The sequence below is a fragment of the Diadema antillarum genome, unplaced genomic scaffold (assembly GCF_040938485.1).
Source record: "Diadema antillarum isolate AM-2024a unplaced genomic scaffold, OU_Dant_1.0 scf00000030, whole genome shotgun sequence".
NCBI lineage: Eukaryota > Metazoa > Echinodermata > Echinoidea > Diadematoida > Diadematidae > Diadema > Diadema antillarum.
In genome coordinates, this window is record NW_027270919.1 from 2,933,723 (window position 1) to 2,991,939 (window position 58,217).

General features: G+C 40.0%; 1 protein-coding gene across 1 annotated transcript; it reads right to left on the minus strand.

The window, feature by feature from the left end:
- Positions 1-14,336: 14,336 nt before the first annotated feature.
- Positions 14,337-20,377, minus strand: LOC139740979 (uncharacterized). Its single transcript, XM_071651567.1, has 4 exons — positions 19,791-20,377; positions 17,793-18,527; positions 15,792-16,526; positions 14,337-14,845 (listed from the first exon to the last, which is right to left on the minus strand). Exons 1-4 carry the CDS (start codon positions 20,281-20,283, stop codon positions 14,373-14,375), a joined length of 2,436 nt encoding a protein of 811 aa, XP_071507668.1. The 5' UTR covers positions 20,284-20,377; the 3' UTR covers positions 14,337-14,372.
- Between the last annotated feature and the right edge of the window lie 37,840 nt (positions 20,378-58,217).

A 58,217-nucleotide genomic window follows, 5' to 3' on the forward strand; every position in this document is an offset into this window, starting at 1 on the left:
ACCTGCCAAGTTTGGTGAAAATGGGTCATGGAGTTCTCAAGAAGAAGATGAAAATGTACAATTTAGGCCCCATTAGAACCCTTCCCCACCCCCCCTCCCCTGGGTCCCAAGGGGGGCACCCCTGATTCTGCCATGAACAAACTTGAAACTACAGTCATCAATGTACTAACTCATATTATTAACTTAGCTCTATCACTTCTGGTTCTAGAGAAGAAGATTTTTACAGATTCCTTAATTTTGGGGGGTTTGGGCCCCCCTGGGGGCCCCCTGGGTGGGGCATGGTGCCCATTTTAACAAATTGAGTTCCTAACCCCCTAGGGATGCTACCTGCCAAGTTTGATGAAAATCGGTCTTGGGGTTTTCAAGAAGAAGATGAAAATGTAAAAAGTTTACGCACGACGCACGACGGACGACGGACGACGGACGACGGACGACGGACGACGGACGACGGACGACGGACGACGGACGCCGGACGAAGGGCGATCGCAATAGCTCACTTGAGCCTTTGGCTCAGGTGAGCTAAAAATACTGTCCCATGAGAACATTAAGAAAAATGACAAAAGAACTATAATAGTGGTACATGTATAATTGCACAGCATGGTATTTGTATTCTTTGCGCCGAACGACAGAGATTACACAAAACAAATAGCCAGGCTTTTCGCAGAATACCTTTTATTGGCGGGAATAATGCATTACCATGGACATAACATTGATAAAAAAGACACCTAATACAGGTATAATGTACATAATTATATACATAGTGGTACATTAATGACAGCTTTCAAGTGAAATCGATTTGAATCATACAACTTACCACGGAACAGGTTGAGACAAAGAAAATGCCCTAAGAAGACTACCACTGTCTTTGCTATTCCAGTGTTGTCTACCAACAGAAGTACACTGTACACTTAAATTTATCATTATATTATTCTAAATGTATACTAGTATATTCTACTGATATAATGGCGATAGACCATACACTTTTCAAGATCGATATCCATTGGTATTAGGCAAAACTCTTTAATTTGCCTAAAGGCTAAGAGTTCGTCTGCATCAGAGTTTTGCCTGAGGCGGACAAAAATATTTCCTCTGTCCCTATACATGTACATAAATAAATATATTTCAGATGAGCTCATGTATATTTCATATGATCATAATCTTGATATGACCTTTTATTCTGCATGATCATGTTAATTAATGAAACGTAGTATAGCAATTTACCATCAGACGATATAATCACAACCATGTCATTCAGTAAATAAATTTAAAAACATGTAGTGACCAGACAGTCAAACAGCAAACAGCTGCGAGCAACGTTTTTCTTTTTCCATCACTTTGTGTTCATTGTCCCGATTGCAACGAGTGGTAATGTAAAATAGTGGACGGGAATGGTTAGTATACTAGGCAAAACAAAAAACTAAAACCGCCCCCCCCCAAAAAAAAAAAACAAAACAAAAAACAAACAAACAAACAACAACAATAAAACACACAAACATAAACATAAACACACACACACACAAATACAAACAAATAGAAACAAAGCCAAAACAAAAGCAAAAGAGGATTTGGGTTGTCAGTTAGTAGTCTCACAGTCTGTGAATATACGCGGCAAAACCAGCAAAAGATACAAGTCCAATATCGAGAAAAGGTCGTTGCCGGTATAAGATGGGAAAGGGACTACTCACCACTTGTACACACATAACCTCAAAGTGTGTAATGAAATTCCTGGTGCCTCATTCTACATGAGTATTGAAGTCGAAGAGAGATGCATGTAACACAGTGTAATAGCTCACATGTTATCATGCTAATGAATTATCAGTTAAAGGGACTGTAAAGTACTGTTTGAGGTAAGGATTCATGTTTTGAACATTCCTAAGTGAGATAATGAAAAGCCTCTTATGAAATATGAAAGAGCATCTAATTTTAAGAAGGATTCAACGTTTATTTAATTAAAATTGGTTTTCAAATGGCTGAGATATCCCAAAAAGTGCTAATAATAAAAGGCGACATGCCCCAACTTTATTAGTATCTCTTTGTTTCACCTTGTTTTTGAACATCTCAGCCATTTCAAAACCGATTTTCATCGAATAAACTTTTGATACCCCTTAGAACTGCATGCTCTTTCACATCTCATAGAGTGGTTTCTGAATATCTCACAAAACGTTAAAAGCTAAATCTTCACCTCGACCAAAACTGTACACACCTTCTAAAGAAAATAAAAAAGAAATTCCAAGTAATAAAACTTTTAAAAGATATACAATTGCCACTGAAGTAGGCGAGGCTAGACAGAAGACCACAAGAAGTGAATAAAGTGCTGTTTTATTAAAGGAAGGGGTTTCATGATCAGGGGTTGACTATAGTAACTGGTCAATGGGAATCAATGGGAATACTGGGGGATGGTTTAGCCAATTCCTGTGGGATTCATTTAACAGTACATTATAATTATATCTATTTTTGTGAACGGCTCGTTAAAGATCGCCGACACTATTCAGGCATGCAAACCTGGAAACATTGAACTGCACATTACTTGAATACGAGACCATTCTGAAGCAAATAGTTTTTACACAAAAATAGATATATAATGTTATAATTATGACATGTTGCAAATGTAGCAGGTGTAGGTGTGCATCCATGGGACCATACACACACAGGTGTCAGTTGAGGTTCACCTTCCTTCGAAGCACTTTTAACACACTTTACAGCAAAATGGTTTCTCCTCAGTGTGCACCCTCATGTATATACTGAGTATTTTGAGAGATGAGATCGCAGACCTCTCCCGAGCAATCAACAATAAGCTCTACGTGTTGGAGGTGGTGGTGAACGAGGTCAAAGAAGGACAGACCGGAATCTTGAATTCAATCTCTTTTTGAATGAGAAGCTTGAGAAAATGAAGGCAACAACGCAGAAACTGGAAAAAGAAAACATCAACCTAAACCAAAAGAATCTAGCCCTGCAGAAGCAGGTTGAAGAGCTAAGCCAGAACGTTCTCGATCTCGACCAATACCACCGACGCGTCAATCTAGAAATCAGTGGAGTGCCGGAGAGGAAGGAGGAAGAACCAATGAAAATCGCCCTGCAAATCGCCCAAGTCGTCAGCTCAGCAGTTAAGGCTGACGACATAGACATCGCCCACCGAATCGGGAAATCGAAGGAAGGAGATCGACGACCTCGGCCAATCATCATCAGATTTTACAACCGCCGCGCTAGTGCCGTGTATGATGAAAGGAGGAAACTCAAGGACTTCATCATCTCGGATTCTAGGGCAGAGATCGGATCTACATCAATGAGAATCTGATCTACTCGCGAGTTGCTGGGAGAAGTCAACAAGGCCAGGAGGAGTGCAGGCTACAAATTCCTATGGAACGGGAGAATCTATGTGAAGAAGAATGAGACGGCCTTCCCGATCATCATTCATGGAAAGGAAGACACGCGTAAGATTAAGTAAAACCTTTCTCTCTAATATCTTAAATCACTAAATACAACTGTATTGTATTTGATATGGACGATGTTGAACTTGAAATGATTCTTTTCTGCAAAACACAAATGATAATTTTGATGCACTGTATAAATGTCAGCTCATCTCGATTATTTCCCAACAATTGTAATTCTACCATTGAAGAACTTATGGAGAATTCATTATCTACATTTCGCATGTATAAATATCACTATACAAGAACTTTGATTCTTTACAGGAATTGTACGAAGAAAGTTTAGAAATAAGTTTGAATTAATTGGATTATCTGAGATTTGGAACGTAATAGATATTGACCATTTCAAAATACCTGGCTTTAACTTAGAGATACAGTGCAGAGCAAAACAGAGAGGTGGTTGTGTGGATGCATATACCAGTATCCATTCCTCCTTGAATTATTCACGAATTAATAATATATCTCTTGTCAATGCAGAATCTATTTGGCTTACCTTAAGTTGAATTTAATGAATAAAACTATCGTCATTGGAGTGGTGTACAGAAAACCTGGAACGAATTTTGAAGAATTTAAACATGAACTCGAGTTTGTTTGACAAAACCTGAATCTTGACAAGAAGCTAGCGATTATAATGGGAGATTTTAATGTTGATCTTATGAATAATGAAGACAAGAGCAGTGAGTTAATACGTGTTACAGAGTCATACGGCTTACCCAGTTGATAAAAACAGCAACAAGAATTACTAATACAACCTCAACGCTAATTGACCATAATATACGAATATTTCGTTGTGTTGTATTCAGTCAGGATGTATTGAGGCTGGTATAACAGACCATCTTCCAGTTTATGCTTTATTTGACAATTTTGAGTTTAAACCCACTAAAAAGGTGATGACACGTCTACGAAATTTCCGGAATTATTCGAAGGATTCTTTTTGTGATGATCTAGGCCTATCAACTGTGCATTGGAAAGCAATTCATGAATGTACTGATCCTGATGAAGCTTATGAATTATTTCATACTATATTCCTGGAGGTCTGCAATAAACATGCACCAGTTCAACAGATATCTTTTAATTCAAAGGAAAGGTCAAATCCATGGATAACAAAATCTATTTAAAAATCCATACGAAAAAAAAAACCATGTTTATTATTCAAAAACCATCAAGTCTGGGTTTGACGCAGCACATGTTGGCAAATTTAAAAAATATAGAAACACATTGACTTCAGTAATTAGAACAGCTAAAAAGCTCTATTATGGAAAATTATTTCAAAAAGAAAAAACAGCAAAAAAACCTGGAACCTTATAAATGAACTTCTGAAAAAGACACCTTCGCAAAATAACACAAGAATTGATGAATTAGTCAGGAAAGAAAATGATGGGTCAGATGTAAAAGTTACTTCATCGACAGATATAGCAAGCACTTTCAACGATTTTTTTTTTTTTTGTAAACGTATAGGTGAAAATATCGCAAGTAAAATTCAGATTAATAATGACAACTTTGCAAATTATCTCGGTCCGCATCAACAAGAAACATTCTTTTTCTTGCCAGCTGTAAGTTCAGATGTAAATAAAATGATTTGTACTCTTGATCAGTCTAAAGCAAGCGGGTATGATGGCTTACCTGCTAGAATGTTAGTGGATGCAAAGGAATTCGTCAGTGAACCTTTAGCATTTATTCTAAATTTATCATTTTCGAGAGGTATTTTTCCGAATAAGCTCAAAATAGCTAGGGTAGTGCCAATTTTTAAGAAAGGAAATAAAAGTAATCCAGGTAATTGTAGACCAATTTCGATTTTACCGGCAATAAGTAAATTATTTGAAAGTTAATTAATAAACGTGTTGTAGATTTTTCGGAAAAATTTTATATAAACATCAATTTGGATTCAGGCATGGATACAGTACCAAACTTTCACTTATAAATCTGATTAATCAAATTACAAATAGTACTGATGAAGGGCGGTCAACGATCGGAGTTTTCATTGATTTTGCAAAAGCTTTTGATACGATAAATCATAAGATTCTTCTTAAAAAGCTTGAACATTACGGAATTCGAGGTTTAGCTTTACAATGGTTTAGGAATTATTTGAAAGACAGGCAACAATTTGTATGATATGACTGCATATCTTCAAATAAATTGATCTCGTGTGGTATTCCTCAAGGATCTGTTTTAGGTCCAACACTTGTTCTCATCTATATTAATGATTTGCCCAATTCAACTTCATATTCTAATTTTAGATTATTAGCCGATGATTCTAATCTTTTTCATACTTTCAACACAGATGAGCACAATATAAACTTAGCAGATGTTAGTAAGAATATAAAAGATGTGATTGTATGGTGTAATTTAAACAAGCTAACAGTAAATATTGATAAATCTAAGTATACGGTTTTTAAAAGCAGGCGTTGAAAAAGTGAAATATTTGATCAATTGTCAATTAACGATTCCATTTTAGAGTCAGTTGATTCAATATCTTTTCTCGGAATCTGTATTGATGAAAATTTAAATTGGAAGAAACACATCAATAATGTATGCACTGTTTTAAGCACAAAAATAGGACTTTTGTACAGAATACGACACTTTGTCTCTAAACAAATACTGCTACTGTTATACAATGCTTTTATTGTACCTCACATAACCTACGGATTGGAGGTCTGGGGCGGAACAAACAAAACTTTCTTAAATCCTATTCTAATGCTACAAAAGAGAATGTCGAGAGTGACAACATTCCAAAGTTTCAGGCATCACTCAGCATCTTCATTGTTTGAACTAAAATTATTGGATGTATTTAAGGAATATAGCTACCTAATTGGAATATTTATCTATGATCTATTGAATGATAACCTACCTCATAAAGCATCGTTTTATTTTTCTCACATTGACCATACATGCGAAACAAGACACAAAGAAATGTGCAATTTTAATCTAAAAACTGTCAGAACAGAATTAGGGAAGCGATCAATAGCATATTTAGGTCTTAAAATATGGAACAATCTTTCAACTGATTTACGTTATACATCCTCTCGTAAAAATTATTGTAAAGTCTTCAAAAAGAATTTATTGGAAGAATACACATAATTGGAATAAACTTGTTTATTTTGTAATCCACAAAGCAAAAACTTCAATTCTAGTAATATAAGTAATGTAAGTACACTAGCATCAATTTCAAAATGTTAATCTTGTACATAGTGTAAATACACTTGTTTATAATGTAAATAATTTTCTTGTTGAATTTAAATATTCTTCTTCTGCATTCAAGGGCCAACGTCCACTAGTGTTGCTATTTGTTGGACCCTTTTACCAAATTTGTAAATAAGTTTGTACTTTCATATTCATATTGTTGATAAGTCGCCTTTAACATGTCATACCAATGTGTACACATGTTTGAAAACATTTTAGAGGTTTGGTTTTCATAAAAGATATATCTATACCCTGCAAAGAAATTGACATTGAAATAATTTTATTGTTCCATTTTCTTCTTGAATGTGCTATTTGAATTGATTTAATAAGACGTTAGCAATGGCATACTCAATCGAACACTTTTCAATATTTGCCTTTAATTTCGTGCAGTACCCCAACCCCCACCCCCCCCCAAAAAAAAACAACAAAACAAACAAAAAAAAAAAACCCGGAAGCGCCATATCCAAGAGTCAACAAAGAGAATAGCCCTCCAGAAGATTCAACTACATGAGCAAAAACGAACAAAGCTCCGCAATTTTCGCCATCGCTGCAACCTATTGACAGCTGTCATCAGTCCGGATCTTGTGAATCAACTCAGACAATGCTGACAATACACCAGATGAAAGTCATGGTGCTGAAGCGATTTTTTTTTTTCACCTCAGGGATGTACTCATACTGTAATAGCTCTGAAGGCTCTTCAAGTTCTAAGCATCCACCAACACCTGCCAAAAAAAAGAAAGGCCTCATCCATGAAGGTCACACCTACTGTATTAGTGAGAGTCTACGCATAAAGCAAAATCTTGAAAAATTGTTTGAACACACTTCCAAACTACAAAAGCGTTTGAAGATTCAGCAGAAAAAAAAAATGAAGACACTTACAGATGTAGCTGCAATGCTGAAAGGGAAAAAAAAATTTCTATCAAAAAGTGGGCTTGAGACAATGGATAAGACATGCGATATTCCCAGTGAACTGAAGGAGATTGTAAGAGGAGAAAGAGGAGTGACAAGCCATCATGAGAGAAGTAGGCCTATCCATCAGCCCTCCGTGCATTTGCCATCACGCTCAACTTGTACTCAGCAAAGGCGTATCGGTATTTTCTGAAGACACTGACCTTCAACCTCCACATTCTCAGACATCCATAATTGGTATAGATGGCCAGCCTTGATTTAATGATGAGGCTTTTTGCACACTTACGAAGAAAGTGCAAGAGGCCAAAGATGCTGGTCGGGAACTGGTTTGCATCCTGACGCTCAAAATGACCATCAAGAAGCATGTCCAATGGGACGAAAAGATATTTCACGGCTATGTTGATATTGGTACAGAAACAGGGATGACACCACTCCGTTGACATCTGAAGCCTTAATCTTCATGGTTGCAGCATTGAATGCCCCGTGAAAATTACCTGTTGGCTACTTCTTGATTCAGAGCTTCTCTGGAAAGGAGAGAGCGAACTTAGTACAGCAGCACCTCAAGAAACTACATGTACATATAGTTGATGTTGGCGTTTGGATCTTATCCTTATGTGATGGCCCCACCTGCCGCATTATCATGTTTGAGATCCTAGTTACGAGGAATGAAACTTCCCGATATCCAATCCTCATTCACACATCTACAGGATGAATCACGGTATATCAGTGTCTTTCTAGACGTGTAAACTGGGAAACACACTCAGCGCCAATGAGCTGTGAAGGCGACGGGTGAGGATGAGACATCAGATGGCATGTATACATTATTAAAGAATCACACAAAATTTACGAAGAAGGCTGGAGACTGGGAAACAAGCTCTGCAACGCACACATCCAGTGGGAACATCAGAAGATGAAAGTGAACCTTGCTGCTCAGACCCTCAGTCAAAGTGTCGTCGATACCATTGAACTCCTGAGGGCGCAAGACCTTCCACAATTTAGAGGATGTGAGGCCACGGTCCACTTCATCAGGACTCTGGACCGACTCTTCGACCAACTGAATTCAAGAACTCTGTTTGCTCGAGGTTCCAAAACACCACTCTATCCATCAAATATGCATGTCTGGCAACCATTTGATTTTCTGCAGAAATATACTCCCATCTACAAGAGGTCACAAATGCTGAGGGAAGATGTCATCAACCGCAAGACTCTCTTCCTTGGCATTCTCGCTGGAATAAGGAGTGCTGAATGCATGTACAGCCACCTTATCGTTCCTTGCAATTCCACCATTGAAATACCTCTACTTACACACATGATGAGCAAGGATCACATTGAGCTCTTCTGTGCGATCAGGTCGAGTGTTGGTTGCAATAATAATCCTACCGCCAGACAATTCACTTCAGCATACAAGAAGCTTCTGATCAGACATGAAATTCAGAAAATTGGTGACAAGTGGCAACTGCACAGTGCAAGACCTATCCTTCATATGTCTAGCAGCAATTCCCAACCTTCTGCAGACAGTAACAGTCATGAGAATGACATCCTTCCTCCGTAAATAATTATAATCTTCAAGGACCCCATTTGCCAGCAACCACGACTATTGCGATACCTCTAATCTCTACCACGCTTTTACCATGAATAAAAAAGCTGCTTTTCCATACATTTTAGAACTGAGTTCATTATGAATTTGAAATTTTTGGTTAAAAAAAAGCTACTTGATTTCAAGAAAAGGCAATTTCATGAATTAGAGAAGTTCAATCATAAAAATTGTTTTATATATTTGATTAACTGTGGATGCAGAAATTAGTATGTCAAGATAATGTTACAATAATAGAGTTTCTGGGATATATCTGAAGTGTACTTTCATCACAGGAATCGAATTTCATGTGGTGATATGATTTTGACAGCTAATTGTTCATACATTCTACACTTCTTTTCTATGTTCGTACATCTTGCTCTCTGTACAGCGATGTAACTAGACACCAGGAGCTGAAATTTCAAATTTACTCAATTGAAAAAAAGGTACATAAATATTTGGTTAGGTAAATGTTCAGAGTGTGAATCTGATTTTTCATTCCTTTTCACCTTCGAACAACCGAGTTACACCTCCTGTAACAGAGCTTTTTTTTGTCTACAGAAATTATGCCTCTTTAATACTTTTTTCATTTAACACTATCAAAAGCATGTTCCATTATCTATAGATGTATCGTTTTTGTATTAGATCTTATTTTACACCCATTAAACCATATCAAGTTAGATAATGCATTTCTATGTGACGTGCTTGACTGTATTTTCGATTGAAAACACCCTCAAAACGTGTCACGCAAGTCACAAAAATATGTCCATATTTTAGATATATACCGGTATATATAATATATATATATTAATGGAATGTCAACAGTTGCTGGGCCATACTGTTCAGCAGCTATGCAGACTGGGGGAGGGGGTTCTAGATTTACTCAACATTCTGATTCCTCCAACTACTAACAGCTCCATCCCCTTCTTTTAAATGGATATGACAGATTTATGTCTTTTAGCCTTGCAAAGTCACTTTACTTCAGCCACATGAGCATCCATGTTGAAAAGTGGTAGAAGTATTGCGTGTTCTTCATCTTGTCTGCCTAAAGAAAGGAGAGTTGCAATTTTGATCAACACATTTTCTAGAGATTCCCTGCTGCAATTTTGCACACAGGTGTATAAGAGCAAGTTTTGATTTTCTTTTCTTTTAATTGAGTGCTTTCATTTCCAACTTATAATACAGACTGTACAATGTTCGTTTCAATAAGCTAGACAGAGTGGTCTATAACAGACATAGACACTGTACTACAATCTTACAATCTTTTGCATTTGTTATCATACCAACTGGCCATATGTACAATGGATCTTATGATATGAGTTGACCTCTTTTTTGTTTTATTGTTATTGTTTGCATCTTGTAACATTTAGTGTGATACATAGCTCAGTAATGAGGAAAGCTTAATACATTGTATTCACTAAGTCAACAGGCCTATACATTCACTTTCGTGTTATTGTTTTATATAATTGGCAATGACAAGCATATTTTTTAAACCAAGATTTAGTTATTTTTTTAGAATCCTAAAATGCCTCAAACAGCCAAGGAAAGGCAACGCAAACGTCGTGAACGATTCAAGGCAAGTGGGGAATATGAGACCTACCAGATGAAGAATTCAGGCTAAAGCAGAAAGTATCGCACAAAAAGAGAAAGAGGAAATATCAAAAAAGAGCAAGGCAGAAAGAGGAAATATCAAAAAAGAGCAAGGCAGACTAAGCCATTCTGCAAAAGGAAAAAAGAGAGAGGGACAAAAAGAGACAACAAAGACATCGCTTTCTGAAAAGGAAATTCATTTGAAACACTGAAAACACTGAAAAACACTGAAACATTGAAAATGATGCCTGAAACAGACAGCCCCTTTGACACCATTCTTCCACTTGCACCCTCAACAAGGCTAGCAACAAGGCGAAATCCTCATTCCCTACTAGTACAGGGAAAAGCATGCTGTCATTAAGCGACATGCATCAGAATTCCTAGTGTCCATGACATGGCCCAAGAAAAACTCTCGGATCACACGATTGGCCATGGACACCATTGATGCAGTGAAAGATTACTACAGGCGTGATTACATCAGTCGAATTTCCCAAGGAAATAGAGATGTCGTTACCATTAGTGATGACAACGGGAAAACCAAGCTCTAGAAACGACACATGACTATGAGCATCAAGGAAACTTACGCTTCATTCAAGGAGGGATATCCAAATGTGAAGATGCAAGTTTGCTGAACTGCGACCGCATGATATCAAATTAAGCTCTGAAACACCAGTCAATGTATGTAAGTGCACTTATCATCAAAATTTCATCATGGCTGTGGATGCTCTGCACAAGTACGTGCCAGATATCCCATTATACTCTGCTGCACTTCCTTCCTCATGCTTGGAGTCACCGGATGATGAAAAGTGCTGGTTTGGTGAATGTACTCACACCTCTTGTGGATTTTCATCTAAATATCCACTGCCAGAAGATCCAGATGTGAGGAATAATATGTGCACTCAATGGAAGAACTGGCAAGAAGTCTATGGCCGTCTTATCAACAAGTATCAGGAACTCTTCATGAACTGTACAACTATGCCAGCTCCAGTTCTGTCAAGTTCTTGGAGCACTGCTACATTAAGCGGCGACAGTTGGCGAGCTTCAAAGAGGATAAGAAAATGGCCTCAAGTCCTGTCTCGGATTTTGCTGTCCTCTAGATGGACTTCGCGGAGAATTATACATGCTCTAGTCAAGACGAGGTCCAGTCTGCCCATTGGAATCACGGGCAAATAACTCTGTACACATCGGTGATGTGTTTTTGGGAGAAAATAAAATCACAGGTCATCATCAGTGATTAATTGATGGCCCATGACAAAACAGCAGTTGTAGTCTTTGTGGAGGAGCTTCTGTCAACAGTCAGCAGTGATGTGAAAGAAGTCAAAATATGGTCAGATTGTCCTGCAAGCCAATTCAAGCACCGATTTTGTAATGAATGCCCTACTAATGCTCGCAGAGAAACACAACATTGATTTGGAATGGAATTTAAACGCTACAAGTATGGGAAAGGCCCAGTTGACGGCATTGAAGCAACCCTGAAGCGCAGAGCTTCAGATTTGGTAAAGAATCGAAAGTGCTCTATCTACACTGCTGAAGAATTCTGTAATGCTGTGAAAGATTCAACCATTACGACGACACTCATCACAGCAAGGGAAGTTGAAGATCGGTCTGAGGCCTTGAACCTGCCTGGCATATTTGGAGTAGCTACACCACTTAAAGGCATATGATCTCTTCACTATGTCACCTACAAGAGTGGTCAGCTTCCCGCAAAAAAGTTCACTTCACAGAGAAGCAGTGGTGATCCATCTGTCGTGGGTTTGTGGCTCGACCACTGCATTTAGTAGTTTCGGGAGTCCGGTTGTTCAAGCAGAGAGATTATACAGGCTATATGTTTGAGAGCTCCATCTGAGACACGAAGAAGACTTCTTCATGGGTATGGACGAAGTATAGTTCCATGTCAAGAAGAAAAGAGCGATTCTGAACAATATTGCTGGTGTTTAATAACTTGTAACGAAGTTCAGAGAAATGTTAATGGAGGGTTTAGGGTCGACACGCAAAACATGGTCCATCAAAACGAATGACATGATAAACACACAAAAAGGTGAATGTGTGTTTTACACACAACGTTACTGTTAAAACATACATTACAACAATGCGGAATTAAACACTCAATAATTGGCGGATAACAACTGATTATCTCCCTGGTACACTATTCTAATCCAGCTTGGGAGGAAACTCTGCAATTCCATCTCCTTAAAAAGTACGCAATAAATAAAATAAAAAAAAAAAAAACGAACCCCTTGTTTCCATTCATTTATGATCACTATACAGTACTTTGGGGGAGTTTTGTTAAACTAGAGAAACCGCTCCTAAGTTTCAAAAAATTGTAATTACTCATTATTTCCGATTCTACTTTTTGTGGAAGCATAATAGGCCTACGGAACACTGCAGATTGTCTTCCTTCACTATACGGGGTGGCCCAAAAAGAACGGAACACCTAAGATCTTTAATTTCAGCAATATTGTTGCAAATATATTATTTTGCATACTATTTGAAAGACCATTCTTTATCCAATAGACTGACACCAAGTTCTTTAATTTTGGTTAATGCGTTATGATTTTAGGACCATTTTTGTCAACCCTTGCAATTTTCAAAATGTGATCATTTTGCACTCTGAGCGATACCGAAACCAGACACAATTCGGCTTGTCATAGAACCAGTAGCGTTCAGAGTGTGTAGAATGTGAGGCCAGACGAGTGATTGTCATTGTCCGCCCCACGTTCCACACAATGTGAACGCTACTGGTTCTACGACAAGCCGAATTATCGTTGATTTCTGTACCTCTGAGAGTGCAAAATGTTCACACTTTGAAAATTGCAAGGGTTGACAAAAATGGTCCTAAAATCATAACGCATTAACCAAAATTAAAGAACTTGGTGTCATTCTATTTGAAAATGAACGGCCTTTCTAATAATATGCAAAATAATGACATATTTGCGACAATATTTCTACAATTAAAGATCTTAGGCGTTCCGTTCTTTTTGGGCCACCCTGTATAGTATACGAAACCGTATACAAGGTTAGAGAAAAAAGACTGACAAAGAGCAATAGCTTTGTATACATAAGATACATTGTTAGTACATTGAACAAATCATGGGATCCGAGGACAAGGTGTACACTTATACATCCGTCGCTTATTGCCCGGGTTGTAAAGTATCATCATGAGTAATTACATGGACAAATCTGACTTTACACAACTCTGTACAGAACTTGAACTCTGATAGAAATGCACACGTACTACCAGCACATGAGACCTTTCACCAGGACAAGATGTCACCTGCCACAACCCAAGAGAATGAGGCCTCATGATGGAGGTACACCCAACATTGCTTAATTTGACCTCGTCTTAATCCTACAATAGCCAAAGTCGAAGGTTCTTTCAAGAGGATATTCATCCCTCCTATTTATATTTAAATTTTCTCTCAGTTGAAGCTATTTTTTTCCTTGGGGAAATTCGTTCCATTGTAGATACTGCGTTTTTCCTTGGGGAAATCAGTCAATTGCATGGGGTTTCCCCAAAGTATCTACATTTTCATTAATATCTTAAAAACAAAACAAAAACACAAAATGATATTTTCCTGGAAAATTGGTAGCTATTGTAGATCGACTAAAATTCCACAATGAAGAAATTTTTCACAAGAGTATATTTTCCAGGGGCTTTGGCAAAAATATGAAATGGTGAATATCTCGGTTGTTTAGAAATGGAGCTGGATGTAGATACTGCGTTTTTCCTTGGGGGGGCAGATGTGGACAATCATCTTGTGCCTGTGTATGAATTTCCTACACACTTTGCACTGCTCCCTTTTAAAGAAGTACTTGGGTGTCTTCGACGGGGGCTTGCTTTCATGGTCTTTGTGTGCCATCACCCCATGTGATATTTCTCCTCCGACACCAAGCGCTGGGAAATCTAGCTCTTTTTTATCCTCTCCTGGTACGGCTTGTCCTTCTGAGGGCCTGCAAGGACCTGTGTTGGTTTTCTTCTCACCTCCAAGACACACTGTATTATTTGTAGCATGTGTGGAATTATGATGGGAAACGTCTGTGCACATTACATTCTGTACCTGGTCAGATTCTGCAGCACTAAATTTTCTCAGCAATTCACTTTGCTCAGGAGTGTTCACTCTGGACTCAGAATCCTCATCTTGTAGAACAGGGTCTTTGATTTCACCTGTTAAAACAACAACATGACACAAAACTCATTGTAGTGCAACTTCAAGAAACAAATGAATGTTTCTCTCTCTTCAAACGAAAATGATAATTAGTGTTCACACAATGTACATGTGCATCACAGTGTATCTTTTGTTTTTATTCTTAACTCTACTCATGTACATCCAAAGCAGTTCCCATAATGACTTCTTGCTTTGCTCAAAAGGTGTGTGAAAACAAACTTATACTGCTTTTACGCTTTTGATGAATACACTTCTGTATTCAATCCTCCTGCATACACGCAGCTTTATGTACATTAATGGAAATTTTGAATCATTTCTGTACATATTCCTAAGTCAATCAGGCACAATAACAAGTTCTACGAAAGATGCACAAAACACAGTGAAACCAATGGGAAACAGCTAGGCAGTTTTTGAAACAAATTAAATTCTCACATATTTCTTAAGAAAGAGCTTATTATTCAAAAGAAAAACAATTACAGTAAATATGACATCAAAATATGTGTAAAGTGATAAATCTACTGACTGACCGGAGGGGGAGGTCAAGGTCTGTGAACATGGACCCTGCTTGATTTCTTTGCTTCTATTTTTTCAATTTTTTCTTTTGTGTATACGTGTGCGTATGATGTACATAAGGAAACCATACTTTTCCATAAAAAATTACTTCATCACAAAGCAAAATGATGACAAAATTCTCAGTCTCCCTACCATAAAACTGCAGTCAATCACATCCTTCAGCAGAAAGCAGGGCCTACCTAAAAGCCTGTGATGCTATTAATTAAAAGTCATACCATATGCAGCTTGTGTTAAAAGCTATGTATATTACAGATTACCATTATGAGATACATTGTGAAGTCATGAAATTTGTCACCCTTTTGGGGTATACTACTCATATGCACATTGAGTATAAAATTCAATGTAGGTCAAAAGGAGCTTTAAATTTCTTACCCTTGAGAACTTCAGAGTTGTAAAATTTGGCTGGCCCTTTTTCAGCATGGATGAGCATGTGTTTCTTGAGTCTGTAAGGCGTTCCGCATGATTTCCAACAGATGTGGCAGACACAAAGGTTTTGAAACTGCATTAGCAAGCCACTCTGTCCATGTACATTCCCCTTTTTAGGAGCAGGTACACAACCTTGTTTGAAGATGTTGATCTTTCTTTGTGCCTCCAGATTCCTGTCACTTGCATAGCTTCTGGAACAGCAGTCACACTTCACATTTCCCAAGGCGGACATTTCTTTCAAATGCAGTTTTCGGTGACGCTTAAGATCCCACTTCTTGATAAAGGTCTTTGGGCACATTTCACACTTGTAGATCAATTGTCCACATGACACTTCTCCTGGATGTACTGCCCTCACATGCTTATTCAGGTCCCACTTTGTTGGGAAGTTCTCAGAACACCGCTCACACTCATATATCTTTCTTCCCTCGTGCAGTCGCATGTGTCTTGCGAGATTGACAAAACGGCCTCTGCAAATATGGCAAAAGTCACTGCTTGTGGAAGACACGTTCCTGTGAGAACTAAAGTTGCATTCGTCTGAAGTGTCTGTTCTGTCACACACACTTTGGACCTTGTCCATTGGTCCAAGTGTACCAGCTGCAGACTGCATCTGATTGGGAGCCTCTGTTATCACACTTTCCTCAATCCTGACCGTGTCTTGGTTTCCACCGTCCAGAGCATCTTCTACATTTCAAATGAGACAAATCAAGAGCTCGCTATCATCATAAAATTAAGCATCTGAGTGTCAGATCAAAATATACTTTTTTGTGCATTTGAGGTACCGGATTTAAATCATTGACCCTGCATCTCGAAGCCACAAAAAGTTACAAGGTTTATTTCCAAGTATCAAGGTAAACCTGAAAATTGCCTTCTGGGTCAACTTGTAGCCTGTTGGTTTCCTTTTTAATATCAAATTCTTCCCAACAAAATTTAGTAGTTTTACTTGTAGGCCCACATTTGAATAAAAGTGCTGAACCTAATAAAAGATGTAACATTTAATTTTTTTATCGGGGGAAAAGGGTAGGACTTGTCATTCCTGCAAAACATTTTAAAATTACAATTAAAATGCAGATATGACTTTATCAGAGTACATGTACATGTATCAGTATACCGTTCTGTCACATTTGGGAACAAACAGCTCGTCACATAGTTTTGTTCACTTCTTGTTTTGCCACCTTTGCATGGCCAGAATTTACCCCGTAAAACAGTGTCTGCAACACAAAGGGAAGTCTTTGCTCTCTCTATTGCCAACTCAGTTGTTATGACTGTTGTTATCGTTGATTGCTTGTGTCTGGAGGTTTTCTGGAGATGAGGCTCAACCTTGACAGTTACCTCAGAGGGATACTCTACTGTTTCAACAAAGACTACCGAGCCATCAGCTTGGTAACTGGGAAGGTGCCATCTTTGGATGACAGTTACCACTTCGTCATTTATTTATTTTGTTTACATTTTGTGGTAGGAGAATAATATCACGTTTTCTTTAAACAGTTAAAATGCCTTCAGGCATTTCAGAGAGACGGGGGGGGGGGGGGGGGGGGGGGTTTGGCAGTGAAATTTGGGGACATTTGACCTTGACAACTGACCTTACACATCTGCATCCAAAGGTTGACTGGCACAACTTCACCCATATTTATATGCATGCCAAGTTTCATAACGATACCTCAAATGATTTTGAGTTACGCTGTCCACAAAATTGCTTTCAGACTGACGAAGGACAGACAACCCAAAAAACATAATGCCTCTAGCAAAACTTCGGTGGTGGAGGTATAAAAAGTCACACCATCTGCAGCTTGCATTAGAAGCCATATTACAGCTTTACCACAAAGAGATACACTGTGTAGACATGCATCTTGTTTGTCGACCTTTACAGTATTGCTCATGTGTGAGTGTAGAATTGATACCAATAGGCCAAAATGGGTTCTAAATACTTCACAGCGAGACCTTTCTTACCTTTGAGAACTTCATAGATGCAAGATTTGGCTGGTCCTTTCTCAGCATGGATAAGCATGTGTTTCCTGAGTCTGTAAGGCGTTCCACATGATTTCCAACAAATGTAGCACACACAATGTTTTTGAAACTGCATTGGCAAGCCATTCTGTAGATGTACATTCCCCTTTTTGGGAGTACGTACACAACCTTGTTTGAAAATGTTGATCTTTCTGGGTGCTTCAAGAGTCCTGTCACTTGCATAGCTTCTGGAACAGCAGTCACACTTCACATTTCCGAAGGTTGACATAACCTTCGAGTGCAGTTTCCAGTGACGCTTAAGATCCCACTTCTTGGCAAAGGTCTTTGGGCACATTTCACATTTGTAAATCAATTGTCCACATGAGACTTCTCCTGGGTGTACTACCCTCACATGCTTATTCAGGTCCCACTTTGTTGGGAAGTTCTCAGAACACCGCTCACACTCGTATATCTTTCTTCCCTCGTGCAGTCGCATGTGTCTTGCGAGATTGACAAAACAGCCTCCACAAATATGGCACAAGCCACTGCTTGTGGAAGACACGTTCCTGTGAGAACTACAGTTGTATTTGTCTGAAGTGTCTGTTCTGTCACACATACTTTGGACCTTGTCCATTGGTCCAAGTGTACCAGCTGCAGACTGCATCTGACTTGAAACCTCTGTTATCACACTTTCCTCAATCTTGACCATGTCTTGGTTTCCACTGTCCAGATCACCTTCTACATTTCAAATGAGACACATCAAGAGGTCACTATCATCATACAACTAATCATTTGAGAGTAAGATCAATATATACGTTTTGTGCTTTCAAGATACTGGATTTGAATCATTGGCCCTGCATCTCAAAGGCATAAAAAGTTACATAAGGTTTATTTCCAAGTATCAAGGTAAACCTGCCAATTGCATTCTTTGTTGATTTCCTTTTTAATGTCAAATTCTTCCCAGCAAAATTCGATAGCTTTACTTGTAGGCCTAGACCCGAACAACATAAGTGCTGAAACTGATAAAATATGTATGACAGTTATTTTTCTATCTAAGAAAAAGAAAGGATTTGTCATTCCCGAATAAATTTCAAATAACAACTAAAATGCAGAGATTTGCTTCATCAGAATACATGTACATACAGTATATCAGTAGCTATCTTTCTGTCACATTGGGAATAATAGCTCATCTCACGACATATAGTTTTGTTCACTTGTTATTGTTTTGCCACCTTTGCACGGCCAGAAATTACCCCATAAAACAGTATCTGCAACACAAAGGGAAATCTTTGCTCTCTCCCTTACCAACACAGTAGTAATAGTTGTTGTCATGGCTGATTGCTCATGTCTGGAAGTTTCCTGGAGATGGAGGTTCAACCTCGACACTTACCTCAGTGGGATACTCTAACTATTCAACTAAGACTGCCAAACCATCAGCTTGGTAACTTGGAATTTGCCATTTTTGGATGACAGTAACCATTTTGTATAAACTGTATTTTTGTAGTAGAATAATCTTATATTTGCTTGACAAAATTTCAAGAAAACAAGCTTCCAGAATTTCACATAAATATATGCGGCAGAAAAAGTGAAATTTAGGGCATTTAACCTTGACCATTGACCTTCGTCCTTATGCATCTATACCCAGAGTTGGACAGGCACAACTTCACCCACTCATACATATGGGTGCTACGTTTCATTAGGATACCTCAAAAAGTTTTTTAGTTTATACACTGTCCACAATATTGATTACAGATGGGTGGAAGTAATGACAGACAACCTGAAAACATAATGCCTCCAGGGACGTTTCTTGGTGGAGGCAAAAAAAAAGGTCTACCATCAACAGCTTGTATTAAAAGCCATATTAAAGCTTACCAAAGAGATACACTGTGTAGACATATATTTTTTGTAAGCCTTTTGGAATATACTGCTCATGTGTGAGTGTAGAATTCATACCAATAGGTCAAAAGGAGTCCTCATACTTCACAGCGAGACCTTACTTACCTTTGAGAACTTCAGAGTTGTAAGATTTGGCTGGCCCATTTTCAGCATGGATAAGCATGTGTTTCTTGAGTCTATAAGGTGTTCCACATGATTTCCAACAAATGTAGCAGACACAATGTTTATCAAACTGCTTTGGCAAGCCATTCTGTCCATGTACATTCCCCTTTATAGGAGCAGGTACACAACCTTGTTTCAAAATGTTGATCTTTCTGTGTGCTTCAAGATTCCTGTCACTTGCATTGCTTCTGGAACAGCAGTCACACTTCACATTTCCCATGGCTGACATAACCTTCGAGTGCAGTTTTCGGTGACGCTTAAGATTCCACTTCTTGGCAAAGGTCTTTGGGCACATTTCACATTTGTAAATCAATTGTCCACATGACATTTCTCCTGGATGTACTGCCCTCACATGCTTATTCAGGTCCCACTTTGTTGGGAAGTTCTCAGAACACCGCTCACACTCGTATATCTTTCTTCCCTCGTGCAGTCGCATGTGTCTTGCGAGATTGACAAAACAGCCTCCGCAAATATGGCACAAGCCACTGCTTGTGGAAGACACGTTCCTGTGAGAACTACAGTTGTATTCGTCTGAAGTATCTGTTCTGTCACACATACTTTGGACCTTGTCCATTGGCCCAAGTGTACCAGCTGCAGACTGCATCTGACTTGAAACCTCTGTTATCACACTTTCCTCAATCTTGACTGTGTCTTGGTTTCCACTGTCCAGATCACCTTCTACATTTCAAATGAGACACATCAAGAGGTCACTATCATCATACAATTAATCATTTGAGAGTAAGATCAATATATACGTTTTGTGCTTTCAAGATACTGGATTTGAATCATTGGCCCTGCATCTCAAAGGCATAGAAAGTTACATAAGATTTATTTCCAAGTATCAAGGTAAACCTGCAAATTGCATTCTTTGTTGATTTCCTTTTTAATGTCAAATTCTTCTCAGCAAAATTCGAGATAATAAACGGAAAGATGTTAACTCCGCAAATGCCATGGGTCGTCAGCAGCACACCAGGGATCACCAGTGTTTCGGCCATTTAAGTGCTGTACACCTCCCCCTGGCTGGCCGGTGCTGCGTTGGGATCCCCTTGACAGCACCCCCATGGCATTTCAAAGAAAAAACAAAACAAAACAAAACAAAACAAAACAAAGCAAAACATCACAAAGCAATTAGACAAAAAAAAGGAAAACGCTTGGCATCAATCACCTCTCCTCACTCCAAAAACACTCTCTCTACACCCCCTATTCCCACCACCCCCCCCCCAAGCCTTCCCTACTATCCATGCAGATCCCATCTCTGCTGCCCCACAAATTCTCCTGATCCACCTATTCCCATCCCTCTGACCCACCTCCTTACCGATCGTCCAGCATATCCCCTGCACCCCACCTCCACAGTATGCACCTCCGCTCTCCACCCCCTTTTCTCACACTCCTCCCTCAACTCAGCACACCTATCCAACTTTCTTTCCCTTGCCTCATCCATCCTTGTCTCCCATGGCACAGTCAGCTCCACCATTGCTAACCTGTGCACAGACCTAGCCACCAGCACAATGTCCGGCCGAAGGGCAGTTACTACCACCTCCTCTGGCACTGTACGGTATTCCTCATCCACCCGCACCTCCCAATCATCCCCCGCTGCTAAGATCCCTCCACCATCATCCCTCTGACCCTTCCTTCTCACACTGCATCTCACCCCCTCCTTCACAAACCGGATTCCCCTCACCCTAGGAGGCCCATTCTTCTTCCTTGCCTCCACTGCCACCCTCGCCACCTCCGCCATCTCCTTCAACACCTGGTTGTGCCTCCATGTATAGGCCTGTAATAGACCTCCACATGCTGACAAATTTGTGCTCTAGTGAGCCCTTCGCCTTGTTGCAAACCCTGCATCCACCATCCTCCACAATGCCCCATCTCTGAAGATTTACTGGAGACAGCAAAACATCAAAAGTGGAACTGATCATGAAGCGCACAGCTCCAGAGGACATTGACCAAAGGTCATTCCATGACACCTTCCTCTGCTCCACCCCTTCCCATCGAGTCCATGCTCCCTGCACTCCCTGCTGTACAGCCTTGGCAAAGCGATACTCCTCCTCCTTCTCCTTAACCGCCTCCACCACCAACTCCCTCCTACCCTTCCTGCCTTGCTTGCTGTACCATCCAACACCCTGATGAAACCCGACCCCTTTCCGACCCACCTGAACCGCATCCTGCATCTCCTTCCACTTTGCCATTGCCACTGCCTCCTCCGCAGCCTCCTCCGCCCTCCACTTCCTCCCTGTGCGGATCGGTGGCCTAACTCCTGCTATTGCCTGGTCCTTTGACTCCCTCATCATCATCACTAGCCTAACCTTGCCAGCTTTAAACTCCTCCATCACTGACGTCATAGGCAATTGCAACCTGCCTGATCTGCAAAAGAATGCCAGATCTGTAAGCATTCTTGGAACGCCTAACCACTTCCGGTAGTACAAGTTTATCTTCTGCTGCATCCTCTCAACCCTGGACACTGCCACCTCGTACACCTGCAGTTGCCACATGATCCGTGGTAGCAAGCCAAACTGGCAGCACCACACCTTCGCATTCCCAGGGATGAGTGTCCTGTCCACCCTCTTCAACCACTCCACCACTTTCTCATAGATCTGAACTCCTCAGTGCCTGTCATTCAACTTGCCCTCATACCACCGCCCAAGGCTCTTTACCCCCTGCTCAGTGACCCGAGGGATATCTTCTCCCCCAATCTGAAATCTCCTTGCGACCACCTTCCCCTTCCGCACTGACACTGAGCGGCTCTTCTTGGCCTTGAACTTCATCAGTGTCCACGCCACCAACTCCTCTAACCTTTGGAGGCCATCTTTGACCTGGGTCTCGTTGCCAGACACGATTGTGAGATCATCCATGAAAGCCCTAATCGAAGGCACAACCACATCTGCAGCCAGCATCAACCCTTCAATTCTCGGGGCCACACACCGGGTTAACACTTCCATCCCAAGGACAAACAACAGTGGCGAGACTGGACACCCCATGGGGATGCCAATTTCTAGCGCTTGCCATTCTGTTGTGTAAGTCTGGGTCGTGAATCTCATCCTGAACTGACTGTAGTAGCTCTGCACCATCTCCCGGATCACCCTAGGGACCCAGAAAAACTCAAAAGCAAAGCTGAGATACCTGTGAGGAACTGATCCATATGCATTTGCAAGATCCAACCAGATGACATCCACATCCTCCTTCTCACGTTTGCACCTCTGAATTGACTCCCAAATCATCTGGACATGCTCCATGCACCCAGGAAAACCCGGGATCCCTGCCTTCTGTATAGAGGTGTCCACAAACTTGTTCTTCATGACAAATTCTGACAACCGCCTCGCCAAGACACTAAAGAGGATCTTACCATCCACATTGAGAAGCGAAATCGATCTAAACTGGCCAATGCCTTTGGCATCCCTCTCCTTTGGGATATATACCCCTTCTGCCACACACCAGCTGACTGGAACAATCCGCTCCCGCCATATCACCCTTAGGATCCGCCACAGCACCCTTCAGACACGAGGACAGTACTTGAACAGCTTGTAGGACAAGCCATTCTGCCCAGCTGCACTACCAGCTCGGGCCTTTTTAACCACGGCTTCAACCTCCCACAACTTCAACTCACTCAAGTCAAAGCTGACCTCTGGCTCCTGTGGCCTCAATAGCCCTGCCACCCCAGTAAAAGGCTCCTCTCTCTCCTTCCATCACAGTATGTGGCCTTCAGATGCCTCTCGAGCTCTTCCTTCGACACCTCCAAACTTCCTGAAACCCCTTCCTCAAACAACCTCTTTGTGAACCTGTGCAGATTCTTATAGAACTCCCTCCTCTCCCTCCTCCTCCTCCTCCGCTTCCTACACTGATATTCAGCCCTCCTAACATCCGCATACCTCTTCTTCAGGTCCTCATACAAGCCCTTCAGACTAGCCCTTTCTCCGTCTGCCTGCCTACACCTACGCCGCAAGCTCTTCTTCTCCGCCCTCAATTGGGCCATCAACCACTGTCTCCTCGACCCTGACTTTCCAAAATCCCCCTCCACATTCCCCCCACCTCCACTACCCACAGGCTTTATCCCAAACTCTTCTGCACAAGCCCCATAACACAACCACTCAAACATACGCATCTTCTTTTCAACACTCCCAGCCAATTCCACTTTCAAAACTCCCGCAAGCTTGATGTCAAAAAGCTCCCACTTATCACTTCTCACCGGTGGCCATGCAATCAGCTCCTTCCGCTCAAACACAGCATGTAGAGCATGCTGAGGGTCTCCGGCTCTGTGGTCTGAAACCTGACTGGGACCTCCCACTGTCTCACCCAGCTCAGTGCTGGTGCAGTCATGCCCTACTGCCACTCTTCCACAGCTCGTTCTTGCTCTGTGAACTGCCACACATCTCTTCCCCTTGAACCTCCTCCCGCATCCCACACACACACCCTCTTGATCTTTGTTGATTGTTGTGAGTCAAAGTACCCACCCTTTCAGAATCCAGTATGGATTCTTATTCAGCACGACTCAATGCGAAAAAGCGGATGAGGCGGGTGAGTAGCCTTTCAGTCAAGTGGGCACACACTCACCAATAGGGGTGAAAACCCCTCCCACTGCCACCCCTCAGCCCTGGCGCACAGCCCTACGCCGCAAATGGGCCACACTTAAAACAGGTTTAATGTCAAATTCTTCCCAGCAAAATTTGATAGCTTTACTTGTAGGCCTAGACCACAACAAAAGTACTGAAATTGATAAAATATGTATGACATTTATTTTTCTATCTGGGAAAGAGAAAGGATTTGTCATTCCCGAATAAATTTCAAATAACAATTAAAATGCAGAGATTTGCTTCATCAGAATACATGTACATACAGCATATCAGTATCTATCTTTCTGTCACATTGGGAATAATAGCTCATCTCACGACATATAGTTTTGTTCACTTGTTATTGTTTTGCCACCTTTGCACGGCCAGAAATTACCCCATAAAACAGTATCTGCAACACAAAGGGAAATCTTTGCTCTCTCCCTTAGGGTGGGATTTCACGGAGCACGCGAACGATTTGCGAAGGACGCGAATGACAAAATCCAACATTCGGAAAAGTTTTTCTCCGAATGTGTTCCGACAATGAAGCCGAAAACTATTCTTGCGCAATTTGTGCGAAGTTCCCACGACGTATGTGCGATTGTCGTGTGTATCATTGCTAAAGTACAGCATGTTACGTACACGAAGAACACGCGACGGAAATGCGAACAACGAAAAATTTTTATGGGAGAAAATGTAGCAAGGAGAGGTGGAAGCAATAAAAAAAAGATCAACTCAAATCAGCTTTCTTGAGTTGATTTTTTTTCTTTCCTCTATTTCTCTTTTCGTTTTCTCTCATTTCTCTATCGTGTGTTTGCCTACATTTTTTCCCCCTAGGACGTATCTCCACTAGTAAAGCATTTGATCTTTTTTTTTTTTGCAGTTCCTCCAACACATAATCTCTATAGTTCAAATGAAATTTACATACTTAAGATTGATTTTAAGTATATTCTGCGAATTTTTTTTTTGTATATCAAATATTCTTTCTCTTTGCTAGTCTATAATTTCTTTTGTTACTATAGTTGTTAATAATTGTTTGATGTTTAGATGTATGCTACGATTTCTATTTGCAGAAAACGTACAGGGCATACATCCCCCAAACGTGCGCTAAACGTTCGCGAGAATGTCTCAAAAGGTACGCGAACAGTTTGCGATTACGTCGTAAAATGATCGGAAAAACTTCGCAGATTTCGCGTAACATACGCGAGACATTCTCAGAAGCTTCGGAGTCTGTTTGGGGTTTCACGAACATTTTGCGAACATCGCGCGTGTCTTGCGAAGGTCTTGCGCATATGACGAAGCTTTAAAGACACTTTCGAGAACAATTCACGAGCAAATCCCGACTAATTGTGCGGAAAAGGTTCGTGAAAAATTTCAAACTTTTTTGAAATTCTCGCCGAAGTAAAAACGACATTCGCGAACAATTGACGACGCTTCCGAACCCTCACGTTTGTTTGGCGATCTTTTGCAGACTAAAATGCGAATGCTGGATTTTGCCATTCGCGTCATTCGCAAATCGTTCGCGTGCTCCGTGAAATCCCACCCTTACCAACACAGTAGTAATACAATTGTAGTTGTTGTCATGGCTGATTGCTCATGTCTGGAGGTTTCCTGGAGATGAGGCTCAACCTTGACACTTACCTCAATGGGATACTCTACTGTTTCAAATAAGACTGCCAAACCATCAGCTTGGTAACTCGGAAGTTGCCATTTTTGGATGACAGTAACTATTTTGTATAAACTGTATTTTTGTAGCAGAATAATCTTATGTTTGCTTGAAACAGTTTCAAGAAAACAAACTTCCAGAATTTCACATAAATATATGCGGCAGAAAAAGTGAAATTTTGGGCATTTAACCTTTACCATTGACCTTTGTCCTTATGCATCTACACCCATAGTTGGACAGGCACAAATTCACCCACTCATACATATGGGTGCCACATTTCATTAGGATACCTCAAAAAGTTTTTTAGTTTAAACACTGTCCACAATACAGATGGGTGGAAGTAATGACAGACAACCTGAAAACATAATGCCTCCAGGGATGTTTCTTGGTGGAGGCAAAAAAAAAAGGTCTACCATCAACAGCTTGTATGAAAAGCCATATTACAGCTTACCAAAGAGATACACTGTGTAGACATATATTTTTTGTAAGCCTTTTGGAATATACTGCTCATGTGTGAGTGTAGAATTCATACCAATAGGTCAAAAGGAGTCCCCATACTTCACAGCGAGACCTTACTTACCTTTGAGAACTTCAGAGTTGTAAGATTTGGCTGGCCCATTTTCAGCATGGATAAGCATGTGTTTCTTGAGTCTATAAGGTGTTCCACATGATTTCCAACAAATGTAGCAGACACAATGTTTTTCAAACTGCTTTGGCAAGCCATTCTGTCCATGTACATTCCCCTTTTTAGGAGCAGGTACACAACCTTCTTTCAAAACGTTGATCTTTCTGTGTGCTTCAAGATTCCTGTCACTTGCATTGCTTCTGGAACAGCAGTCACACTTCACATTTCCCATGGTTGACATAACCTTCGAGTGCAGTTTTCGGTGACGCTTAAGATTCCACTTCTTGGCAAAGGTCTTTGGGCACATTTCACATTTGTAAATCAATTGTCCACATGACACTTCTCCTGGATGTACTGCCCTCACATGCTTATTCAGGTCCCACTTTGTTGGGAAGTTCTCAGAACACCGCTCACACTTGTATATCTTTCTTCCCTCGTGCAGTCGCATGTGTCTTGCGAGATTGACAAAACGGCCTCCACAAAATGTATGGCACAAGTCACTGCTTGTGGAAGATACGTTCCTGTGAGAACTACAGTTGTATTCGTCTGAAGTATCTGTTCTGTCACACATACTTTGGACCTTGTCCATTGGCCCAAGTGTACCAGCTGCAGACTGCATCTGACTTGAAACCTCTGTTATCACACTTTCCTCAATCTTGACTGTGTCTTGGTTTCCACTGTCCAGATCACCTTCTACATTTCAAATGAGACACATCAAGAGGTCACTATCATCATACAATTAATCATTTGAGAGTAAGATCAATATATACGATTTGTGCTTTCAAGATACTGGATTTCAATCATTGGCCCTGCATCTCAAAGGCATAAAAAGTTACATAAGGTTTATTTCCAAGTATCAAGGTAAACCTGCAAATTGCATTCTTTGTTGATTTCCTTTTTAATATCAAATTCTTCCCCGCAAAATTCGATAGCTTTACTTGTAGGCCTAGACCTCGACAAAAGTGCTGAAACTGATAAAATACGTATGACATTTATTTTTCTATCTGGGAAAAAGAAAGGATTTGTCATTCCCGAATAAATTTGAAATAACAATTAAAATGCAGAGATTTGCTTCATCAGAAAACATGTACATACAGTATATCAGTATCTATCTTTCTGTCACATTGGGAATAATAGCTCATCTCACGACATATAGTTTTGTTCACTTGTTATTGTTTTGCCACCTTTGCACGGCCAGAAATTACCCCATAAAACACTATCTGCAACACAAATGGAAATCTTTGCTCTCTCCCTTACTAACACAGTAGTAATAGTTGTTGTCATGGCTGATTGCTCATGCCTGGAGGTTTCCTGGAGATGGAGGTTCAACCTCGACACTTACCTCAATGGGATACTGTACTCTACTGTTTCAACTAAGACTGCCAAACCATCAGCTTGGTAACTTGGAATTTGCCATTTTTGGATGACAGTAACCATTTTGAATAAACTGTATTTTTGTAGTAGAATAATCTTATATTTGCTTGACAAAATTTCAAGAAAACAAGCTTCCAGAATTTCACATAAATATATGCGGCAGAAAAAGTGAAATTTAGGGCATTTAACCTTGACCATTGACCTTCGTCCTTATGCATCTATACCCAGAGCTGGACAGGCACAACTTCACCCACTCATACATATGGGTGCCACGTTTCATTACGATACCTCAAAAAGTTTTTTAGTTTATACACTGTCCACAATATTGATTACAGATGGGTGGAAGTAATGACAGACAACCTGAAAACATAAATGCCTCCAGGGACGTTTCTTGGTGGAGGCAAAAAAAAGGTCTACCATCAACAGCTTGTACTAAAAGCCATATTACAGCTTACCAAAGAAATACACTGTGTTGACATATATTTTTTTTGTACGCCTTTTGGAATATACTGCTCATGTGTGAGTGTAGAATTCATACCAATAGGTCAAAAGGAGTCCTCATACTTCACAGCGAGACCTTACTTACCTTTGAGAACTTCAGAGTTGTAAGATTTGGCTGGCCCTTTTTCAGCATGGATAAGCATGTGTTTCTTCAGCCTATAAGGCGTTCCACATGATTTCCAGCAAATTTGGCAGACACAATGTTTTGGAAACTGCATTGGCAAGCCATTCTGTCCATGTACATTCCCCGTTTTAGGAGGACGTACACAACCTTGTTTCAAAATGTTGATCTTTCTGTGTGCTTCAAGATTCCTGTCACTTGCATTGCTTCTGGAACAGCAGTCATACTTCACATTTCCCAAGGTTGACATAACCTTCGAGTGCAGTTTTCGGTGACGCCTAAGATCCCACTTCTTGGCAAAGGTCTTTGGGCACATTTCACACTTGTAGATCAATTGTCCACATGACACTTCTCCTGGATGTACTGCCCTCACATGCTTATTCAGGTCCCACTTTGTTGGGAAGTTCTCGGAACACCGCTCACACTCGTATATCTTTCTTCCCTCGTGCAGTCGCATGTGTCTCGAGAGATTGACAAAACGGCCTCCGCAAATATGGCACAAGTCACTGCTTGTGGAAGACAGGTTCCTGTGAGAACCAAAGTTGTATTCGTCTGAAGTATCTGTTCTGTCACGCACACTTTGGACCTTGGCCATTGGTCCAAGTGTACCAGCTGCAGACTGCATCTGACTTGAAGCGTCTGTTGTCACATTTTCCTCAACCTTGACCGCGTCTTGGTTTCCACTGCCCAGAGCACATTCTACATTTCAAATGAGACATATGTATAAAGAGGTTACTATCATCATACATTTTAGCACTTGAGTGTAAGATCAAAATATACTTTTTTGTTTGCTTTCAATGTACCAGATTTGAATCAGCGACCCTGCATCTCAGAGCCACAAAAAGTAACATAAGGTTTATCTTTAAGTATCAAGGTAAACCTAAAAATTGCACTCTGAGTCAACTTGTTGCCTGTTGGAATCCTTTGATCAAATTCTTCCAAGCAAATTTTGATAGCAATACTTGTAAGCCTACACTTTAATAAAAGTGCTGAAACTGCTAAAAGATGTACGAGACTTGAGTTTTTATCTGCGAAGAGGGTAGGATTTGTCATATTTGCACACCACTTTTAAATTGCCATTAAAATGCAGAGATTAAATTTATCATAATATACATCTACATGTATCAGTATCTATCTTTCTGTCACATAATGGAAACAAACAGCTCTTCACATAATGTAGTTTTGTTCACTTCTTATTGCTTTTCAACCTTCACATGGCCAGAAATTATCCCGTAAATCAGTGTCTACAAGACAAAGGGAAATCTTTGCTCCCTCCATTACCAACACAGTAGTAATAGTTGTTGTAATGGTTTATTGCTAGTGTCTGGAGGTTTCCTGGAGATGGAGGTTCAACCTTGACAGTCACCTAAATGGAATACTCTACCATTTCAACAAAGACTGCCAAATCATCAGCTTGGCAACTTGGAAGTTGCCATTTCTGGAAGACAGTAACCATTTTGTGTTTAAAACAATTTTAACTGTATTTTGGCGTAGGAGAATTATCTATGTTTGCTTCAAACCGTTTCAAGAAACAAGTTTCGGCAAAATACCATCAGGCATTGCATAGATAAGGAGGGGGGGAGGGGACATTTTTTGGACATTTGAGTTTGACCTTTGACCTTACACATCTGCACCCCAAAGTTTATCGGCACAACTTCACATTTTCATACAAATAGCGTATGCATGCCAAGTTTCATTTAAAGGATACCTCAAACGATTTTAACTTACACTGTCCACAAAATTGACTTCGGACAGACAGAAAGATAGAAAACCCGAAAGCATGCCTCCAGCGACACTTAGTATCGGAAGCATAAAAAGTCATACCATCTAAAGCTTGTATTAAGGACGTTCCTCAGTTCAAGTCAAGTCCATGTCATTTTCTTCAAACTTTCCATACTGTAACTTTGACCCATCCGAAGCCCAAATATGTAAATAAAAACATGGGTTCATGGGCTTGTTTTTCTTCTACGAGACTAAGAATATGACTAATCTGCCCTCTTGTACCAAAATGATAGGGTTACAGGATCAAGACCATGATTGGCAACAAAATCTGCAATGACAAACTTAAATACCCATAATTCTTTCAAAATCCACATTATTTTCTCAAAATTTGCAAGAACTGCAGAAAAAGGTACCAAAAACGAGAAGGTTTAAAAGTTAGGGTTTACACTCTCATTCTTGACCAAGCAGCGTCCTCACACGGCAGAAAACACGGAAATCTCTCAAATCCATCTCATCGACATTTTCTGTTAGGGGTGAGCTAAAGGACAAGGTTCATTAAACTTATGCTGTACATTCACAACCCATGTCATTTTCACGAAACTTGACAAAATTGTAGAAGAAGGCTTACTAATTCCAGAAAAACAATAAAAAGTGGGGGTTCATGTGCTCGTTTGTGTGCTAGCAGTGCCCCCATGCGACATATACCATCATAAGTCCCCAAAATCTGCTCAGAAACCTATGCAGGGACGGCCTGACAGGGAGGGTTCATAAATCTTATGCTGTACATTCAAAACCCATGTCATTTTCACGAAACGACCAAATTGTAGACGAGGGCTTACTTATTCCAGAAAAACAATAAAAAGTGGGGATTCATGTGCCTAGTTTTTGCGCTGGCAGCACCCCCGTATGATAGAAATCATCCTAGGATCCCCAAATCTGGTTATAAACCTATCGTGGGTGCCCTGATTATGTGGGGTTCATGAATGTCATGCTGTACATTCAAAACCCATGTCGTCTTTACGAAACTTTATCAAATTGTAGAAGAAGGGTTACTTAATGCAGAACAATTCTAAAAATGGGGGGGGGGGGGTTCATGTGCTCGTTTTAGTGCTAGCAGAGCCTCTTTTACGACAGAAATCATCGTAAGACCCCCAAATCTGGCCAGGAACCAATGCAGGGATATACCCTGCTAGGATGCATGAATCTCGTGCGCTTCACTCAAAACCCCATTTTCTTTTTTCTTTTTTTTTTAAGTGTCACAATTGCAGTGATATGGTGAAAAAATATTCAGAAAGGAAGGTCCATGTGCGTTTTTGTTATTATTTCCCTATACACAGCCATAATGATATTATGTGGACGCAAGCGTGGAAAACTCCACATTGACATGCTTGTTTGTTTGTTTGTTTGTTTGTTTGTTTTACCAAGTTGCTGTAACCATGTTCAGAAAGTGATATTGGAGGAAGAAGAATAGATATAAGGAAATAGGAGTTTTGGCATTAGTCTGACTGTCCTCCAAAGGAAAAAACAAATCTTAATATAATGATGTTGATTGCAGATTACATGTGTTGGTTGTTGCGGTGGTTCGTAAAGTGCGTGGAGATGTACCTTGAGTACCCCCCGAAAGAAAAAAAAAAATTCTTTGATTCTCCTTTTGTTACACCAGATATGACAATCAAAAATTAATATCTGAATGGTGGAAGTGACAAATACATGTTTGGTAATACTTTCGTGACCTTTTATTTTGTTACCCAAAAAACCCAAACAACAACAATATTTTGTATTAGTAATGACAAGTTTAGATCTAATTTAGATTTAAACAGAGATACTCAGATTGTTAGTTGTTAGACCTAAAGATGAAATGTGTGTCACATGTTTGTTTTGTTGTTGTTGTTGTTCCTGTTGTTGTTGTTGTTTTTAACACCTTGTCTAGTAGACTAGTAGTCCCCAACTAGGGCCTATATAGGCCCTAGGTATATCTTAGCACTCCACTTGACCATGTTGATGAACAGATAATGAACTGCATGTCACAGAACAGATCTATGGATTGAAAATGGAAACAGTTCAGTGCTACTTCCAAGCTTCCCAATTCCGTTGATCAGTGTTGTGCTACCATGACCATGTATACGCGGCTCCGACCACTAAACTTTGTGTAGTACGCACAGATTGTAATGCGTACAGTCGGTACGCGAACCGAGCGCGGCCTCCCAGCGCGGCCGCGGTGGGGAGCTGTGGGGTATCCGTACGTACCACACTCTAGCTCGATCTACTAGCAGCTGCTTAGCTCAGCTAGCTCAGCTCATCACTCATGCCTGCGCTTCTACGTTCTTTGTAACGTCACTGCCAACCTGGCAGCTAGAATGCGCACAAACTCAACTGAGGAACGTCCTTAAAAGCCATATTACAGCTTACCATAAAGAGATACACTGTGTAGACAGGCATTTCGTTTGTCAGCCTTTTGGAATATACTGCTCATGTGTGAGCGTAGAATTCATACCAATAGGTCAAAAGGAGTTCTAAATACTTCACAGCGAGACCTTTTTTACCTTTAAGAAATTCAGAGTTGTAAGATTTGGCTGGCCCTTTTTCAGCGTGGATAAGCATGTGTTTCTTGAGTCTGTAAGGCGTTCGGCATGATTTCCAGCAAATGTGGCAGACACAATGTTTTTGAAACTGCATTGGCAAGCCATTCTGTCCATGTACATTCCCCTTTTCAGGAGCAGGTACACAACCTTGTTTGAAGATGTTGATCTTTCTTTGTGTTTCGAGATTCCTGTCACTTGCATAACTTCTGGAACAGCAGTCAACCTTCACATTTCCCAAGGCGGACATTTCTTTCAAATGCAGTTTTTGGTGATGCTTAAGATCCCACTTCTTGAGAAAGGTCTTTGGGAACATTTCACACTTGTAGATTAATTGTCCACATGACACTTCTCCTGGATGTACTGCCCTCACATGCTTATTCAGGTCCCATTTTGTTGGGAAGTTCTCATAACATCGCTCACACTTGCATATCTTTCTTCCCTCGTGCAGTCGCATGTGTCTCGAGAGATTGACAAAATGGCTGGTGCAAATATTGCCCTCGTCACTACCTGTGGGAGACATATTCCTGTGAGAACTACAGTTGTATTCGTCTGAAGTATCTGTTCTGTCACACACACTTAGGACCTTGTCCATTGGTCCAAGTGTACCAGCTGCAGACTGCATTTGACTTAAAGCCTCTGTCATCACACTTTCCTCAGTCTTGACTGTGTTTTGGTTTCCACTGCCCAGAGCATCTTCTACATTTCAAATGAGACATGAAGAGGTTACAATCATCATACAATTATTCATTTGTGTGTAAAATTAAAATAGACGGATATATATTTTTTGTGTGTGCTCTTGAGGCACCAAATCTGTATTATTGACCTGACATCGCGGTTTCACCAAAAAAGAAAGAAAAAGAAATGAAAATAAATAAAAAATACAAAGGTTCATTTCCAAGTACCACGATTAGAATGGGAGCTGCTGAAACATTGACGAAGAGTATGCCGCATTACCGCATTCCGCGAAGTGCTTGCGGGTCGGCTATCCATCCCAGTTCGAAAAGCCCTGCGTCTGGTCCGAAGGGTTCTCCAGAAATCATCAACTACGAAGCTTCATCCCAATTGCCACAAAAAAAAAAAAAAACTGCTGCAAATGCTCATTTATCCCAAGAACAATCACAGACTGGAACTCACTCCCATCGACAGTTTCCAACGTCACAAACAAAGACTCCTTTAAAGCAGCAACCATACAGTACATCCAGGAACAAAGCACCTAGCCCCTACACTTCTCTCTCCGCTCAATTCAACACCAGTGCACCCCCTGTCCGGATGGCCGCTACTAAGGGGTGTTGGACAGTACACAGGAAGAATGATAATAGCAGCTGGGTCATCTCTTACCCTGTTTGTTTCCTATTATCAAAGTGTTTCCAGCAAGATTCAGTAGCTTTACGTGTACACCTACAGTGTATACAAAAGTTCTGAAGCTGGCATAAAAAACAATAACATATGACATTTCATTTGTTTATCTGGGAAAAAGGTAAGATTTGTCACTCTTGCAATACATTTCAAATTGCCATTGAAATGCAGAGATTTACTTTATCAGAGTATATCTATCAGTATCTATCTTTCTGTCACATAATGGGTATAAACAGCTCTTCACACAATGTATAGTTTTGTTCATTTGTCATGGTTTTGCCTCCTTTGCATGGCCAGAAATTACCCTGTAAAACAGTGTCTGCAACAAAAAGGGAAATCTTTGCTTCTCCATTGCCAACTCAATTGTAAAGTTGTTGTAATGGTTGATTGCTTGTGTTTGACAGTTCCCTGGACATGGAGGTTCAACCTTGACAGTTACAATTGTACCTCAGTGGATACTCTAACTATTCAAATAAGACTGCCAAACCATCAGCTCGGTAACTTGGAAGTTGCCATCTTTGGATGACAGTTACTATTTTGTCATTTTACAATACATGTACATTACATTTGTGGAAGGAGATATTGTTTCTTAGATGTATTCATCTCATCATCATCACCTAGTGGGGTGGGGCTGTCTTGAATGTGTCTGGATCCATGTCTTGTCAGGTGCTGTCTGAAATCTTCACTGCTTGTGAAAGCTTCCCCACAATCTTCACACAAGGGAAGCTTGTAAGTCTTGACTAGGACTTCTCTCCCCATCTCCAGTTTTGGAATGGTGGAAGTTGAACATGGGTTGGTATCACATTCTTCTGCAACTGGGTGTAACAGACACATATTGTATGGAATTCAAAGTTATACTGGCACCATTCAGGAAGATGTATGTCATGAACCCCAATCATTTCACAATCAGAATATACTTCTGGGAAGTGGATAAAAACAGAGGTGAACTTCAACAAGATACTGTAACTCTAAAAATATACATACATGTATATATCTACAATTGCAACAAATGTACAATTTCAATACCCATTATTTCATTTTAAAACTTTACATGATTTCATTTTGAAAATATGAACAGTTATAGAAAAGGCAATCAAAGCTTGACACAAACACTACAGTTTGACAGAAATTTCTCTATACCTGTGCCAGTGATGTCTTCCACAGAGACCTTCTTGCTCTGTGATGCATATTCTTCTTCTTTTTTGTCATCATCTTCGACCTCCATCTTGATCCACGAGACTGCCATGTCGATCTGTTATGGCACGGAATCAACACCTGAAATGAAGCAAAAAGACCGAGTCTGCAATCATGTTAGTTGAATGAAAGAAAGGTTTTCCTGAAGGCAGCAGACACATCACTTTAATACAAGATAATTACATCATATTTAAGAGCTATAATTCAATATTCTTTGTCCACCTACCCTGTAAAGTCACATTCATTTAGTAGTACAATTTGTGCTGGAGTTCAACTATGAATGCAAAAATGATAAAAAAGTTTTAGGCCCCTAGGCTAGCCATTGGTGTACAATTACTTTGTATGCTTTTTATTGACAAAAATAGTTACCATGCCAATGTATTGTTCAACATTGAATAAATGTATATTTTGCTCACTGATAGTCACATGTGCTCTATCTCCAGTCGAGAGCTTAAAACCTACAGTAAGATAAATAAATCAGCAATTTCTATGCATTTCATTGAAAAATTATGCTGTTACAATGGCAACATGTATGACAGTAATTAACAAACTAGAAATGTCGCTATGCCGACTGATGCCTCCCCCATAATGCATGATTCTCCCAATAGGCGTATATGATATCTTCACAATGTGTGATCCATGGCAGTTTCACATAACTGGCAAAATATTGAAATGACAGGTTTGTCAGAAATGTCTTGAACTGGGTTTGCTATAATTTTCTAAGAGTGCAGGTACACATATTTGGGGAATTGAGAATTTTTACTTGAATTCTGATAGACCTTTTTATAAGTTTATGCATTGAGTAATTTCCAAGGTATGGAGAAAGAGTGTAATGACGGTACAAAATAGATTTTTTTTTTTTTTTTTGGGGGGGGCATTGAAACCTGGCCTTTGACCCTTAACCTTTGACCTTTGACCTTCTGGCTGGAAATTTCCCAGAGAATCTCCATTAGGTAATACATGTATTAAGTTTTGAAACTAATAATGTAAGCATTGCATATACTAGTATGTGAAGGAAATAGTAAAATTTTGAGGAGCTGACCTTGACCTTTGACCCCCGATTATTGACCCATAACCCCTAAATTCCCTAGATAATCCCTGCCAGTCAGTACATGCGTATGTACCAAGTTCCACGAAGATACATTGAACCATTTGCGAGAAAAGTGATATTGCAACATTTTCACCTAACTTTTGACCTTTTGACCTTTGACCTTATGACATGAAACTCTCTCTAGAGAATCTTTACACAGTAGTACATGTCCACACCAAGTTTCAAGAAAATACCTTTGGTCATTGCATAGATATGGGGGAAACTGCAACATTTGTAGCATTTGACCTTGACCTTTTGACCTTTGACCTCCTGCCAATGTCACTAAAGTCTACTCAACTAATTGTCCCATCATACATCATCCTTGGACCAAGTTTGGTGAAAGCTGCTTCATCCAGTTTTGAGTTATCACGTAAACAGATAAATTTTAGGATTTGACCTTGATCTTTGACCTTTGACCTCTGTCCGATTTCACTGAAAAACTAATCAAATAATTGTCCCATCGTACATCATCCTCCAACAAAGTTTGGTGAAATTTGCTCCATCCAGCCTTGAGTTATCGCGTAAACGGATACAATTTCATGATTTGACCTTGACCTTTGACCTTTGACCTTCAGCCGATTTCACCCAAAATCTAATCAAATAATTATCCTATCATACTTCATACTTGGACCAAGTTTGGTAAAATTCCAGTAAATATTACTCAAGTTATCGCGTAAACGAAAGCGGACGGACGGACGGACGGACGTACGGACGGACGGACAACCCGAAAACATAATGCCTCCGGCACCACTTCGTGGCGGAGGCATAAAAAAAAAGTTTGCACAACTATACATGTATCATACACGTAGGCATCACATGTGCTAAATTTCAAGTCAAATGCTCAAAAGGTGAGGGAGTTACATTTGTAGCTCAATTCACAATATCATTTTACGATTTTTATTCAAAATATGCTGTTATCATAGCAATTCATTTTTCAACAATGACGAAAGGTAAATTTTGCACAGTGCTAAATTTAAAGTCAAATGCCCAAAACTGAGAGAGTTAGCGGAATTTTTGTATGATTTTTATTTAAAGTATGACTTTGGCATGGCAACACAATGTTTAACAATGACGAAAGATGAAGTTTGCACATCTTTGTACTGCATAGTGGTCACTTAATTTCAAGCCAAACGCAAAAAGACTGATGGAGTTAACTACGGTACTGTAAATCAACACAATTTTTGTATTAACCAGATTTTCATTCAATACACAGTTACAAGGGCAATGCATACTTCAACAATGACAAAAGATTAACTTTGCACGTATGTACCACAGCAGTTATCCAAATGTCCATCAAATATGAAGCTAATTGCTAAAAGACAGAGAGAGTAAGCTCAATCCACAATATTTTTGTATACTTTTTCGTGAAAACTAGAATTATCACTGAAGGTGATTAATACCCCCGCCCCTAGTGTTGCCTTATAGTATGTGATGTCATGAGGGCAATGACGTTAATACCAAGTTTGTGCACTTGTCGAATTGGAAACAGAATAATTTTAGTTTACTGTACAATTACAGAGTTGACACTGAGTATAAAACTTACAGCAAACGGAAACATGCTTTCCCCCAACATCACTACACTTAAAGACCAACATACACATCAAATTTGACCTTCATAGTTTGAATGGTTTATTTTGATACAAAAATGAGTGGTTACCATGGCAACACAATTTCCTTACACTAACACATTGGTGTCTTGCAAAACTACACTTCTAGATCATGATACAATTTGACTTTTAATTGCTTGAATGAGGGAAAAGTTTGATTCGATCTGCAAGGTTTTGGTAAAATTGTGGTTACCATGGCAACGGTTTGTGTGACAAACACAAAATTATGTGTTCCATATCTATACCTCAGGGTGATAATGCCTACCAAATTTGGTTTCAATTGCTTGAAAACTGTGGAAGAAGTTCACAAGATTTAAAAAAAAAAGCATGCAGTTACTATGGCAACGCATTGTCCGATACAAATACAAAGGACATTTTGCAAATCTACACTTAAAGAGCATCACACACACCAAATTTCACCTTCATAGATTAAATGGTTCAATTTGATAAAAAAATGAGTGGTTACCATGGCAACACATTTTTGTTATATTAACACATTGGTGTCTTGCATAACTACACCTCCCGATCATCATACGATGTACATACTAAATTTGACCTAAATTGCTTGAATGATGAGGAAGTTATTCAATCCACAAGGTTTTGGTAAAATTATGGTTACCATGGCAACGCTTTGTCCAACAAACACAAAAATTATGTGTTCCACATCTATGCCTCAAGGCCATAATGCCTACCAAATTTGATTTCAATTGCTTCAAAACTGTGGAAGTTGTTCACTCCACAAGGTTTCAAAGAAAACATGCGGCTACCATGGAAATGCTTTGTCAAGTACAAACACAAAGAATGTACACAATACACGTAGATCATCATAGATACCAATTTTGAAATTGATTACTTAAATACTATGGAAGTTATTCAATCCACAAGGTTTTGGTCAAATCATGGTTACCATGGCAGCGCACTGTCCGGCAAAAACAATAAACATGACTTGCACATCTATACCGATCAATATCATCATTTACCCTAAGTTTCCTTTAAATTGCTTCAAAACTGTAGGAGTTAACGACGCAAGATCTTGCAATAGACTGACCGACCGCCCGACCAACATCACGGTGATTCCTATATACCCCCTTGACACTAAGTGTGGCGGGGGTATAAAAATACTTTTAAAATGGCAGTGCAGAGATCAACAATGACGAAAGATTAAGTTTGCAAACCACGTTACTGTTCAACATCAACAGATGAGTTCTGCAAATCTACATGCTGCAGTGGTCACATGTGGCAAAACTCAAAACAAATACTCAAAAACTCAGGGAGTTAAAGTCAACCCACATATTTTTGTATGATGGTATATTAAACTGCTGTTGCCATGGCAACATATATATTCATCACACACAAAAAGGCGTAGTGCACAACTACACATTACATTGATCACATATCCCAATTAAGCATATTTCAACGGAATTGCTATAAAACTGAGAGTAGTTTGATCAACATGTTATCAGATTTTATCAAAATTTGCTGCTGCCAAGGCAACACATTGTGCAATACTAACAAAAAGGTATCTTAAATTGTACATCTTCCTTTGATAGTGATCACACATGTATGCCAAATTTTGGGTTATCTGCTCAATAAATGTGAGAACATGTACTTCGATCCACATTTTGTATTCTGATTTTTTTTTATTTGCTGTTGCCATGGCAATGCATTATATATTCAATGCTAGTCGTCGGAACAGGTGTCTTGCACATCTTCCTGGGGCTATAGCTTTCACCAATGTCATGCCAAATTTAGGGGTTAATTGCTTGATATATGAGAGGAGTTCGATCCACAAGATTTTACAACGGACCGACCGGCCGAGCGCCCGGGCACCCGACCTCAGAGTGATCCCTGTAAACCCTAATACAAGTGTACAACTAGGCCTACACACTATGCGTGGGTGGGGGTGTAATAACATGATATTCATTTATTTTCATGTACATGATTTCAGCTTTAATCAGCTGATGTATGTAGGCCCTACTCTCTAACTGAGCTGAATTCACCTACATTTTGAGTATACATTTCATGACGAAGATCTGCTGAATTTACAAGTACGTGAAATTCATGACTGTCAATCTGAGAACCCAAAGGGCAACACACCCATCTTTTTTCACTGTAAGTTGCCGAGTTGCCAATCCCACTGGCCGATACAGATGGACACAAAACGCGTACATTAGGACACAGTGGACCAGCAAAATTTTGGGGGTGACTCCATCCGTTTTCATCCACTCCAGACATGGACAAAATTGATGGCGAAAATTTGCGAAAACAGGACGGAAAAGAACGAACGTGGGTAGTAAGTAGCGGGGATATTAAACGGATGTCCATCGGAAGCATAGCGGATGAAGGCAGATGGAAGTGGATGACAGCTCCGAGGGGGTTACCGGGGATAACTACGAAGCGGACGCATGGCGGAAAGAGCGGATGCACAACGGATGAAGCGGATGCATCACGTATGCCAAACGGAAACGAAGGGCATGCCGCGCGGATTTATATCGGATACGTTCCGTCCACTGTGCATGCGGGGGTATGACTTGCGTCCGCAACTCCGCGGATATAAAGGGATGCAGCACACGCGCAGAACGATAGAACGTTTGTTGCTCGTGCATGTCGCGGATTTGCCTCGTAATAGGCCGTGTCACACCAAGCTAACCGGGTTTGTTGCGAGGAGGGATTTTCCGCGGGCGGACAAGAATGTTTGCGCAGTTTCGCACCTGTTTCGTACGTACTAGACACGTACTTTGTCCTTACCTTCTACTGTACTTGTGAGCATGCCGTGTGACCTTTAAAGGGACATTCCAGACAATTTTCATAATTTCACATCCTGTAGTACATAAATCGACAAGTATCTTATATAGGTTTGTGGAATTTATTGTGGTTCTTGAGCCGAGAAACAATTCTTTGAAAAATCTTCAACAAATTACACTGAACAAGGATGATGACATAGGAGGTTCACATATTTCAGAAATGTAGAAGTGTAATTTCATTACAATACCGCTTGCTTGCGAGTTCACCTGTGTATAATATATGCATGCCTTCTTCTTTTGTTCTGCTTCCTTGAGCCCCAACTCATGCTTTCTTATGGTGACTCTGCCATGTCATCATCCTTGTTCATTGCAATTTGTTCTAAATTGTGAAAATATTCTTATTCTTCATCCCAATTACATCACAAATTCTGAAACTCTGTCCTCAGTAAAACTAATTTATAGTTGTTCAAACGTAAAAATCTGAAAATCATCCGGAGGTCTCCTTTAAAACTGATCTGTTTTCTGTTACGAGCGACTTAAAGGTACTGAGATGTACCTGCTCTGGAGTTGCCTGCGAGGTGCTAGTGGTAAGAGTCTCATACTGGTGTTTTGCGTGTACCTCTGCGAGCGAACCCCCATTGACTCACTCGGAAAAAGTTTTGAGCATGCTCAAGGCCTTGTCATACGACATTTGGGGAAGTTTTGCGGCTTGACTTGCGGGGAAACGACTTTGCTACCCGGAGCTCTCCGTAGTTGGTCCGCACCTGACAGTACCCAGCGCGTATCTCGCCTGCTATAGTTGCCCGGAGGTGCGCACGCAAGTCCGATTAACCGCAGCCAAGTTTTGAGCATGACCAAAATTTCTTTCCGGGTGAGTCGCGGGAATGCCCGGAGAGGTCCACGCAGAGGTCCACGCAGAACGCTGGTAGGAAGCCTTTAGCGGCAGCACCTCGCAGGTAACTCCCACGCAGATATACAAATTTGCAGTCTCGTATCTATGCAGCCAAGATAATGACATTCTGTGGGATTTCAGCCATTCCTTCAGAGAAATTCCTTCACTGAGTCGTCAGCCCCCACGCGACTGGTTAAGGTCACACAGTATACTCGCAAGTAGGCCTATAGAATTCAGGTAACGAGTCCAGCAAGGGGGACACATGCACTGACTCGCTCAAATCCTTGTCCGCCCTCGGGAATGCCCGGTATGCTGGAAAATTCCTATACTTAACAAGCCCGCGCAGCTTGCCCGGAAAGGTTGACAGGGCCTAAACACAGTTGCGGGTAAAAAGATTTACGAGCAATGCGCACCTCCGGGCGACTACGGATGAGATACGTGCTAGGTTCTGTCATGTGCGGGTCATCTGCGGGGACCTCCTGGTAGTAAAAATTGTTCTTCGCAAGTCGTATACGCAAGGCTTGCCCGGAAAGGTGTGACACGGCCGTAAAAGTTTTGTGAGGCTCATAACTTCTTGCGCGGATGAAATCACAGTGGACGGATGCTCGATGGATCGAGGGCATGAAACGCGTATGCTACAATTTGTATACACGACGGATGCATCTATAGCGTTGTTTTGTTGTTGTTGTTGTTGTTGTTGTTGTTTTTTGTGTGTGTGTGCGTGTTTTTTTTTTTTTTTTTTTTTTTTCGTTTTATATCCTCCATCAGTATCAAGAGAAGTGGGACCGGGCCTTAAGATCGGTCAAAAGGCTTACGCATTACGTTCCGTTCGTCTCCATCTCCCTCTTACCATATAATGTGTACGTCTGATCTTATACTGATTGTACACTATACTTGCATTACAGTGCACGGTTATAACACGGTTATAACTAAATTCCAGTTACAGTGAAGTAAAAATTCAGGCCGCAACACGATTCATTATTGTCTGTGTTGATAATACATGAACACGCTCGGTACAAGCACTAAGCACATTCATTTATTGCGCAATACAGGAGAAAGAGATGTCTCATATTTTTCTCTTTTTTTTAAAAGTTCATCAATCCCTTTTCCCCTTACGATCATAATCGATACTAGTCTGCCTAGACCATATCTTCGACAATTATGATTTGCATGGCTTTACAAAGTAAGCTTGTGGAAGAAAATCAGAACTCTGTTCGATTTAATACTTAGTCCATCCGAGAGTATCACAGTTTTGAAGTGCACTTTCGTCGACGAAATGACTAGGGACTGCTCGATAAAAAAAAGAAAACATGTTACCGTTTGCTACTCTGAAAGTTCGTGATTCCGAAGTTTAGTTAATCGAAAATGAAAGGAAAAAAAAAACTGTCAATCACTGAAGGGTTGTTATTTCAACAGTAAAAAAAAAAGAAAAAAGAAAAACTAGAGCACTCGCAATCGAGCACATGTATCCCCCGAACCCGTCTCCCATACCCCGTCTGGATTACTTTTTAGGCCAGAATGTTGTATAATATGGCAAATGTCGCAAGATACAATGAAATCCGACGAGAAATGAGGCTAGTATAGCACATATAGGGCCTACAAGGAATGTGACATGACTTCCTATAAAAGTTTGAACAATGAGAGCGCTGGCAATGAAAACTTGTGTTACCTAGAATAACTCCCCATAAACCTCCATAGCAAGTTTGAATAAAATCCGACAAGAAAAGTGGCTTATAGAGCATATAGGCCCTGCAAGAAATGTGACATGGCCTCCAAGTCGAACACTGAGGGCGCCAACACCACAAACTGTTGTGTCCTTCATGTAGAATGAATACCCATACACCTCTTTAGCAAGTCTGAGTAAAATCCAGTAACAATCAAGTTATTGCCTAAATAAGCATGCATTTTTGCAAATTTTGACATGATCAGGGTGACCTTTGACCCTGTAAAATGTGGAACAGTGAGGGCAGCATTATCAATGGTGTAGGTGTATAGATTTGACTATGATGCATTTACATACCAAATTTGAAAAAAAAAAAAAATCAGTCAGGAAACAAGGCCAGCGCATCGCACACACAAGCAGACCCTGCTAAATTTACCTTTTCATGTATAAAGACGGAACAAGCGAGGGCGCCACAACCAAAAACAATATAGGCATCTTCATTTTACTATAATGCATCTTTTTGCCAAATTTGAAGAAAATCTGATAAGAAATGTGGCTGATAGAGCACACACAAGAAATGTCCATTGGCATCCAAGTCGGAACACTGAGGGCGCCGTCACAAAAAACTGTTGTGTCCATCATGTGGAATGACCACCCATACATCTCCTTAGCAAGTCTGAATAAAATCCACAGAGTAACAATCAAGTTATTGCATAAATAAGCACTTTTGCGAATTTTGACATGATCAGGGTGACCTTTGACCCCGTAAAAGGTGGAACAGTAAGGGTAGCATTATCAGTAGGTATAGGTGTATAGATTTGACTATGATACATTAACATACCGAATTTGGAAAAAAAAAATGGTCGAGCAACAAGGCCAGCGTCGCACACACAAGCAGACCCTGTTAAATTTTTAACTTTTCATGTATAAGGGAGTTCAAGGTTAGTGCATGTCTCATTTGACCCCTACACCACAGATTTTGAAATAACATGGACATATATGTTGTGATCAAGAATTCCTTCTTGAAGCATGTCATCGTGTGTTGGCATCAATGTTGAGAAAGTGCATGGAGAGATTATGCTAAACAGTGTTGATGAATGACTTACACCTGTACATTCCAATTTAGTCTGGAACACATACATTGTACTGACATAACTGAGATTCTCATATATAATTGCTCGAGACTTCTTTACGTTTTACAGGGGATGGCTAGTAACTGATCAGTGGGAATCAGTGGGAATGCTGGAGGATGATTGTTCCAATCCTTGTGGGATTCATTTAAGGGCACATTATTTATATCTATTGTTGTGTGAAAATTATTTGCTTCAGAATGGTCTCATATTCAAGTAATGTGCAGTTTAATGTTTCCAGGTTAGCGTGCCTGGTCAGTGACGGGGCATTAATCTGCACATTACTTGAATATGAGACCGTTCTGAAGCAAATCATTTTCACACAACAGTAGATATATAATGTACTCTTAAATGAATCCCACAAGGATTGGAACAATCATCCCTCAGAATTCCCACTGATCGGTTTAACTAGCCATCCTTTTCAAAGTCAGTGGCAATTACCACAGAAGTGTAGAGTTATGTGGCAATTACACAGACATTCTCATTTGACCTTTGTTCTGCACATTTATGCGGAAATCACAACCGTGAACTCCCTTATAAAGATGGAACAAGCGAGGGCGCCATCACCAAAAACAATAGGCTTCTTTGTCTTCCCATAATACACCTTCATGCCAAATTTGAAGATGATCAAAGAAGAACTGCAGCCAGTAGAGCGCTCACAAGCAAATCTCAGCAGCGGACGCGGCGCAACGAGGCCAAATCCATAGTATCCTCCGAACTCTGTTCGGGGGATACAATATAAATAAAAGTTTTGATATTTCGGAGGTTCGATCAGCATTTTAACCAGCAGGGAATCATTTAGAAAAAGTAATATAAATGGCAGGGGAATCTTTAAGGCAAGAAATAGGTTAAATTCATAGTTTACTATCATTAACTTAAGACCAACATAATAGGCCCTAACGGGCAGCCAGGGATGCTTCAAAAGGAGTTATAAACGACCGGGGAGGGGAATATTTAATGGGGAAAAAAAGGAAAAAGAAAGTGTATACCTGTTAGTTTGACGTCGCTATAATTTTCACTGCGAGGTGTTAATCATTCTGATATGCCGAATCCGGAAAAAAAAAACCCACGCAAATACATATAACTGTAAAGATATTTGTAAATTTAAAACAAAAACAAAAACAAAACAAAACAAGGAACCACGGTTCATTAATCCAAACATACATGCGGCATGATTCTAAAGTTCCATAATCTGATAATAGACCATGGTTTATTAATTTAACACCATGTCTGAACAGTTAGTGGTTCGAAACTCATATCGTTTACATTATATCAACAAACCTTTACAATACCGAATCTTATTTCGTTTTGGAATCAAAGAACCTTTGAAATAAGAAAAAAAAAAGCTTGTGGTATCTTTTTATCATTTATGAATTTGGGAAGTTAAAAAAAAAAAAAAAAATCATTTTCTTTCTTTCTTGCTTTGAAGTTGCCTGCGAGGTGTTGCCGCTTAAGGCTGTGTCACACCGTTCCGGGCAAGCTACACGGGCTTGTGGCGAGGAGGTAGTTTCCAGCACGTAGAAGATTTTCAGCGGGCGAACAAGAATGCTTTGCAATTTTCATGCATGCCTTATCGTATCTGGGGAAGTTTTGCGGCTTGACTTGCGGGGAAACAAAATAAATTTACTCCCCGGAGCTCTCCGCAGTCGGTCCGCACCTGACAGTATCTAGCACATATCTCGCCTGTAGTTGCCCGGAGGTGCTCACGCAAGTCCGATTTAACCACAGCCAAGTTTTGAGCATGACCAAAACTTTTTCCGGGTGATCGCGGGAATGCCCGGAGAGGTCCACGCAGAACGCCAGTAGGAGGCCCTTAGCGGTAGCACTTCCCAGGCAACTCCCACGCAGGTACTTTGCAGTCCCGCATGCAGCCAAGATAATGAAATTCTGTGGGATTTCAGCCATTCCATCAGAGGAATTCCTTCACTGAGTTGTCAGCACCCATGCGACTGGTACAAAGGTCACACAGTATACTCGCAAGTATAATTTAAGTAGAACGCGTCCAGCAAGTAAGACACATGCGCTGACTCGCTCAAATCCTTTTCCGCCCTCAGGAATGTCTGGTATGCTAGAAAATCCCTACACGTAACAAGCCCGAGTAGCTTGCCCGGAAAGGTGTGACAGGGCCTAAACACGGTTGCGGGTAAAAAAATATGCGTGCGCACCTCCGGGCGACTACGGTTGAGATACGTGCTAGGTACTGTCATGTGCGGCTCATCTACGGCGACCTCCGGGTAGTCAAAATTGTTCTTTGCAAGTCGCACGCAAGGCTTGCCCGGAAAGGTGTGACACCGCCTTTAAGGCCGTGTCACACCTTTCCGGGCAAGCCTTGCGTACTACTTGCAAAGAACAATTTTGACTACCCGGAGGTCGCCGTAGATGAGCCGCACATGACAGTATACCTAGCATGTATCTAACCCGTAGTCGCCCGGAGGTGCGTACGCAAATCTTTTTACCCGCAACCATGTTTAGGCCCTGTCACACCTTTCCGGGCATGCTACGCAGGCTTGTTTTGTTTGGGGATTTTCAAGGATACCAGAAATTTCTGAGGACGAACAAGGATTTAGGCGAGTCAGTGCATGTGTCTTATACTTGCTGGACGCGCTCTTAAATTCATGGGTATACTGTGTGACCTGTGTACTGCAGTCGCGTGGGTGCTGACAACTCAGTGAAGGAATTCCTCTGAAGGAATGGCAGAAATCCCACAGAATGTTATTATCTCGGCTGCATACGGGGACTCCGAGGTACCTGCGTGGGAGTTGCCTGCGAGGTGCTGCCGCTACGGACCTCCTACTGGCGTTGTGTGTGGAACTCTCCGGGCATCCCCGCGACTCACCCGGAAAAAGTTTTGGTCATGCTTAAAACTTGGCTGCAGTTAAGTGGGACTTGCGTGGGCACCTCCGGGCAACTACAGGCGAGATACGCGCTAGGTACTGTCAGGTGCGGACCAACTGGTGGGATGTCTGGTCGAAAAAAAAAAAAAAAATCCCCTGCAAGTCAACCCGCAAGACTTTCCTAGACACGGTAGGCCTATGAAAAGGCCTTGAGCATGCTCAAACCTCGTTCCGTTGAGGCCCTTAACGGCAGCAAGGGCAGCACCTCGCAAGCAACTCCCACGCAGCTGTACTTGGCAGTCCCGTATGCGGCCAAGATAATGACATTCTGTTGGACTTCTGCCATTCCTTCAGAGAAATTCCTTCACTGAGTAGTTAGCCATCACCCGCCTGGCACGCAGGTCCCACAAAATACCCGCAAGTAAAACGTAAATAGAAAGCGTCCAGCAAGTAAGTCGCATGCAAAACTCGCCCAAATCCTTGTCTGTCCTCAGAAATTTGTCCAGTAGGTGCCTATGTTGGGGGAAATCCCCACACGCAACAAGCCCGCGTAGCTTGCGCAGAAAGGTGTGACAGGACCTAAACATGGCTGCCGGTAAAAAAGGATTTGCGTGCGCACCTCTGTTCGACTACGGGTGAGTGTACATGCTGGGTACCGTCATGCAGGTCATCTGCGGGAATCTCCGGGCAGTGAAAAAAAAAAAAAAAAAAAAAAAAAAAAATGTTCTTCGCAAGTCGCACGCAAGGCATGCCCGGAAAGGTGTGACAGGGAAATGCTGTTTGTTGGAAGTCTGTTGGTCTTTGGACTTATATCCCCGTTGTGACTGAAATGATACAATTTTTATCGCATCATTTCGTTACGAAAATGATTGTAACTCGCGGCCCACAAAATGTTCAAATGGTATCACTATCGTGAGTAGTATACAAATATACTTTGCTTTGAGAGTTTCTTGTTAAAACTATGGCAGAGGTGACTCCAAAAAGAACTATTCACTTCGGGGCTGCGCCCCTCAGTGAATAGTTCTTTTTGAGGCACCGAGGCCTATCTTTAACAAGAAACTCGGAATTAGGCAAAGTATATTTGTTTCATATTTTGGATCAAAACTTTAAACAAAAGGGTAAATGGGGGGGGGGGTACAAAGTGAGAAGTCGTATGATGGATGGGATGTTGTGAAGGGATCTTACAAGTGGAAGAGATTAAAGACAAGTTCACCTTCTAAACGTGTAGATTGAGAAATTGCAGCACTATAGATAGAACACATTAATAGGTGAAGTTTGAGTAAACTCGAACAATCCGTTCATAAGTAATGAATTCTGGAGTTTTAGTTCTAGGATCGCTGGATATGAAGACTACTAAAGCTTGTGATGTTTCATATCCATGTGCGTAGAATGATAAAAAAGACCTATGCAAAGAGATAGGAAACATATTTTCCCTTTTTTGCATAATAAAAGAGCACATGACTTGCCTCTTTCACTATAGGCAGGAGTAATTATTACCATTAACGTAGGCCCTAATGTTATTTAAAAGCTGAGGGAATGTGTACTTTTGTCATGAAATTGAATTTAGCGCAATTCTCTTTATATTTTCCTTTATTGTTCCACGCATTTTTATGTCGTGACATCTTCGACTGCATATTTTGTAGTCTTCGCATTCTGACCATGGGAGAAAGGAGTGCAATTGAATACATGGCATGCATGGGCCACAGAAACGTTGCATTTTAATTGGGTTGTCTGCATCGAAAAACGCGATTATTAACATGCAGTTAGAAGTTACAACATGAAGAAGTGTCGGATCTTAGACAGAAAAATCCGCCTGCCAATCATTATTTCACTAAAAATACGGCTTTCCGATCCCCCCCCCCCCCCCCCCCCCCCCCCCCCCCCCCCTCGTAGACAAGGCCAAATGGGTTCCGTCGGGCATACAATGTACAAAGTATTAGAGTACATTAATAATGTTCCGCAGTCTCCGCGGCCCGGGTTGTTTTTTTTTTAGACGGCAGAGATTGGGGAAACTAAAAATCTATCGGAGGACCCTATCCCTAAACCTAACCCTAATCCTAATCCTAACCCTAACCATCAAACCCTAACCCTAACCCTAACCCTAACCCCAACCCTAACCCTAACCATAACCATAACCATATAACCAAAAACCCTAACCCAACGTTTTTCCCATAGGTTTAACACGCGCCATGCCCCAATCTGTGCCGTCTTAAAAAAAAACGCGGCCCGGATATGGATACCCCAGCCCCATCTTTTCGTTCAACCGGATCTGAAGGAACCCTGCCACTGCATGTACCATGGAGCTATACATGTACCTAAGCGCCATGCACGTACACTAGCACTAGCAGTCATACTGTGTCTGTGCTGCCTACATGGCTGTGCTGAAGTCAGAAGCCTGTAATAATTTAGCCCTCTAAAACCCAGGAATATCTCTGTGTTAATGGTGTTGTAGCCCAATGAATAACAACATTAGAGTCTACGGTCGTTGATGGGGAGGTCCTACTCTCCATTGACCATCTATAAAACGGAGGACCTCGACAAAGAACTTGCAGACACGAATTTCCGTTCGGTGAATTCTGTTCGTCTGATCAAAGCATCACATACCTGTGTAGTAACTTGTAGTTGTACAATGTATTCTGGAGATGAATGTCGCAGGTTCCTGTAACCGCAGTTGGACCAGGGAGGTGTACCTCCCTGGTTGGTGGACCGAGGATTGCCCCGCAATTACGCTTCATCAGTCGCTCACTCGATTTTAGCCTTTTCCTTATCCCGCCCTGTATCCAGTCCAAGTGAAATCCGACTCATCGAACAAAAAGTAAACACAGCATGCATGGTACATAAACACTACACTGACCTCCGTCGCGGCTAGATTTAGTACACACGCACTCGCATTGCTGCTAGTTTTGCTTCCAGACCCTCTGCTCGTACTATTTTGCTATGCATGCAGGATACAGACGGCCTCAACGTCGAAAACTGAAGCAGATTCATTCGTCGCGCCTTTCGGCAAATAGGCGCTGACTTCTTTGAACTTTGAACTTTATTGTAAAACACGCCTTTTGGCCCCAGCTGGGCATATAAAGGTTTAACATTGTATGAGATACAAAACATGAGTAACAATGAACAGATATAACATGTACATGACAATCACATGTGTATGACATGTGACACGTGCGTTGCTTCTCATTCTCTGTTGAGATAGTACTACTAGTAGTCCACAACTTGCGGTCACTTACTGCAATTAATATTCTTAAAAATGGTTCAAAGTAATAGCTACAACTCGAGCTTAAACTTTCAAATCAAATCACTGAACGCCAACATTATTTTACAAAAAGAAATAGGCCTACACTGTAATTAAGTTTACTTGATTTCCTATTGGCTTGAAAATAAAGTTTACATAAACTTGGACGATTAGATTAAGCATTTTCTTGTTAATTTATCATTTTCAAACCATTTTTTAATTATACAGTAGTTCTAACAATAATACAATAGAAAAGGATGGCTATCTTAACAAGGGGACCACTACCAAGCTGGCAGGGGAGGGGTTGGTGGTGGGGGAGATGAGTGGAGAGGTATCAGCTATTACTAAAGTGGAGTGAATCAATGTATAAAAAAATAATGCAGTTATGGGGAAGGCACTGTATTTTCGTGGTCAAAAAACAAACAAACGAAGGGGGTGTCTGCTATTACAAAAAGTATATGGAATTAGTCAATGTATGCAAAGTAATGTAGGGGAGGGCACTATATTCTGGTGGTCAAGGGGGGGGGGTGTCTATAGGGCGGCGTTGAGGATCTGAACTTTGCTGTAGGCCTAATAGCCTCGATCATTTTACAAAGATTTAGCAATACAATTTCGTACCTTACTTTTACAGTTAAATAGTTTTTTTTTTCATTTTATAGATATTTGGATTTCTATAATAGTATCTAGGCAACAAAGCTTGTCTCAGAGTATCAAATGAACATACATTCAAATAACACATGGAATCCATCACCGATTTTGTTCGAGTTACACAGTGAACATAATTATATCATAATCATCATAATTGATATTGCTGTATTTCCCTACTACTACTGGGAGTCTAGAATTAGCTAAACGGAATTTAGTCAAAGTACTAGCATATTTGCGAGGGAGGGTCAGGAGGTACGGTTCAAACATAAATTTACATTTAAGATGAATCCCATAATTTACAGGAATCACTGTCATTATCAGTACTAGACCAAGTTTGAATTGATCAATCAATCTCTATTTTCCTTTTTTTAAACATAAGTGGCTACACGTTTGAGCTAACCATATCACTGAACCAACTGTATTGTTCAACACATTTTGAACAGCAATTAACCATTGTGATTGGAGGTTTTGAGCTTTTTGTATAAGCCTATCAAAAGTAAGACAATACATAATGTAAGTGTTACATTCGTCCCGATGTGGTAAGGGGTGTTTAAAAACTGTGTACTGAAGGAAAGGAAAAATGCCACGTCTAGTCACAATGGATGCAGGGATGAAAGTGTGTAATATCTTTATTCTGGTATAAATCATATCGAGTTTCAATGATCATATCAATTGCAATCAGATTAATTATCAAACACTTCTTATCAACACAATGTGAATGACACATGCCAGTTTGCTGACATGAATACGTAATTCTTCATTCAATAGTGTAATTGATAATTTACCTTGCTCAATATGATGTTTGATTTATACCTCAAAGAATCTCTAAAATCAAAGGTTAATTATAACACTTACTCATAACAATCATTCTTAATATTCCTTTATAGTAAGCATAATTAACTGTAAGATTCTCCTTAAATAAAGCAATCTAGTTTTACCTTAACCAGTCATTTCAAGTATTAATGATTTAATCAAATAAACGCAACTTCATATCATTTGATTAATCTCTGTTTGTATCGATGAATTGAAACACAAATGATCAAATAAACCTAACCTGGAATGCATTCACTTCTTTGGCAATAATTGTTTCAAAAGCAAGAAGGAAAACCGGTAGTCTTAATACACTGCAAAACAAATCTAACTTCTTTAGTTTTCCTTTATTTCTCTAAAAGCCAGGTTTTCTCTCTCTTTCCTGCTCGTTTCTGTATTTATTCCTCTGATATAAAACAAAACGCTTCTGTAGGATCTTTTACAATATACACTTTAACAACATTTGAGATGGTCCCTGCCGTCAGGCAAAAGCGAAAGTATTTCGGGAATTTTACTACAGTCGCTCTAAAGACCAAACTTTGGGGACGATCCCTGAATAATTCCTTTTCAGTTTCTTTATACCAAGTGAGGAACTGAGGGACTGGGAAAGTGAGAGAGACACTGACCACAACTATAAACACACCGTCCAGAGAGCTAGTGGTCAGCGCTCTGGCCGATAAGGCGTGGAGGTCGCTGTGAGTCATCCAAGCTGTATTCACACCGACCCTCCGTCTCTATCTCTATTCTACATGAAATATGTTGTATCTACAATGTATACACTAATCATCATCCGTCACTGTTTCCATTCTGCACAATGCTACATTACTATTTCATGAGCATCATACCAAGTATCCACGTAATTACAATTAGTACTCTCGTTAAAGGCATTTGGGCTTTCAGTCAGAATAACATAATACAGCGGTATATCAGTTACTTAATTTACAGTCGTTCCCAAGATACACAGGACAGTACGGCCTATGGCTTGTTCACACTCATACTAGCGGAACTTAATCCGAAACTGAATCAGCTTAAGTAGCCATTTTAAGTCTTTCATAACGAATACTGTTAAATCACTACAGAAATCTAATAATGACACTAATGCACTGATACTCATTATGGTCACTAGCACATCATAAACAAGCAATCTGGCATTAAACAATAATTCAAAGTTCACTGAGAACATCATCTTTTGTCTTTATTCCTCTTTTACTGAAGGAGGAACCATGTAGTTCAACTACAGAACACTAAGCATCATGGAATTCAACAAATTTACCAGTCAGAAAGAATGATTTAGAATAATTGAACGGAAGTAAAAGCAAGATTTCTTACCTTAAGGAAAGGAAAAATGACACGTCTAGTCACAATGGATGCAGGGATGAAAGTGTGGGGCTCAAAACCACATCCATCGTGATGAAGGCATTTTTTCTTAGAAATTGAAGAGACTGGGCAAACTCCACTCTGATTTCAGGGGTGGGTGAAATAAACTTGTGAGGGTAAATTTCCCTATTTATACAAATGCATGTATCTAGAAACTTCCAAAAAAATTAGGGGGGTCTATTTTCTTGAGGCCTTTACACCACCAATAGAAGAGTTATCTTTCTGAATCTATTTTGACCAGAAACTAACCATCCTATACATTTGACATAATTCATTATTGGATATCGTCCAAGTTCACCAAGGATCATACAAGTTGGAGTTGATTGTTTACAATTAAGGATTATTTTGCAAAATGTTATATGCAATTTTTCAGCCAAAGCACACTGAGACTAGCCCCATATTTCACAACCATAAGTCACAATGGGGAGGACCAGGCTGTCAAATAACTTAAGTTGGATATCAATGGGTAAATTAAGTCTTCTACATTTTGAAATTAGATAATACATTGCTTTGCTAGCCTGATCATATAATTTTTTCTCAGCCTTAATAAACCTTCCATTGTAATTGAAACATAATATCCAAATATGTATATTCATATACTACTTCCAAGTTCGAACTTCCTATATGAAAGGTGGGAATCTTTCTAATTTTACCCTTTGAGAAAATAACAATTTTAGTTTTAGAAACATTAATAGACAATTCTTTATCGATACAGTAAGTGTGTAAAGAGTCTAGAGCACATTGTAAATCATCCTACATTCAGCCATTATGACAGTGTCATCAGCGTATAATAGTGTAATTAAATTACAATATACTAGTAAATAATATTATAAATTCGTCGACGCGAAGTTCAGTTGGCAAAGGGTCTGGAAACCAGACTACATTGCTGCACACGCACCAGTGAACTCGACCACAGAAAACTTAACCAAAAGAGCTCGAAACAGTTCTGCTTTACAGCCAGTCGATACGTCCATTTGGACTATAAAAAAAAGGATAAATCAAAACGCCTAAAACAGCCTAAACGGGGTGATTGTGGAGATAGGGACAAGAAAGAAAATAAAGGAGTAAATAGGGAAAAATACCGTCAAGAGAATTAGAGGACAAGACCACCACTTTCACACACATATGAATTGAGTGAATGCGGCGATATCAGTAGAACACAAAAAGTTTGGGGAACAATTCAGACAATCCGTTCAAAAGTTATCAATTTTTTTAAGTGTCTCCACAGTCTCTGGTGGATAGGAAGACTACTGCAGTGTATGTCACATGTTTAGTGCATGTGTAGAACGATATAAAGAAAGTACATTTGTATGAGGAAAATTTCACAAATTCTACTTTTTAAGCACGCGTATTTCCTCAACTTATCACCGACGCATGTTAGGGTAATAAAATCATTATTCTCCCTGCCTTTTGAAAGAAGCGAGTCAAGTGTTCTATTTATTATGCGAAAAAAGTGAAAAAAAAAAGAAGTTGAATTTTTTAAATATTTTCTTTATATCGTCCTTAAGGGCGGACGTCCACTTGGGCGCGGACAAGCCTAAGGAAGGGTTGCGGAAGCAAATTCCGTCATTTCGGCATCCTGTCCGCGTCAGACGCGGAATAAGTGCGTGAATCGGCTTGTCCTGGGACATTCCTAGAAATGTCCGCGGACTGTCCGCGTACTGACTGCGGACATTCCTATAGGAATCACTCCGGAAAAGAGCGAAATACCTCGGAATATGCTAATCGTAGCCGGGCAGCGCGGAAACATCTAGGATTACACCAGGAATGAACGCGAACAATCAGGATGCCTTCCGGACAACATAAGTTAGGCATGCGGACAAATTGCGGACAATACCAGGAAAATGGAAAGGTATAAATTTGACTTTGACTTTTCCTCATTTGACTGCTAGCCGTCATTGATGCTCCTTGTTGTGCTTCCGCAGTAGCTGCTGATATCATATTGATAAGATTGGTCAATATCATTTCACAAATGTGACTACCAAAAGTCGAAGATAGGATTGTCTGCATGTCGGCTGACGACTCATTTTTTTTTTTTTTATGCCTTTCATCTGGGAGAACAATCTTTTCTCTGCCTACAGTCATGATGGATGATATTCGCAAACTTTTTGAACTATATATATATATATATATATATATATACATACATGCATAAAAATATAAATGTATATACACTGTATATATAATACTCAACAAAAGAAAGTAAGTTCTAGCATTTCTGGATATATCTCAAAAAGTATTTCATCGATTTTCGTAATTCAAACGGAAATGGATAAGGAATTTTATTACTTATAACATGAGTGGCAAATCATTGCCACCAGATATCATTGTTGTAGTGAAAAAATGCATTTTATGTCAAAATGCATGGAAACAAAAGTTGCACTTTAGTGATTTGCAATAACTTTACACAAATAATCAAACAATCACTCATGATTCTGAACATTTAAGCATGGCTTATTGCATATTTCTCTTTCTCTTTTTTCATGAGCATGCAGGGAAGTATTTGATGATATGTCCACCATCCGCTTCAATGACCAGCTGGCATCTCTTCCTCATACTGTTAACTAAGGTTTGTACTTGGCGCTGCTCAATGTTGGCCCATGCTCTCTGCAAGATGCGCTGAAATTTTTGCAGTGAAATGTCATCTTTCACCTAATTGCTCGCTTTCCGCTTAATGATATCCCAAAGATTCTCTACTGGATTACAGTCAGGGGATCTTGCAGGCTACTCCATACGTTCGATGCCATTTCCTTCAACAAATTGATCTACAACTTGAGCGCATGATGCAAAATGGCCACAGCCACATTAATGTGATCAACTCAAATTGGAATTACAAATCGCATAGCTTCTACCAACATTTTCATATTGAAAAGGTTGTTTAAAAAGTATGCATAACATCTGTTTAATAGGGAAGCACATTGTACCTGAAGAAATTCCTGAGAATTACACAATTAAAAAAGGTTATTTGCTAACTTACATAGGAAATGTATACAATATGCTTTATATAGCCTGAAGTGCAACTTTTTTCCCCATGCATTTTGACATAAAACGCGTTTTTTACACCAATAATGATATCTGGTGGCAATGATATGCCATTCATGTTATGAGTAATGAAATTGCCTATCCATTCCCGTTTGAATTATGAAAATCCGTAAAATACTTTTTGAGATATATCCAAGAATGTTAGGGGGGAACTTACTTTTTCTGCTGAGTGTATAATATAATTATATAGGATTATTCCCTTTTTTAGACCTGTGCTTTATCCATTCTGAAGTATACACATGTTTTGTCTGATACTTCTGCAGAGCACGCCAAAATGATCCTAATCATTAAATTTGTTTTTCTTTCTCTCATTTCTACCCTTGTGCATCTCTAACTCTCTCTTATTTTGATCACTTTTGAACATTTTGCAATGATTCAAGTCCGAGATTTGTTTTTGTTTGTTTTTTTTTTCATGCTGACAGCTTACTAGCCTATTGTCAATGAAGTGTAAAAATGGGGGAATATCTTTTTAACCTACTTTAATTTGCTTTTTTTTTGGGGGGGGGAGAGGTTCAGCTGGGCTGTCAAATTGGACAATCGAGTTTATTTGCAACTAAAACAAAAAGAGAAAATAAAATTACTAGGTAATTACAACTACAAAAATCATTCAGGTATGGAATATTTCTGAAATGATTTGTGATGCTTAATGTGTACTTAAATATATACACTCAGCAAAAAAGAAACAACAAATGAAAGACAGAAATGTAACACTTTTTCGAGTTCATAATTTATTGCTTTTTCTCTCATTTCACTTGAATTTTGAATTGACGGAAAATTCTTCATTTTCCTCCATTATCTTTAGCTTTCATTATTTTGGGCTTCAAAGATATTACATTGTAATGAGACCACAGGTATATCTTTGCAATTGAATTCATGCTTTTTAGTGTGATGAATTTGCTTTTTGTTCTAATATATTGTATCATTAGAAAGCACTTGCGTATGAATAACAAATTGTTCATGTTTATATAAAACATTAACATTTAGCCTAAAATTCTATGCTTTTTTTTTCTGAGTGTATTTCCACCTACTTTTGCGATTTTTCAGCTGGGCTGTCACATGGGACAACCTAGTTTGTTTGCAAATAAAATAAGAAAACAACATAAAGGAAAATGTACCATAGTAAGTAATAGGAACGAGGAAAGTCACTCAGATGAAAAATGATTTCTAAAAAGATCAAATCAATACAAACTTACTATATGGAGGTTAGGGGGCTGATTTCACTTCTTTCTGGTTGCGATTGGCACAGTATCTACTACCATCTTCTTTGCCTTCTGGGACCGGGAACTCCATAGATTTACCTGTTCTTCATCACTACGAAAGATGTGCCTGTGATGGGGATATTTGCATGGGGGCCTCGCCTCCCTTACTGATCTTTTTGCGTTTCATTGGCATGACACTCGAGCAAAGTGTCGACATTTTCGTGTCTGGATCACAAAATTTCCGCATCGGTTCCGGACACTTGCATATACATTATACACTCAGCAAAAAAAGACAGTAAACGCTTTTTCAAGTTAAGATTTCTCATAGAATATTTGGCTGAAAGCTAATGTATCATATACCATATCGAAGGTAATTTAATTGGCTATCAGCCTGGTAGGTCAACAAAAAGG

Bases quoted from the DNA above. Each gene is read 5' to 3' on its own strand.
- LOC139740979 (XM_071651567.1), bottom strand. From the start codon at position 20,283: ATGCGACTGCACGAGGGAAGAAAGATATACGAGTGTGAGCGGTGTTCT. The intron at 18,528-19,790 runs GTAAGTAAGGTC...TTTGAAATGTAG, and splicing joins CAACTCTGAAGTTCTCAAAG to AAGGTGATCTGGACAGTGGA. The intron at 16,527-17,792 runs GTAAGAAAGGTC...TTTGAAATGTAG, and splicing joins CATCTATGAAGTTCTCAAAG to AAGATGCTCTGGACGGTGGA.